We start from the raw sequence: 62,774 nt of genomic DNA, 5'->3' as shown, positions 1-62,774 counted from the left end.
TTTGCATTTCATATGAGCCACTTCAGATACCAAATGATCAACTAGAAGTCAAGTTATTATTTGTTGTTCCTAAAACTTGGATAGGCGACAAGACTTTTGTCAGGTAGTGCATAAGAAATAAATCAAAATTGAGTCTAAGCCGAAGGAAAATGAATGAATTAATTAATTAATTAATGAAGTTACAATTGTGAAAGTGTGTAAACTTAATATTTTCCTTTTAATTTTACTATTAAAACACAGTCCTGACTTCTTCACAGTTTTTTTTTTCTTACAATTCAGCGTCAGATTAGTTGGAAAACCACAATTCTGACTTGAACTCAGAAGTTAGTGTCAGAAATGAAAGATTTACCTCAAAATACTGGAGAAAATAGTTGAAAATGCCTCCAATTTCGCAAAACAATTTTAAAACTATGAGATATAAATCTAAATAATGAACAAAATTCTGAATAGTCAGCTTTGAAATGACATGACGGTGACTAAAGCCTGTTTCACACCGCAAGCGTGAGCAGAACAGGAGCAGCACGTGTTTTTTTCGGCGTCCATGTTAACAGATTAGAGCTTTCATAACGTTAGCATGAGGCGTGAGCATTGCTGAAGCAGCAGTGCCGCTGGGACTATTTTTCCAGCACTGCTCACGCTCAATTAAAGTGACCGTGCATTGATAATGACCAAATACACATTGAATGACAGTAAAAAGTAGAAGTATTTACCCAATAAATACATTGATAATATCCACAGATTTTTATATCAATCAAATTAACTTAAACGATTAAAACAGCAACAAATAATTATTTGAGCCCGAACTACAAAACCAAATTTTAAACACTTTTAGTATTAGTTTTGCTTAGTAAGTAGCACACTAGTTTGACCATGTATAAATATCATAACCATATTGTAGAAATATTATAACTATAGGCCCACATCATCCTGATAATTAAAAAACAAAATGACATGATACCACAGGCGATGGTGTGCTGAGTGCACCAGACATGAATGAAAGCTTGAGAAGCATGCAGTCTTGTAGGATCTATATACCTTGTAAAATAAAGACTTGCAGGTTAAGGAAACAGCATAGGAGGAAGTTGCCGCGGGCCTTGGTGCAGATGAAAAGCAAAAAAAAGTGTTTTTATAGATCAATAGGTAACTAGATAGAATATACAGAGGTAGAGTGAACGTGCAGCAGCTGCCGATGAGCTTCTGCTCTCCATACGAGCTGCTCACGCACTGCTTGCGCTTGCGGTGTGAAACAGACGTGAATAACATTCGAATCAATTCATTTTCAGACCTATAATACTATTCACCCAAAAACTCTATATTTCTTTCCTCACATACTCCCGTTTAGCTCAAACATTTGAGATTTACACTCCTATTCAACCCATGTGGGCACAGTCATTGCACACTAGAGGATATTATATACAGTTGAATCCAGAAGTTTACATACACTCTAAAAAAAGGAACATTTAAAATGTCTGATGGTAAATCGTACTAAACGTTTACTATTTTAGGTTTGTTAGGTTTACCTAAATTATTGACATTTGCTAAATGGCAAAATAATGAGAGATTTATTTTTTAGAGAATTTTTTTTATTAACTTCTCAAGTCAAAAGTTTACACACATTTCCTTGGTATTTTTTTGCTTTGCTTTTAAACTGTATAACTTTGGTCAAATGTTTTGGGTATCCTTCCACAAGCTTCTCACAAGGAATTTTGGCCCATTCATTTTGACAGAACTGGTGTAACTGAGTCAGATTTGTAGGGGGTCTTGCCAGGGCCGGAGTGGGACTCCTTTTCAACCCTGGAGTTTCAAGCCTCAGACCGGCCCACCTCAGTTCACGACTGACTATATTAAAATAAGGTCATTTCCAAATCAGTTTCTAATGACACTATCACGTATTTTTTTGAGAAAACAGCTGCTTTAGAACTTCAAATGTTCAACAACCCTAACAGTATCATATGTCTTAACAATAAAAATGAAAAAAAAAAAAACCTACTCAGACGAGGATCAAACCCAGGTCCGCAGTGTCATAGCCTAACGCGTTAATCCCTGGACCACTACAATTGTGCGTTAAATGTGGCTCGTCTTGGTTATATCATTAACCAGGCTGCGAGAAAATAGATAAAAAGAGCAGAGCTTTGGTAAAATAATTAATAGGAAGACTGTGGTCAAGTAAAAAAAAAATTAATGTAAAAAGTGTGACTGCTGAGAGCAACAGATTCTGGAGCTAGGGACAACAGCCCTCGCGGCCAAAAAACGCACCGGCCCACCGGGAATTCTCCCGGTCCTCCCGATTAGCCAATCCGGGCCTGGGTCTTGCTCACACAAGCTTTTTCAACTCTGCCCGCAAATTTTCTATAGGGTTCAGATCAGGGCTTTGTGATGGTCACTCTAAAACATTCCCTCTGTTGTCCTTAAAGCACATTTTAACTAATTTGGCAGTATGCTTAGGGTCATGGTCTGTTTGGAAGACCCATTTGTGGCAAGTTTTAATTTCCGGGCTGATGTCTTGAGATGTTGCTTCAGTATTTCAACATAATGTTCTTGATCATGATGCCATCAATGCTGTGAAGTGGACCAGTCTCTCCTGCAACAAAACAGCCCCACAACATGATGCTGCCGCCCCCATACTTCACAGTTGGGATGGTGTTCCTAGGCTTGTAAGCTTCCTCTTTGTCCTCCAAATGTAACACTGGTCATTATGGCCAAACGGTTCAATCTTGGCTCCATCAGACCACAGGACATGTCTCCACAAATTAGTCTTTTCCCAGTGTAATTTAGCTTATTGTAATCTGGCTTTTGTGTTGATTCTGGCTTGTTGTTTTCCCATGTTCTCCCACAAGGAAGCAGTGTGTTTGAGGTTTTCCTTAAATACTATTCTACAGTTGTGCCTCCAGTTAACTCAAATGTTGTCAATTAGCCAATCAGAAACTTCCACAATCTTGACATCATCATCTGAGCTTTTTCAGAGGCAGAATAATCTTATTGTATGCAAACTTGACTTTTAAGAAAAGTTATAAAAAAATTCTCAAATAAATATCTCTCAATATTCTGCTGTTAAGCATAACAGAAACAAATGTGATAATCCTAACTTGCCTAAAAGAGAAATAGTTTAGTCACATTAACATCTGACTGTTTTTAAATGGTTATGTGCCTTTTTATCCAGTGTATGTAAACTTCTGGTTACTGTATTTGCTGGAACTGAATGCACATTTATTGTCTAAATTCTGCCTGTATTATGTGTGTGTACTTTCAGGTATGTCTCTGTACGTTGTTAACTTTTTTGCAGTTTCATTTGAGGAAGATGATTATGGTTTGGACGGCCAGAATGACGAAAAAAAGGCTTCGCACATCAACTTGGCTGGATTGGTAAACCTCTATAATTACTCAACTGATATGGTGTATTTAGTGTGGTGTAAATGTGAGTCATTTACACTTTGTAATAATTCCGTCTGTTAATATTGTACTAATAATAGCACCGCTCCTGTAAAGTGCAGTTAGAGTCGCGTTTTTATTTGGTTTGCGGGTTGAAAGCTACTGAATTCATATTGAATCTTGTAGTGAAGCGTCTGTAAACACTCCCCATGATTCCAGGATCCTGCTTCTGCACAAAAGTGTGACCGGTTGTGTTTTTTTATATTATACTCACGCTTCACGTCCTTACTTATTACTCGCAAATATACATATATATAAATAAATATAAATATACATAAATTATATTTTCTTTTATATCCGATTTTATCTTGTTTCTTACGTCAATGAGGGGGAAAAACTAACCTGTAATGCTCACGCTTGTGATTATTAAGACGTTCGCAGCAGTTCTGTTAGTGATAAAGTGCTTATCTCTGCCTTATTCTACATGTGCATTTAGACTGAGCGAAATGTTTATGTGAAAAGACTGTCTTGGTGTCCCGTCGCGCTCTGTCCAAACTGCAATGTCATTTGAGCAAAACCAAATCTAAATGATGTGTTTTAAAGTTTATTAAATGGATGAACTCTATCCTGACTGGGTGCTGTTGTTCTTTTGTGGGTTTTTATTACTAAATTAAAGGTTTTGAGGCATGTTTGTTTAAAAAACACATTATTTAATGCTTTTTTTTTTTTACCAAAAACGGCAAATGTTTTTATCATGAGGTACAGAAGATATGCAATAAAATGTCATTTAGTGTCTTATTACGGTGGCTTGAGAGAGAGAGAAGATATGGTTATACTACAGAAACTTATTAGCCTTCCGTCTTCTTCTGAGACTAATTTCTATATGCATCTCTTCCTAGACCGTTCATACTACAACCACCAAACCCCCAAACTGGTCTGACTCTGGTTGCTATAAATTTTCTATCTGATCCGGCTTTAGGTTTTCCCAAAACTGAACTGAAAAGTTCGGAAAACCAAACTTTGTGAACTCATAACTTTGTGCTGGACTGTCATGCAGACTTAAAATTGGGCTCATTTAACTCAGACTACCAATCTGCCAATCACTGATGACCTTTCAACTTACTAGCCACACCTAGCAACCACCTACAACACCCTAGCAACAGTCCCATAGACTTCCACTGTAAAAAACTGCCATTGACTTTACATTGGACATACTGACAACGTACCAATACATCCTAACAATATACTAATTCATACTAGCAACATGCTAGTTCATATGTTTTTCATGCTAACAACATGCAAGTTTATACTAGAAACATGCTAGCAACATGCTAATTTATGCTAGACACATGCTAGCAACATGCTAATTCATACTAGAACCATAGTAATTTATGTTAGCAACTGCCTAGCAACCACTCAGAACACCCTAGCAACCGCCTAGCAACACCTTAGCAACCACTCAGAACACCTCAGCAACCGCCTAGCAACACCTTAGTAATCACGCAACAACACCTTAGCAGCCACTCAACACTTTAGCAACTGCCTAGCAACACCTTAGCAACGCCTTAGCAACTACCTAGCAACGCCTTAGCAACCACTCAACAGCTTAGCAACTGCCTAGCAACACCTTAACAACCACACATAACATCATAGCAACCACCTAGCAACACCTTAGCAACCACTCAGAAGAACCTAACAACACCTTTATCCCCTAGCAACCACTCAAACACCCTAGCAACAACATAGAACACCTTAGCAACCAATCAGAACACCTCAGCAACCACCTAGCAATGCCTTAGTAACCAATCAAAACACCAGCAACCGCCTAGCAACACCTTAGAAAACACTTAGAACCTCCTAGCATTGCTTTAGCAACCACGCAGAACACCATAGCAACTCCCTAGCAACACCTTAGCAACCACTCAAAACACCTTAGCAACCTCCTACCAACCACCTAGCAATGCCTTAGCAACCACCTAGCACCGCCTTAGCAACCACTCAGAACACTATAGCAGCTGCCTGGCAACCACTCAGAACACCCTAGCAACCACCTAACAACACCTTTGCAACGACCTAGCAACTTCTTAGCAGACACCTAGCAATGCCTTAGCAACCACTTAGCAAAGCCTTAGCAACTGCTCAGAACACCCTAGCAACCACCTAACAACACCTTTTTAATGACCTGGCAACCACACAGAACACCCTAGTGACCACCTAGTGCACCCTAGCAACACCTTAGCAACCACTCAAAACGCCCTAGCAACCACCTAGCAAGAAACATGCCAATCCATACTACAAACCTGCTAACCCAGTGGTTCTCAAACTGTGGTACGCGTACCACTAGTGGTACGCGGGCTTCCTCCTAGTGGTACGCGGAGGAACCGCTGAATAATGAAAGAAACAATTAACACTTTTAATCCTTTAATGCCTAATATAACATCGATGTGATCAGCATTGGCTGTTTTGTGAAGCGTACGATCACAGCGCTGTGCTTAGAGTGTTTATTTTAGTGCACTGTGTCATAAGCTGCTATAAATCAGTTTCCGAAGTTTAAGAATTGATTCTGAAGCGTGATTTGACTGACATGAAAAGTAGCCAATCACAGTCGACCTTGTCTAGTTGCGTGAAACGTAAGGGCGGGACGAATGCTTTCTGTGTTGCAGAGACAGAAAAAACAACTTAAAAACAAATGTTTTGTTGGAATAATGCTTCTCGGATGTTTTCACTATCGAGATGTCTAGCAGAGTAATTAAACCGCGGACATATTTCCTGCCTTTTTGACGATCTACAAACACGTTTCGCTCTCCGACAGCGAGTCGACTCGCCTCTGACCTGTCACTCCTCTAAATACATTCTGAATGGCGGCGCGGGAATGGAGGTATTGCGCAATTACTCATCTCTGCAAATGTGGCGAGTGCTTTATTTTAACACGAGAGCGCATTCATGTACGCAAATCGCTAAAACAGATATGTGAGCTCTTAAATAGGCTTTTTTTTTCAAATGAACTGCAAGTCCTCTCAGGATCGCCTGTGTGCTCAGATTGAATACAATCGCGATCTTATTTATCTTTGTTCCTTGACTAAATTTAGTCAAAAGTATTCAAAGTAATCAAGTATTAAGAAAAAGATTGATACATGATCGATGACAATGCTAATGGTCTTCTTATTTGGCTGTGTTGTGAAGTGAAACTTATAAGTTTCACTTTTACTTTTAGCAAAGGTGTATTTTTTTATTTTTTTTCTTTACGACAAATTAATTATGCTGGAAATGTTTCTGGATGAGGTATTTGTGTGATTTACACATTTAGCTGTATTCTGATCTGTCCTAAAGCATTACAGGTCAAAGCAATCCATTGTTACTTATTGTTTATTTATCAAAATTAACAATAAGGCTCTTAAATCACTGCTTTGATAAATGCAGTGTTGTCATATTTTAAATACCTCATGTAAAATGAAGTCATTTGTTTTATTTTTTTTACTGACAGTGTACTTGTATTTTTTTAAAGTTTCTATTTTAGATTAGCTTAAATGTAAAATAAAATCTACATGTGATGTACAGCTTTTTAAGAAACAAATTTGCCATATTGTAAAGAAAAATAGTGTAAAATATGTAAATAAAATGCTACATTTAAATCTTTTTACCATATACTTCAATTAAACCTTTCAAAGCTTGTAAATATCGTTTAAAAAAATTGGCAAAAAGTGTCTCTATGGCCTTAAAGATTATTTGGTAGTTTTACCAGTGCTATTGAAAAAGATTAATTGTCATGAAAGGAAAAATCGACCATACTTTCTTTGTTAGTGCAATTTCCTATACATGTAGCTTTGGGATTTAAGCAATTAAACCATTCAATCAGGTTTCCACGTAAAAAAGTGATTTCATAATAAAAATCAAATTTTTTTTTTTCAAAAGTAACCAACTAGTACTTTTTAAAAGAGTACTTTGTACTTTTACCTAATATTAATATTATTTACTAAAATTTGTGTTATTTTAGCTGTGTAATAGTATTTTTACTTGAGTACAAAAAAGATTTCTCAAGCATTTAGTGCAGGTTTATTATATTATTAATAATATGATCAATAAATATTATTTTTTATGTTTTTTATTTGTATCTATTCCTATGCAATGTTGTATGGGTTGCTGAGAATACTTTTCAGGTCTTCAATACATAGCATGTCAGTCTTGGAAAAAAAAAAAATAGGTGCTGTAATTGATTTTTCATTAGGCTGTGCCTGTATGAACCCTGTCATATGTACATTTAACATATTTCAAGATTTGTCTGAAAGTGTAGGAATGTGACATATAGCCTATATTTATAAGGTCCGAGCAACATCTCCAGCTTTTGATGAATAGGCTACAATGAATACTTTAGATTTAAGTACAGCAGTTTTCTTTTTACTTTTTAAGAACAGCGCCATTTTTTAATGAACTTTTAAAAGCACATTTTAACAAAAACTTTTTTTTTTTTTATCTGCAAGCACAGTTAATGTTCAGACTATTTCAAATGTTTAAAATGAATAATAATACATATTCTTAATAATAGGAATTAATCTGTATCGTTTTTAAACTGTGCACACCTGTAGCTGCTTAATTTGGCCTACGACGCTATTTTTTAATTCTGGTTAAAAAATAGCGTCGTAAGGTGGTACTTGGAGAGACAATTTTTTTCTAAGGTGGTACTTGGTGAAAAAAGTTTGAGAACCACTGTGCTAACCTATATGTAGTTATCTCTCTATGCCGATTGCTTCAATCTTCTTAAACTACTTCAATGATTTAAACTTTAAAGCTACTTCAAGCTTGCGGACGAGGCTTTTTCAAGCCATCATAAAGTTTGTCTAAAAACTTTACTCTTCTAGTTTAGTCAATTAGTGTCTTAAATGTCATTTAGTTTGTCCTTAAAACCACATTTAGAACAAAAATCACTTCATAACATGTTAAAAAAACTGCTATGAATGTATTTCGATCATTTCCTCTCATATTTTTTAATCATCACAAGTCTGAATAGGTTTGTTATTTAATGTTTACATGAGCTTATCTTACTGTGATTGAGGGAGGAATATGATTTCACACAAGTTTTGACAATGTATGTCACTTAAAGTTATTAGAAACTTATACACTTAAGTTGCATTTAAATATACTTCACGTACTTGACATCACTTTAATTTACGCAAATTATGCAGACACTGAACTGGAATATCTCTCATCTTTGAGCCATATGCAACAACAACAAAAAGAGATATGGATTAGTAGTGTTTATATAATTTAATGCATATGTTGTAGAAAACATTGTTTGGCGTCCAAGAGGCCATTAAGAGTGTTTCCTGCATTTATTTAGACCAGGGGTCACCAATCCTGGTCCTGGAGGGCCGGTTTCCCTGCAGGGTTTAGCTCCATCTTGCCTCAACACACCTGCCTGGATGTTTCAAGTATACCTTGTAAGACCTTGATTAGCTTGTTCAGGTGTGTTTGATTAGGGTTGAAGATAAAATCTGCAGGACACCGGACCTCCAGGAACAAGTTTGGTGACCACTGATTTAGACAATTGAAAATGCTCCGTACTTTTAAAGAGAAAAGTTTTTGACGAGAAGTGTTCAAAAAGTCTTATTATCGGCACAGAGGTGGCCATTAAGTGAACTGTGGCCATTTTAATTTGTGGTTTGGCTCATTTGGTCCCATTTGTTTACATGGAGAGGGTGGGGTTCATGACGTGTACTGCATTCAGCCACCAGGGGGCGATCGAAAAAATCAGTCTCACTTTTTTCAGAACTTTGATTAAAATTTTTATTGTAGGATTTAATGAGTTGACTTTGCGACACTATTGGTTAAGAGAATACTTTAATAGACATCACAGTTGCTCTTTCTCATGGAGCCAGATCAGTCTCAAAAATAATACATTTATGTAATAAATTTCATACACGCACAGCACAATTCACATTTACAAAATCCAATTTGTAAATTCAAAACAAATCAGAATTACAGCACACAGTTTCTGAATTTACAAGTAAAAATCCAATATTTTCACCAAGTGAATTGGATTTTTGTGTTTTTGAATCATGTTTTGAATTTATGAATTGGATTTGTGTATTTACGAATTATCTTTTTTTACATGAATTAGATTTGTGTGTTTTTAAATCTTTTTTAAATTTACAAAGTGGATTTGTGTACTTTTTAATCGTGTTTTAAATGTATGAATTGGATTTGTGTATTTTTTAATAGTTTTTTTTGAATTCACAAATTGGATTTGTGGGTTTTTAAATCGTTTTTGGAATTTATGAATTAGATTAGTGCATTTGCGAATTTTTATTTTTTATTTTTTTTAATTTACGAATTGGATTAGAGTATTTACAAATAGTTTTTTTTTAACTTACGCATTGGATTTGTGCGTTTTTGAATCATTTTTTGAATTCACGAATTGGATTAGTGTATTTACGAATAGTTTTTTTTTTTAATTTACGAATTGGATTAGAGTATTTACAAATAGTTTTTTTTAATTTACGAATTGGATTTTTGTGTTTTTGAATCGTTTTTTGAATTCACAAATTGGATTAGTGTATTTATGTATTGTTTTATTGAATTTGCAAATTGGATTAGAGTATTTACAAATAGTTTTTTATTTAGAAATTGGATTTGTGTGTTTTCATGAATCATTTTTTCGAATTTATGAATTGGATTTGTGTATTTTTTTAATAGTTTTTTTACATTTATTTATTAAAATTGTGTATTTATGAACTGTTTTTTTTTATTCACGAACTGGATTTGAGTTTTTGAATCGTTTTTTTTTTTTTTTTACGAATTGAATTTGTGTACTTTTTAATCGTGTTTCAATTTTATGAATTGGATTTGTGTATTTTTTCGTTGTTTGAATTTCAGAATTGGATTAGTGAATTTACAAATTGTTTTTTTGAATTTGCGATTTGTATTTGTGTTTTTGAATAATTTTTTGGATTCACAAATTGGATAAGTAAATTTACGAATTGTTTTTTTTTATTTACAAATTGGATTTGTATGTTTTTAAATCGTTTTTGAAATTTTCGAATTGGATTTTGTACATGTTAATTGTGTTTTGAATATCTGAATTGAATTTGTGTGTTTTTGAATTTACGAATAGGATTTTTTAAACTTGAGTTGAGTTGAGTTTTTAAATGTAATATTTTTGAGACTGATCTGGCTCTATACTTTCTGCTCTTTGAAATTGTATCGAACTTATTTTTCGACACAAAAGCTTGCTGTTTTCCGTGAATGTGTGAGACTTCAGCAGCAGCTACAGAAAAATATGCCACAATAAAAGGCAAAACAGTTTGCAAACGACAAACCAGCAGCATGTTAATAGTGTGGTCAATACATTAAAATAGTGGGGAAAAACACAAATAAAATTAAACAACATTTTTTATTTACAAATAGCAACGTAACTGAAGAAAGGAAGCAAGGCTCTCTAAAGTTTCATTTTAAATTTTGTTATAAGCTCTACACAAACTTGCTATAAAAAATAAAAAACAATACAACAAATAATCTCTTTAAATTTAAAAAATGTCAGCCTTACTTTCCAGAATTTAGCTGTAGACTATAAAGATTTGACTGTAGTTTAAATGCATACGTTCGTAGACATTACTGTAGCTATAGATATTTTTATTAAACTGGTGGAAAAAAAAAACAAATAAAGTTTAATAACCAAATAGCCACGCCCATTTTACTTGAAAAACGGAAGCAAGGCTATCGGAAGTGCGGAAACGTCACAGCTATTTATTATCCCGGCAAAACAGGTTTTAAATTTAAATTTTACCCCCAAACTTGTTATTTTTTATTTTGTTTTAAACAATTTATCTGTGGAATTTCTTATTAATCTTTTGATTTTTCGCTCCAATATATTAATAGCAAAAAATGTCAAGATACAATTATAGTTGCAAAGGAGCAGAAGTTAATTGAATAGTAACCTTGCTGTCAATTGTGTAGGTTAAATCATAATATAATTGTAAAGGTTTCTATGTGGAAGCTGTGTTTTTATTTATTTTATGTCATTTATATTTAAGTTTATTTTATGTTATTAGTTACATTTGTATTTTTTCGGATGTCTTGTTTAAATTGTATATTTGCTGTTGTATAAATAAAATTAAAAAACGGCCCGAAACCATGAAAATACGTATACAGGCGTTCATAAACAACGAAGGAAGTTGGGGAATGTTTCTTTTTAAGTTTTGTTATAAGCTCTTCACACATTTGTTATAAAAAAGGAATATAATACAAGTAGTCCCTTTAAATTTGCTAACAGCAACTCAGCAGTGTGTAGTCAAATATATCAGTATAATTCTCCTTTGTTAGACTTTAGAGTGTCTAAAATCCGATAACAAACAACAGTGAGTGGCTTCAACGTAAATAATCATTAAAAAAGCAAAGAAAGCCTGCGGTCTGATACTACAGGTGTCTTGAAGCAGCGCCTACGTCGCTATTCCAATGGATTTGGCGGGTCGTATTCAAATCCGGATGACGCATACCGTCACGTCCACCAATGGGAGGAGAGGGGGGCGTTCCCAACTATTTGTTCCAAACACGAATCCGGAGTGCGAGGCTCTTTTTCGCAGGTATGTAGCAGCTGGGCAAAAGAAAACAAATTTATTGTTGTCCTCTTTTGATCGAATGTAGGTTTCCATCGGTGTTTGAGTGCTTTCTGCAGAGGCTCGCTCGGTCAGGGGCTTTGAGTGTGTTAATCGGGCTGTTTGTTCGATCATGGCACATTAAGGGGAGGAAAAAGGGGCAAAGCTTTGGCCAACTGAAGCCCCGGAGAAACGTGTATGTTTGTGTTATGACACACAAACCCGTCTGCGTGTTTCACGAGGGCTTTCCGAACTTGTTTTTGATCTGAAAGCAGATCTGTGGCTCTGTCTGCTGTTCAGAGGGGGAGGGATGAGGTGCTCAAACACGGTTAGACATTTTCCCCTTCAGTCTCCCAGTAAACAAAGAATATTGGATCAGCTGGCGTGTTTGTGCTGTAATATGTGATCGGATCTCTCGTTTCAGACCTTCGCACGATCGCACAGAGAGTCCGTGTTTGTGCGATCAGATTTTTAGTTCCCATTTTGACTTTGGGTCTGATTACTAAAGGACAACATGTCATGATAGAGGCGTGTGTGTTGCTGGTGTCATGTTCGAGTGTTCTTGTTTAACCCAATAATCGTGCGATCTTGACAAATGTCCCCGGTAAACGTTTGACGGTGTTTATATGCGGATCTTTTGTTCGCTGTCGTGTTGTCGCGCTCGCGAACATGCTGAATATTTGCGCGCTTTGCGTCGAAATCAGTCCCAACTTGTTTATTGTGTCAGTTTGCGCTGTTTTGCTTCGGGTTGTGTTTTGTTTTGTCGGTATTTTAAGCGAAACGCTGTGCACGCATTCACTCGCACGCCTCAGCACTGACTGCGGACGGACGGGGCGAGCCGAGGAATCCCGGGCACTAGCTTAGGCTCCGCCTCTCGTGGGTGGAGTCTGGCAATATGAGCCTCACGTCATACATAACGCCCACTTACTGCGTCTGACCAATCAGAATCAAGGATTACCCCTGGTAAACACCCATTTGGCGTTGCGTCACGCCTTACGCGTTCTCTGAGCGCCTATCCAATCAGAGCTTGGTATTCCATAAGAGGCGGTTATTTAAGGGAGTTCGTCGTTGCGATTGGCCAACTTTCCTGAGGGGGCGTAAAGACTGACGTAACCTCAGACAGGAAGTTCTGAAAACGATTAGATATTTGATGCATCGATTTAATGAGCGAAATCCCAGATGATAATCGCGCGCTATAGTAAAGTTAATCCCGATCAGATCGCGACTTATTTGTTTGGTATGAAAAGAAAATGAGGTGCTCAAAGACACCAGCCGTTCGCTCTTGTGTGTGTCTGTGTGTGTAAAACACTGGCGGGTTTTGGCTCAACCCCCCGAATAATGCTAATATGTTGTTTGAATGACAGATTTGAACGTTCAATAAAAAGACATCCTAATGGCGTCTGCCAAGCAAAGAGCCAATCAGCGAACATATGGGCGGAGCCTGTGCGCAAAGCCCAAGTTAGCCCCGCCCCTCTCCAGCGCTTGTTTTCAACAGGATTTTCTCCGTTAGTTGATTTTAAAACTACATTTTAATGTGTTTTATCCGTGTTTCACGCAGAATTTTAGCATTTCAGCGATATTTTAACTGCTTTGGTGAACTGCAAGCGCAGCTAACATAAGCGGGTGAGTCTAAGAGCTATAAAATAACCGTTTTATCCAATTCTAATCCAACTTTTTCTCTCTCAATACATGTTTTCTGTCAGTCAGAACCTTCCGACTCGTAGTTTTCATCTTTGCTTTGATAAAAATGAAATTCCTGACCAAACTTCGTCACTTTTAGTCTCGTGTTAGCAAGTTAGCATTATCTGTCAGCATGTGCAACACACACGTACGTAACTGTTAATCTACCGCATGTATGTATACAGACGACACACCTCGTGCACATTTATATGCACATACTGTACTTCCACACACCAATATAGAAATATATTTACACATACGCTCACGTTCACACACTCACCACCATGCACGTGCATATACACCCCCACACACACTCTCTTCAGGATTTATTAGTTGAGTTTGAATAAATTGTTAATATTTGTTATCTCTTATAAAGCAGGGGTGCCCAAACTTTTTTGTATGAAGGGGCCAAAACTAGGTATAATTGAGAGCTTTGGGCCGAAAGTAAATTTACTAAACGGTGTTACATTAATGTTGCCATGGGTAATTTTCAAATTTATACCATAATATATTTTAAAGTAAATAGAAAACATTACTTTAAATTGTATTAACTAATGTCATATAACTTTTTAAGTGGTAACTTATTACGATAAAAACATAAACAACCACATTTATAACAATGTGCAGTTTAATGCTGAATACGAGGGTTTCTGCAGGGTCTTAAAATGTCTTAAATCTCAAAATCTAAATTTTAGGCCTTAAAAAGTCTTACATTTACTGAAATATTGTGTTGTAGGTCTTATATCTTTTTTTAAACAGGTCTTAACTTTCCTTTGTTTATGTATTGCTGCTGAATCTGGTCCAAACCCATACAACGACCAACAATAATCTTAATAAAACTTTAAACTTTATATTTAAAAAGGTCTTTTTAAACTCTATTTATCATAATGGTTTAATTATTTTCCTTACAGTAACATTTGTTTAAAGGTTCTCCATGTATTTACTGCTGAGGACACCAACCTGGACAGATTGTTGTGCATAGATTTAGTTTATTATAGTTTTTAAAACTTTTGAAACATTTAATCATTTTTTATTTTTTTTTAAAGTAAGTTTATGTTGGAAATAAAGTATATGGATACTAGTTGAGCTTGCTGATTTTTACACAATATTTTGCTAAGAAATATAATTTAAAAGATTTACATTTTTCATTATTAATTTATTAAATTGATGTATTAAAGTATGTGTGTGTGTGTGTATATATATATATATATATATATATATATATATATATATATATATATATATATATATATATATATATATATATATATATTTAATTTTATTATTGTTATTATTATTTTTGATAGGGCACATAAAAATCTTTCCCATCTGGGCCATTTGAAAAATTCCTTAGCCTTTAGCCCTGTATAAGTCTAAAATTTCATTCATAATGGTCTTAAAAATGTCTTAAAAAGTCTTAAATTTAACTCTGTGAAACCTGCAGAAACCCTGAATACACTAGTCAAGCAGAATCTGTCTTTGCCCTAATTTGCTCAAAGTCTCAGCATTGTTGGCTGTCAAAATCTGATTCATTTAAATCATTTAATTGAAACCTTTGGAACATGGAAATTGGTCAAAATAACAAATGTTTTCATTTGTTGCGGTTGAAAATCTAGGATATTCCACCAAATATAGATTTTTTTTTAGCTCTTCTAAAGATAAAGGTGCAGTAGGTGATCTTTCACAATGCTAACGGCTTAGCATAAATCTCTGTATCACAGTCCCTCCCCTGCAGTCTAGAGCCACGCCTCCTTAAACAAGAGCACAGCAACAGAACCCTCTCTCATGTGTTAAAAGCAACTAGTGCTTGTCCGGCGGCGTGCAGGAATTACACTCATTACTAAGCCAAACTGACATGCTATTTCAGAGCGAATATTTCGAGTTGCATGGTAAACAATATAGGGAGAGACTAGGCGGAATAGCGCTATTTACTTGTGTTTTGTTGTTAAACTAATTAAAATCTACATTATCGATGCTGTAAAAGGTCCCTTACGAAACTGAAAATAGTTTTATCAATTTTTCACCAGAAGATTTTAGTGGCTGAACAACACTTCTGTGAAGATATAACCCATTTGTGACAACAACATCTAACCTTACATCAGCTTTGAGTGAAGCTAAAACAGTTTTAAAACAGAACATTACCTGTCTAAGAGAAATCCTTCAGCCATGGTTTCATCCTTTCTCCAGCGTGCAAAGGTAACTCCAATATTGATTCAGGTTTTTAAAAAATTTTGATTCAGCAGGTTTTTACCAATCGTGCACGCGTGCTCTCTCTCGTGAATGCGCAGCACAAACAGCGGTCGGCAGAGATGCGTACAAATAGCTGCGCAGTTGTTCAAATCTGCATTTGCTGACAGACAGTTTGAGCTACTTATCGGAATTATGAGAGATGTCGGCCTGAAGCCTGGTTTATACTTCTGCGTCAAGTGACCGGCGCAACTCACGGCGCAGGCAACACGCGCAGCTGTGCATTTATACTTCTGCGCGCTGTCTCTGTTGGTCTGCATTAACACTTCCGAAACGCTAGTTGGCAGTGAGGTGTAAATGTTCCTCTGTGTCGAGTTTCTTCGCTTCTGTTTTGCGTTTCCTGAACACTTCCTGGTTGTACAAGTGACTCAAACTCGCTCATTTTGAGGCAGAAACCAGCGGACGTGCAAGAATTTTAACTATGAGGTAAACACAAAACAAAACTTTCCATCCGGAGCTCCTTCACGGGACTTCACACTTGTAAACAATCGCTACATCGGGCTTGTGCCATTCGCGCGGCTCTCGGTCCCGCCCCAACTCGTCAGCGCTACCAAGCCGACCAATCACAGAGCTTGCGCTACGCGTTGTTGCGACGTGTAGTTAAATTTTTTGAGAGGTGCACGTCAGTGACGGCGACGGCCACGGCGAAGGGCTATGCGTCAGCGCTGTAGCATCCGCCGGTGTTTGACACAGAAGTATAAATCAGCCTTAACTCTATTTAATTGGATGAAATTTTTTAGTTTTATGTCTTACCCAAAATATACAAATACATATAAATACATTTAAATCATTTACTTTAATCATTACTATTAGACTGTGAAGAGACTTTTAACCAGCACAACAAAAAATGCTTCTGAAGACAGTCACCTTCTGCATCTTTAAATGTTGGTTTTGTGTCATCTAAACACGAATGAGATCATGTATGAAGTGTTATTTTGAACAATTCGATTTTTTTTCCATAGATTTACAGGCTCATACACTTGATCTGCATTAGGCATGGGCCGGTATAAGATTCAGACGGTATGAAAACCTTGGATAAAAATATCACAGTTTCTCGGTATTGTGGTTACTGCTCTAAAATATATTCTTTTATAAAGCCTGGGTAAAAAAAAAAAACCTTTGAACTAGGGCTGTGCAATTAATCGAAAATCCGATTTCGATTTTGGCTTCTAACGATTATGAAAAACCATTAATCGAGATAAACGATTATTCCATTATTTACCGCCCCCTTTCCAGTTGTATACGTGTTGCTCTCAAAAGCGCGAAAGACCACATACTTATATGTGTATGTGTGAGCGCGGCGCACATACACAGTCAGAAGCATGCGGTCAGCATTTGGTCTCATTCGCACACTGTAGCGTGCAGAGCGCACACATCTAAAGTCATCTTAACGTGAGCGCTTTAATGGTCATATAGGTGTCAAAACGCGGTGTTTATTGATTATTCATATTAACCCTCATTTGTGTAATAAATATATGAGTTGTGAAAGAGAAACCATTAAAGTGACAGCGCAGTATTTCCGCTGCCGCCTGTTTTTATCATTATTAATCAAACAACAAGGAGAAAATCCCTCACTGCTCTTGACTGAAGGACTTTTGTAGCTAAAGTGTTTTTCTTACAGTGAGGATGCTTAAAGCACAGTTTGTTTTATATTTTTATTCTATTGTATTTATTTCCCTTTCCTTCTTTACAGGGAGTAAAATAACTGTGTATATACTGTTGAAGTCAGAATTATTAGCCCTCCTAAATCTTAAATGTAAATCAAAGGCGGCAACCCCAACACACAGCCTTTTTAATTTAATAAATTTGTATTTTTGGAGCCTTGGTGTTGCCGCCTTTGATTTACATTTAGTTGCACTTTTTGCGGTTTTGGCTGAGCACCCAATTAAGAGAGATGTACGTGCTTTTGTACAGTTCTTTCCCTCCTAAATATTAGCAACCCTTTACCCCCAGTATCTGTTTAATGGAAAGATTTTTTTTCAATACATTTCTAAACAAAATAGTTTTAATCACTTATTTATAATAACCGATTTTTTTATCTGTTATGATGGTAGCACATAATATTTTACTAGATATTTTTTAAAATACAAGCATTCAAATTCAAAGTGTGATTCAAAGGCTTAATTAGGGAATTAGGCAAGTCATTAGCCCCTTTCACACAGTGATACCGGTAAATATCTGGAAAATTTCCGGAACGACTTTACCGGTATATTCAAAAAAGCACTGTTCACACAGGCGAGGACGTTACGGAAATTTTCCATAAAAGAGCATTCACACATCCATTCCAAAATACCGGTAAATTCTGACATCATTCACCTCAAATGAGCTTTTAACGGCTGCGCTTGTATTTGTAAACATTTGACTAAATTACAAACTCTGTGGATGATCAATATTGTGAACAACTTTCGCAGGATCACTTTCGCATGTCGAGATGTTCATAATATGTGCGTGTGCTGGCGCTCACAGGCTGTTTCAAAGGCACACGCAAAGCTTGAAGGTAAACAAACAACGGCTTATCATAAGCATGTCATCGATGATTATTTACACAGTTGGCATAAAGAAGAACATATGAACGTGATCTGACTAACTTCTAGCAGCTAAATGTGTCTGGAAAAATATTCAAAGGTTTTTATTCTCACAAACCGCGCGGACGTAAATGCGTCTGACTGTTGTGATTGGCTAAAGCAGACGTCTCGCGTCAGCACGTTCTAGACGTGCACGCGCTTATTACGGAAATCTTACTTCTGCATTACTTCTGCATTCACACAGCATTCCGGCAAATTGCCGGTAATCTTACAACTTCTCTTTCCGGAAAATAGCCAGAACTAAATTACCGGTATTTTCAAAAAGGACCTGTTCACACATACAAGCTTTCCGGAAAATTGCCGGCAATTTTCCGGAAAGGTCTGTATGTGTGAAAGGGGCTATTGTATAACAGTAGTTTCTTCTGCAGACAATCAAAAATATATATTGCCTAAAGGGGCTAATAATATTGACCTTAAAAGAAGTTTTAAAATTGAAACCTGCTTTTATTCTAACAAATAAGACTTTCTCCAGGAGAAAAAATATTAGAGGAAATACTGTTAAAAATCCTTGCTCTGTTAAACATGATTTGGGAAATATATATATATTTTTTAAATAAATATTTCCCAAATCATGTTTAACAGAGCAAGGATTTTTAACAGTATTTCCTCTAATATTTTTTCTATTTTGAAAAAATTCTCAGGAGCGCTAATAATTTTTACTTCAACTGATAATCGTTTTGAATAATCATGATTACAATTATGACCAAAATAATCGTGATTATGATTTTTCCCCAAAATCGAGCAGCCCTACTTTGAACACAATATATTTTAGTATTTTAGTTGGGCAATAAACATGTCAGGCTGAATAATTTAAACGAACCATCGACTTCTGCTGTCCTCATTAGTTTCAAAAACACAGATTTCTTTACAATTTAAAACAGCATCTTTGGAGATCTTTTCTGCTGGAGATACTCGTAAATAACACACCTTAGGCACGGTATAGCCGAACATTTTGCCGGTTTTAAAACCCTGACTTTTCCAAACCGCGGTATACCTTGAAAGCAGTTATCGTCCCATGTCTAATCTACATTTATATACACACTTCTTATGCATTTATGAGCGCATTATTCACCACACAGCCCAGATAGCTGTCTAGACCAGTAGATCTCCTGTTAGTAATGGTTTGGACTACAGCCAGATCTTGATGTTTCATAGTGCAAGTTGCTTGTTTGTCTTGTCTGTGTCAGGTCTTGGTGCCCTCTGAGTATGAGTACAGCATGAGGAGGCGTTTAGAGGATCAGGAGCCAGTGTTCACCCCACAACAACGCCGGCTTCCCGGCAGCACTGAGGGCTTCCAGCACAGGGTTCTGGCCCCAGCGCCTGCTGTATTCGAGGCGGTGGCTGACAGCATGCAGCCCACTCCAGGAATACAGTACCCGCTTCCTCAAGCATACCAGGTACAGACACATATACCTATTTGGCCCCAATATACTCACAGTGAAGTCCATTTTGTTCTTTGTTTTAGAATAAAACTAATTTGTATGCTGTTAACTATATATTGCTGAACAGTTTATGGTTTGAACATCAATATCACAATATGTGTATCTGCAGGATTAGATTATTTGTTAAAGATTAAACGATAAAGAAATTAAAGTATTATTATTTTAAAATTATTTGTACAATGATGACCATGCTGTTTTACATTTGATTTGTACAATATTTCTAACTGAATACTGTTAGACTCCACAGAAAAACCATAAAGCACTGTTTATTTATTTATTTTTGCTGGTAATTTGTTATAATTTATGCAGATGCACTGCATAAAAAAACACTCGATCATCTCAGTCAATCTAAATAAATGACATTTTTACCAATAAAGCTATTCAGATCATCTGGTGGAATTATATTCATATCGCAATGTACATCACGGCAAAACTAAATATCGCTGTGTCAGATTTTTTCTAACACTGAGTGCTGCATTTTCTGTAGATGAAAATTGAATGTGTGTTGCATGGTCTTCTTTCAATCACAAAGTAAACATGCAACTTAAATGGCAACGGTGAGAAAGCAGCAGTGAAGAAAGCATCAGAAATTAGCAATGCAAATCTGTTGGCAAAAACTGCAATTCCCCACTCCAGATGAAGTCATGTGACGCTATTTCATGTGACGCTATTATTTACAGCACATTAGACAATAGGTACAGCTTTTACAGCTCTAATTAATGTGTTCCCACTGCATTTAGTTAATTTAGAGTGATTCCAGAGTCTAGAATCTGGCTAAATAAGCAATGCTATAAACTAAAGTCAGAGTGTCCACGGGGTCTTAATGTCTTGAATTTCAGACACAAAATATTAGGCCTTAAAAAGTCTTAAATTGACTGAAATATGGTCTTGTAGGTCTAAAATAATTTTAAGCAGGTCTTAATTTTCTTTTGTTTATGTAAAGCTTACCCAATCGATCAAACACACATCCAATCACCAACAAAAATATCTAAATAAAAATCCAAAATCAAACAAAATGTGCTCAGGGGAACTTAAATAATGTGTCGGTGCTCTTTGGGTATGGGATTCATCAGAATAAACAGCAATTATCAGTCCAAAGCACTCGAAAAATGTGGACATTTAAAAAAAAAAAAGCCTTTATTCACATGGCTAATCCTTAAAAAAAACCTAAGCACTTCGGCAAAGAATTGCCTTAATTGCCTTAATTATATTTAGTTTTTAAAGATTTTTAAAAATGTTGTTAATGAAAAATATATGTATATTAGGGTTGGGCATCTAAGCTATAATGCCGATCCGATACGCATCTCGATACAAAGAATCCGATCCGATATATTAGCGATACATTTGTGACATATTGCGATGCAACACGATACGATTCACACCCATATCACGATACGATGCGATAATTCATACTAACTAATTAGATCAAGTTTATGAGAAGGTGTGAAAGAGGATGCTGTGCCATTGAATGAGTTTGATTATTTATTAACCAAGCAAAACCAAGACTTTTTTTACAAACTGGCTCTTCTCTCAGAGCCAGAGTGTCAGTTTACAGTAGAGGGCCAATTTTAGAACATATAGCACATATTATTTAAGTATTTTCAAGATAAACAGAATGTATAAGTGCAATATATATTAAAAAATATGTATATATTTGCACTCTTTCAACATAAATAAATTTAGCATTGCACAACAAGAATTGTGATTTAACTTTTCAACTTTGAAAACAAGTTTTACAAAGATATTTTGCCACTGATTATTCAAAACTTAAGGTGGTGAACTAGCAGTGTTATGCTGCTTTGAAACATCACTGTCACTGTAAACAACAGGCTAATAAAAATATAACAAACCAGCAATCTTCTTGCTGTGAGGTGGTCAAACTACCCACTGTGCCACCGTGACACCCATTATTTTTATCATTATTATTATTAATATTATTATTATTATAATTTAATAAAAATTAACAGGAGGAGGTGTTTAAAACCTTCGTTCTCCGTGACACTAGGCTGAATATCTTTGCAGATGAACAATGCAATAGCATTCGTTATTGGCGTAGAGCGAGCAGAACTGTTGCGCATGGGGAAAAAAAAAACTTGCAATGCTTTTCTCACCACTTTTGGAGCTGGTTGAAGCAGTGCGAAAGCCGGGGATGCAGAAACACTGGAAGATGCTTCCACAACAACACCGTGGCGCCGCTTCAAGTGAGATTTCAGATTAGTCGTACTGCCCGCGTATTTTACAGATGCGCGGCACATTTTGCAAATTGCATCTGTCCTGTCATGTCGTCCATCCTTAAATCCATAATGTTGCTTGCCATACTTTAGATTTAAAACTCAGTGGGGAATAAAATGTTTGTTTTGCTTCTCGCGCTTTCTGAGGGCGCTCCACTAGCTTCATCCCCACACCTGATACACTGAGTTGTAGTGTGTGCACATCCGCAAATCCGTTGCTAAGGCTTACTTTATGTAGGTCGATTAAATTATGCGCCAAAAACAGGTTGACAACACTTGTTAGTAAATAAAAAATACATTCTATATTAAAAATATAAGCTGTATCTCGGAAAAATCGATGCATCTCGCAAAAACCGATGCATCTCGATTTGCTTCCAAAATTTCATTCATCCTCTGCTGCTCAACCGATGCACTCGCATCGTGCACGCGCATGACCGCGTATCGATACATATCGGTTAATCTTCCCATCCCTAATGTATATAACTAGGGTCTACTTGTTTATTAATTCATTTATTTTCTTGTCGGCTTAGTCCCTTTATCCAGCAAGTTTTTACGCCGCGGATGCCCTTCCATCTCTGGGAAACATCCACACACATTCACACACACGCATTCATACACTACGGACAATTTAGCCTACCCAATTCACCTGTACCGCATGTCTGTTTGGACTGTGGGGGAAACAGGAGCACCTGGAGGAAACCCACGCGACCCAGCGACCTTCTTGCTGTGAGGCGACAGCACTACCTACTGCGCCACTGCCTCGCCAGTGGGTCTACTTGTTTCGACACATTATTTTAAATATATGGATAAGAAATAACTCATTAGAGTTTTAGACAAAAATTAACACATTTATCCAGCAATTATTATATACTTTGAGTCAAATGGACAACAATCTCATTTGAGCTTTTTATAAATATGCTCACGTCAATCATAAAACTATGAGATAAAACGGAAGAAGAATCTTTGTCCTTGTTATTCAAAGTCAGGTTATTATGAGTGTGTTAATGTGAACAATGAGCCTGGTCCTCTCTCTTCGCAAGGGGGTCAAAGTCTGGAGTCTGCTACGGCAAAAACGCGAGGCGCGCATAAGCAGCGCGCAAAACCCGTTAGTAAACCATTCAACAACATTACAACTGTTGTAAAAGCCGTTAGTAAACCATTCAACAACATTACAACTGTTGTAAAAGCCGTTAGTAAACCATTCAAAAGAGGCGCCTCTCAACGCATAAAGCGCATTCGGTGTGATCAGCCCGTTAAACTTTAAAAACAGCAACACTTTCTGTCTAAAATTGGTTAAGAAGTATTTTGTTGTCCTTTCTTAAACACACAGTCAGTTTTCCTTTTTTTTTTCAGTCATTAACGGTCAAGTGCATTTTAATATCCGAGAGTGTGTTCTAATTTTATTGGTTGCGCTAACTGTACCGCGTGCAATACTGCCATCACATGGTGTTCACTTGTAATTGCATCATTAATTTACTAATTCTGAACCAAACCGTTATGCTGCGTTCACACCAGATGCAGAACGCGCATCAAGCGTGAGTGATTTACATGTGAAGTCAATGCAAACGCGCAAATTGACATCCTGCGGCGCGATGCAAATGACACGTATTGCGCGAATGGCGCGGTGAAAATTGAGCGTTTTACGCGTTTGACGCGAATTGCTCGAGTTCAAAAATCTGAACTGAAGCGGACATTCGCGCCACGTTAACCGATCAGGAGCTTGATGAAAGTGTTCAGCGGGCCGCATATGGCCGTAGTTTGCCCACCTCTGGTGTAGAGGATATCATTAGGTCTTGAAGCAATATTTAGCGAGTGTTCTAAGTTGTAAATCGGTCAGATTTGACCCGAACACAAGAGGATTAATAATAACCATCAAACAAAAATAGAAGTAACTTTAACTTAAATTACTTGAACAAATAAAAAATCTTCAAAAATCTATAAAAACCTTTTATTTCAGCATGTTGCCAAGAAAAGGTTTATAATTTTTTATTTAGTTTTACTTTAGACTACAAACCATAAAGACATATTGTTTCAAAAACTAATAAAAAAAAGACCAAAAAAAACATACGAAATTACTAAAACATTCAAATTAGAACCGAAAGTTTGTAATAGAAACAAAGTCTGTGCGATTAATCAGAATCAAATCACAATCGCAATTTGAAACATTGTAATTAGTTAATTGCAAGGGGCTGCAATATGAAATATATTTGTATTTAATTTTCCCCACGCAGAGCAAATGTGTGGCTGCCGGCTGTGCATGGCAGTCTTACTAGCCAATTGAGTGAGCAAACTTAAACACTATAGAATACCAAACTGTGTCACTCGTATAGTTTTGAATGGGGAAAAGTGTATTCGTCAATATGGAAAATGAAGCCAATCAGTGATCCCCATAGTCTGAGGATTATCCGGCGGAGGGACTCAGGCCAGACGTGAGTTTTTGCAGAGTTTGTGTGATCTAAATATTTAGAATTGAAACTAGAGGCGGTTGTTGTTTTATTTTATTAGTGTTTCCTAATATGAAAGTTAATCATAAACTTGGCAAGTAGTTTTGGAGAATATGTTTTCCCATTCAAACAGAATGCCCGAGTATACTGTCCGAGAGGCGTTTCAAAGATGGCCGTCGAGTGAAATGACTTGCCTAAGAGGGACTTTTGCACACTTTCGTTCTGCCCAATCAAAATTGCGCAACCGAACTACGCACACAATCAATAAAAGAAAACAAACTGGAAACACTGACAAGTGGCATTATGATGTCTGCTGCTTCAGAAGCATTAAAAGACAAATTAATATCAGAGAAAAACAGCATTTGAGCTGAAGCTTTATTACGAAATTAAATCATAAATCCAATCGCAATATCTGTCAAAAAAATCACAATTAGATATTTTCCTCAAATCGCACAGCCCTAATAGAAATCCTATAACACTAAAGCCATGCAGAAAAATTATTACATTAAGTAAATTGAAGCTTAACTCATCCGTAATCCAAAATACAAAACTAATATTGAAGCGTCAGTATATTTATTTACAGTAGTGCGATAATAAGGTAGCACACATCAGACACATTTATATCTGTGTTGTTATTTCGAAATGGGCTTTATGCTGTACAATGAGTTTTGCTTTCACTGTAAGATCTCTTCATTTAAATGCCTTGCTTCACATTTCGCCTTCAATAAGAATCTAATGCTTATTCTAGCCTAGTAAGGAGGGTTTGTTATGATTATGAAACGTATTCCTACATTATTAATGAGGTCTTTCCTCCGATGCTGTTTTTAGGTGTCCACAGTGGCCCAGAGCTCCAGTGGTCACAGTCACACTCCTAGTCCGGCAGTGCACAGCGGGCCGCATCACCATGGCCCGGCGGCGGCTCAAGCCCACGCTCCTCCACCCGTACAGGGTCACGCTCATCCGCCCACCCCGTCTGCATCCACACAGGGCCAGCAGCAGTTCCAGAGACTCAAGGTGGGCCGGCTTTTGTGTCCTGGTTCTTGTGTAGGCAACAGATCTTTTGTCTTTTATTTGTTGCTTGAAAATGATTAATAAAAATACGTTTTTAACAATATTATTGTTTCAGCATTAGCATTGCAATGGTTTTATCAGGGTTGTAAGGGTCCATCTATTAGTCTAATGACGGAACTAACAGCATGGGTGAAGGTTAAATGCGTGTAAGCACTTCTGAAAAGAAGTATTTTTATATGTTAGAATTCACTTTCATTTTTATTTCAGCTCCGAATTTAATCTGATTTCAAGAAACTAGCCGCATTCATAAATGAGGAATGAATTTAGATATTCGATTATATTTTAAACATCTCGTCTTTTCATTTAATGTTTCATCGTTTACCCAAAACCGCTTAGAGTCAGTGTGCTGCCCAGTTACATCTGCTCACGGACACATCCTCGCCAGTTCTGGTTCTTAGATAGAGGATATAACTAAACTAATTTCCTTTACGTAATATTAGGCCACCCTATGCTTGCTCATACATACCGATAGTTTGATTTAGCCTCTATATTATGTCATACTAAGTCAGTGATTGTCAGAAATCAACAGGTCTCTAATGCTGCACCTATGCTTCATTCATTGAGCCTGAATGGATTAGCAGTCCTGCTCAAAGGCTGCGGAAACATCAGCCTAAACAATCTACTAGATTTAAATGATTTTAGTAGAACATAAAACATATCAAATAAAACATTTTAATTGTCTGGTAAAGATTTTCCAAGCCAATTCACATACTTAAACAATAATAAGCCAATTCAGACATGTGCAACATCATATACAAAGATCCATTAAAGAGTTGGAGACTAATACCTGATCGTATGGAGGGACGTTGCAGGATTTAAGTCTTGATGCAGAGCTCAGATACTCACACACTGCAACGGCGGCTGAGCAGCACCATGTTATTCAAAGTTTAGTCATACACTGTAAAACAATGTAGGGTTCCACATAATTCATTCATGCTGTCCCAACACAAATCAGTTAACTAATTTTAAATGGATTGAACATAAAAAAAAAAATTTAGTGATGCTACGATTTGGATCGGATATCGGTTCAATACCGCATACAGAAAAATATAGAAATAATCGACTTTAAACTTTTTTTTTTTGGGGTGAGAATACTAGTGGCCTAAGACTTTTGCACAGTGCTATATATATGAAATTTAAAAGTCTTTGCTGCGCAAATTGCCACAGTGTATATCGCAATAAGTTCGTTGACATTCTGTATTAGTATTTATAATACTTGGTTAACACCTAAAACTCTCACCTGAAGTTACCTGATTAAAGATGTCATTTTTTCACACAGCGAGAATTAAACCAGCCTTTTCAGTGATGCTCTGCATGTATGCAGTTCTTGCTTTAAATATTTTTTGATGGAATATTACACATGCTTTATACCCGGTTGTTTTGGTTTTATGGAGGGTTTTTTGCCTCAATTTTTGTTTTGGGATGTCTGTCTTTGACCAGAATTCCCTGGTAGAAGAGCTCTTGTATCTAATTGGGAGTTTCCTGGATATATACATTTAGGGTGCTTTCACACCTGTGAATCGATTCAGTTGTTCCGAAACAGAGATTACAATTGTTACATTGTTGCTCTTTGCTCTTGGAGCAGTTCGCTTTCACACTGCAAAGTTTCTAAACGGACCAAAAGAGCTAAAACAAGTCACGTGCGAGTAAACTCTCCTCACATTGGTCAGAGTGTCAGGGTTTATTTTGCAGCGTCCTGCTAAGCTGTCAGGAGAGGTGGTGGTTTGTTGGTGATTGACAGGGTGCGTGCGCGCGACGTGTCAGAGGAAAGACGCGGTGGGGAGGGGTGAGAAGGGTGCGCAACGATGTCTATTTGAGGACCGGGAGGGAGACGCAAGATTACAGGGAGATCATCACTCGATTGCGGGCATCCGGAGACTCGCGAAACTTCCCGCCCTACTCATAATTCTCTCTTCATATAGCCGTATGCCTATTACATATCCATAAAACACTGTGATATAACCGCGCTCGGATCGGATCGCTTTCTCACTGCAATCGAACCGAGACCACCTCATTCAAGCGATCTCGGAGCGATTAATTTGGCGCGGAACAGAGCGCGATTGCCCTGTTCACATATGCCAAACGAACCGCGCTAACTGGGCAAACGAGACACGTTCCGAAACAAAAGTGTAGGTGTGAAAGCACCCTTAATAATTAAAAATGTATTCCTGCGGTAACAGCCGTGTGTTAGATAAACTGTTGTTTTTGTAGGTGGAGGATGCTCTGTCTTACCTGGATCAGGTAAAGCTCCAGTTTGGCAATCAGCCACAGGTCTACAATGACTTCCTGGATATTATGAAGGAGTTTAAATCTCAGAGGTGAGGTTTTCAGATGTAGGAGAACAAACGTTTATTAAACTTGTTTTTAATTGTGTGTTTCAAAAGTTTTAACTTTTCCATGAACTAAAGTAAAATATATATATATTTTTATATTTATTTTTCAGCATTTAGCATCATAAGGATCAACATTTTGAGTTTGTCTTGTGGAAACCACCTTTTTGTTTTAGATGGTTCAAGTTTTAACTATTTGGCTTGTGATGCCTGATAATATATTGTGAGATTTTTTTTTCCTGTGATGAAAACCTGAATTCTCAGCATCATTACTTCCTTCTTTAGTGTCAAATAATCACTTTAAAATGGTGATTAGATTAATAATTCATTACACTTCATGCTCTCTCTCTCGTCTGCATTCTGCAGTATTGACACCCCAGGCGTAATCAGCAGGGTGTCGCAGCTCTTTAAGGGTCACCCTGATCTCATTATGGGGTTCAACACGTTTCTTCCACCGGGATACAAGATTGAAGTTCAGACCAATGACCTGGTCAACGTGACTACACCTGGTCAGATCCACCACATCACACCTCACGGCATCTCCGTGCAGAACATCCCCATCGTACCGCCTCCACCGCCCTCACAGCAGCAGAACCAGATCACCACAAACCCTCCCAATCTGGCAACCACACCTCCTGCTCAACCTGCACCCAAAACCAAGGTAATCAGTTGGAATGGGCTGAAAAAACTCTTCAATTTGAATAGATTTTAATTCACTTAATGTTGATTTTCTTTAAGTTGCAAGAGTCAGATTTTAGTCTGATGCTTGATTAAACGCTATTTGTAGCTTGTATACTGATGGTACTCAATATTAAGGCTGTAAAAGGAACCTCATGAAATTGAAAGTAGTCCCACAAACCTTTCACTGGAAGTTTACCATTAGCTGAAAAGCACTAGCTGTGCATACAGCCCACTGACCCTTTAATGTTCAGCCTGGATCAGGTTTACTAATGTTTCTCATCTCTCTCCAGCCTCTGCAGTCTCCAGTTTTGACTCCGAGCAGTCAGCCCAATCCGTCTATCCCTCCATACGCATCTCCGCGTTCGCCACCGCTGCAGCCCAACACCCCGGTCAGCAGCATGCCTATCGCCCCGCCACTGCAGAACAACCAGCCCGTGGAGTTCAACCACGCCATCAACTACGTCAACAAGATCAAGAACCGCTTCCAGGGCCAGCCCAACATCTACAAGTCCTTCCTGGAGATCCTGCACAAATACCAGGTCAATGAAGAGTCTTAGAGGGACAGTTCACCCCCAAAAATCTGATCTATTCAGGAGTCTTTATTCTGTTAAAAGAAAGATAAAGAAGATATTTTGAAGAATGTTGGAAACTGGGAGCCGTTGATATCCATTACATTACATTTTGTTCTTTTACTGCTTGTCAACCAGCAATCAAATATATGAAAACATACGTGTGTGTGTGTGTGTGTGTGTGTGTGTGTGTGTGTGTGTGTGTGTGTGTGTGTGTGTGTGTGTGTGTGTGTGTGTGTGTGTGTGTGTGTGTGTGTGTGTAAATATATATATACACACACACATATATATAAGCAGCATAAGTTTTGTTTTGCTTTAAATGAAGGGAAGTGAATGGGACCAAATATATAGACACATTAATGTTACAACAATCATGCTATACTTACATTAAAAATTCCGGAAATTAAGCTTTGTAGTCGGGGGAAATTATGGATTTGTCAGTGAATTTGATATTTGGAAACCTTGCATTTACAGATTTCTTGTTTCGTTATTCAGAAGGAGCAGCGTAACGCTAAAGAAGCTGGCGGCAGCTACACCCCAGTTCTGACTGAACAGGAGGTTTACGCTGAAGTAGCTCAACTCTTCAAAAACCAGGAAGATCTGCTCTCCGAGTTCGGACAGTTCCTTCCGGACGCCAACAGCACTATGGTGAGTTTGGCTCTGGTCTGGTAAAAGCACTTTTAGCTTAGCTTAGCATAGATCATTGAATCAGATCAGACCATTAGCATCTGGTTGTAAAATGACCAAAGAGTTTCAGTCATTTTTGACCATTTTAAAACTCTCTTGCAATACTTTCCTCACTGCACATCTTTGATTGATCAAATTATCTGTACAGCATCATAGTTGTTTAAAAAAAAGGCATGTTTTCTCGATTAATAATCTCAGAGCTCTCAACACGTCTGTTTTTAAAGCTTTTTCAGTCATTATTTAAAAATCCTTTATAAGGATTATGGCTATATTGGAATTATGATATGTTTCCGTATGGAGAAAATAAATGATGTATTTACCTTGTAAACTGCTCCTTTACTCCAGTTTTAATGAAATCAAATATAAAACTTCAAGAACACTCTGTAACTGCTAACATGCTAATGTTAAGGGTCATTTTAATTGATGCATAGTCACAATTTATTTTGTTCAGTCACACTTTTGCATTTATTTTCTATTGCTTAAGTCAAACCTCTGACCAAGTGTTACTGTGGTAAAATTGCATTGTAGAGAAGAAAATATACAGAGAAATTGCACTGGAATATGAAATTACTTAAAATTAAAAAGCTCGAAGTTTAGTTTAGATTTTACTTGTTAGAACAGTATGTTTATAACCTTGCTTATGATGTAAACTTTATTCACAGATGCACAGTTTAGTTTGTCCACTAGGTGTTAGCACTAAACCAGGCATAAACACACACAAAAAAACGGATCGATAAAGGCCCTTTTCTTGAAGGATGTTGCATCAAAACCAAATGCAATATTGTCATATTGGAATCAATTTATGAGTGATGTTGATTGAAAAAAAAGTTTGAGTTCCATCTAATCGCTATCTTTAACAAACAAGGGTAAAGAGATTTTGTTACAGAATATATCCTGCCAAACAATATTAATATATAATACATATATATATATATATATATATATATATATATATATATATATATATATATATATATATATTATAAATGTTAGGTGTAGCTTTTGCAATTAGAGGCAAGAGAGCACTGTTCATTTATTTTGGTATTGCTCTTTTGTGTGATTTTGCCCTTATTGTGTTTTTTTTTTTTTTTTTTGTGAAATGTTATTGACTTTATTGCTGTCAATATTGATGAAAATATTAGTTTACACTAAAAAGATGTTCTTTTAGGAATTTATGAAAAGTCTAGAGGCAAAAAGACCCATGCATTGTTTAGCAATTTCTTTATTTTAATATCCAAATTTCATATTCATAAATGTACATTTTCAAGTTCGAATTGCACAAGCCTGTATATCATTTAATGTATGCCTGTGATATTGTTCATATCTTTCCCTAGCCTTTGAAATTTTCTTTGCATTTGTTGTACTTGTATTGCACTTCTTGACGTTACTCAATTGAAAAATAAATTAAAAAAGGCATAAACATAGACACCCATATTTATTTTTAGTTATCCATAAATGCATTGTATTTATTATTTTTATTATTATTATTATTATTGTTGTTGTTGTTGTTGTTGTTGTTATTATTTTGTACATTTTATAAACAATTCAGACAGTAAATGAGGATAAACCTTTCAGAGAAATACTTTGGTTTTGAGTTGCAGCATGTTAAAATATTTTAAATCATTAAATAAAAATGTTTAAAAATAAAATAAAACAAAAAATCTAATTAAATTCTGTAAAATACGGCCGATGAAAATCTGAAATGTTTCCTTAGCCGCTAACAGGGATATTGTGTTGTACTTTATTTTAGAAATGCTTCTAGTTTATCCGCTTGTTAAGTGTGACGCCACGCGAAGCGGCTTCCAGGTCCAAGCGCTCTATTCAACTGAATGGGGAGACTCATGAAATGGTAATAATAAACGTTAGCAAAGCGATTTAATACGATCACGATCGCAATATATATGTCCATGCCTAAAATCCGATGGGCAGAAAGTGATTCATTTATTTATAAATTGTTAAAATTTGGTTGTTTGTTATGCAGCAAGCCCAGAGATTGTTGTGTACACTATGATTTTATATAAAATTACTTTAATGTTTGATAGGAATAAAAAGTGATCATAAACAAATAATTCCTCAACTGAAATGAGCAGCGGCTTGGACCCGGAAACAGCATTACATAAGTCACCAGCACGTCACCACTTAACAAGCGGATATCAATAATAATTGCATTTCTTTCTGTAATAACCCATCTCTTGAATTGTCTTTAGCTGCTGGGCAAGACGACAGCGGAGAAAGCCGAATCTGTGCGTAATGATCATGGAGGAACGGTAAAGAAACCGCAGCTCAATAACAAACAGAGGCCCAATCAGAATGGCTGTCAGATACGCAAGCACTCGACTACAGCCATCACACCACCTGTCAAGGTAGCACTAAAAGATTAATTGCAAAATATCAATACTTTTCAATATGTTTAACTGATTTCGTAGTATTTCTTAACCCTTCTTTAGTTTTTAAATTGACTACCCTTTCATTATGTTTGTGCCTGTTTTTATTTTATTTCCATTATATTGAAGCTTTTGTATGGAGTTTTATGGAGTAAATCTGCTGATTACAGTGTGTGTGCATAAATATACTAGTGCAAGATTTGCTCAGATGAAATGTCAGACAGACACGGGTGCTCCTGCCAAGTTTACACTAGGTTTTCCTCCATTTCTTAAGTCCAGAAAGACTAAAAAGAAGCCCTTTTAACTTCCTAACATCCCGCTGGCCTGCAGATCCCCATACTAGTGAATGCCGCTCTCTCATTAGCTGTAGGTGATCGGCGATGTTATTTTCAGTCATTTCACATGGCTTGATTTTGAATCGCCGACAGCTCCAGATATTTAGCATGTCAAATATCAAAGGTGTCGCTGACTCCCTCAGGTCGCATCTTTGATAGTCCACACCAGGGGCTAGACATAATGCTCTACTGGGGCACAGCACCCCCTCCAAAAAAAAAAAAAAAAAAAAAATATATATATATATATATAATTTATTTCTTATTTTTTTCATTTTCTTTTTTTTATTGTGTGATACTCAAATAGTTTTCTTTTTACAGAAAAAGCTCAAGTTAATGAACATAAAAGATTCATCCGGAGCAGAAGCTGGAAAACACGGCGGAGGAACCGAGTCTCTTTTCTTTGAAAAAGTGAGTTGCTTTGGTTCGCTTGTGGGTGTTCTGTTTGAAAAGTTTATATGTGCATTTTTAATTGTTATTGTTGTGCTTGTAGGTGCGGAAGGTTTTACGCAGCGCTGAGGCCTATGACAACTTCCTTCGGTGCCTGGTCATCTTTAACGAGGAGATCATTTCCCGTGCTGAGCTGGTGCAACTTGTGGTTCCTTTCCTTGGGTAAGGCTAGTCTAAAGTTTGTTTGTTTATTTAACTGATTTATAGTTTGAAAAAATAAGTTTGTCTTGCTGTAATGTTTGTTTTTTATTTGTAATTAAATAATACATGTATTTATTAAAAACTGGCACAAATTGTAATATTTGCATTTGTTATTAAATTATTATTATTTACATTTATTTATATTTAATTATTTATTTATTTGATCTGGGATTTATTTACTTAACACGGGCACATTTGATATTATTATTATTTTTTTATTAATATTATTATTTACTTTTAGTTAACATTTATTTGTTTGTGATTTTATTTTATTTTTTTATTTCGAATTTTAAATTTTTTTTTAATAATACTCCAGAAAAAACAAAACTGTTAAATAATATATTTATTTGTTAAAAAATTGGACAAATTGTTATATTAACATTTGATATTAAAGTATTATTATTTAAATTTATTTATATTTAATTTTTTTATTTATTTGATCTGTGATTTATTTACTCAAAACAGGCATAAATTTGTATGTTTACATGTGATATTATTAATATTATTAATATTATTATGTACATTTAATTAAAATAGTAATTTATTTTGTCTGTGATTTTATTTTTTTAGTTTATATCGATTTAAATATATATATGTATTTGATAATACTACACATAACACAAAACTGTTAAATACATTTATTTATTCAAAATTGGCACAAATTTGTATGTTTACATTTGATGTTATTATTATTATCATTATTTACATTTATTTGTATTTAATTAAAATTATTTATTTTATCTGTGCTTTTATTTTTTTATTGACTCTTTTTACTTTTGTTTTTATTTGATAATAAATAATACTCTGCACAACACAAAACTCTTAAATAATGCATTTATTTATTAAAAACTGCCACAAAGTTGTATATTTACATTTTATATTATTATTATTTACATTTATATATATATAAAGGATATAAATATAATAATATTTTAATTTATTTTATCAGTTTAATTAATTTTTTTACGTTTTAATGTTTTCATTTGATAAAGATTAATACACTACATATTACATAAAACTGTAAAATAATAAATTATTTGTTATTTAACTGACACAAATTTGGATATTTGCATTTGACATTATTATTATTATTTACATTTATTTATATTTAATAAATTTTTTTACTTTAAGTGATTTTTCATTGACTTTTTAAAAAAAAAATTAATAAATAATAATGAATCACAACACATAAAAGTGTGAAATAATACATATATTCAAAATTGACATAAATTTCTATATTTACATTTGATTAATTATTATTATTTACATTTATCTATATCAAATTTAATTTTCTATTTATTTTAGCTGTGATTTTTGTTCTTGTTTTGCACATATGGTAATGATAATGGATTTTTATTTATGTAATTTTTTTTGTGATTTAAATTAACTATTTATTAAGGATAAATAATACACTACATTATACATAAACTGCTATATAAATATTAAATTAGCAGTTGTAGATATATATTTATTAGGGATGTAACGGTATCAGAATTTCACGGTACGGTAATACCTCGGTATGAATGTCACGGTACGGTATTTATTGAATCATTTACAGGAAAAAAAAAACTTTTGAAAATACTCCAAAAAAGTGCCAAAAGTGTCAATGACATACAAATTAGCCATCTATCTGTTAGCTTTGAAACAGGAACTTCAATTTTAATAACAAAAAATTATTAAACCATGTAAAAAAATAAAGTTTCAATTTAGTATTGTTAAAAACTCATCACATTTAACATTTAATCACTCACTTAGATAGAGATGGGTTTAAAGGAAAATTATCATATAACTATAATCTGGTAAAAGCTGGTATCTCTGGGTATTTACAATGTCCCCTGCAACAGAAAAAAACCCTCTCATTTGGGACTGAGGATTCTGGGACAAGAGAGATATGACTTGGCCCATGTTGACAGCAGTGGGGTAACATTGTGCATTGTCTTTCCCCCACTTGAGAGGACAAACCATGAGTGAGATAGAGATCTCTTTGCGGTACAAGTCAATGTCTGCATCAATCTGAACAGTGTGCTGTGTTTCTGCAGTCCCCATGACTGTTATTAGTCGTATTCCCCAACTTGCAGGCACGTGCACACATAGGGCTCAACCTGTGCAGTGCACATGCCCTTTTTAGTCTTGGATAGAAAATGCCCTTCCAAAACGATCAAAAGTGCCCCCGCGACGCGACACAACCTCCGTCCAGTCCAGCCCTTCAGTAGGCGCGCGATAACACCTCTCTTTACAATACGCGCGCCACAACACAGCTGATCAGAACGCGCGCGACAGCACCGCTATTCAGCACGCGCGCGGCGACAACACCCGCTTTAGGTTCGATCATTTCCATCTTTTTTTCATCTCCGCTACTAGCAGCACACTCCATTTCCGCATTACTGGATCTGTAGCGACAACAGACCGCAAAGGATTATGGCCACGCCGGGGCTGATGGGAAATGAAGTTTCAGCTACCTCCCGTTCGCTTCATTCGCCTGAGCAAATTTTCTCAGAAGACCTATAGTTTTACCGAGTCATGCGACTTCGGTAATATCGAAAAAATTTAATATTGCGGTATGACGGTATTTACAATACCGTTACATCCCTAATATTTATATATGTAGATATATATAAAGCTTGTGTAGTTTAATTTAATTAAATTGATTTAAATTGAATAAAATCAATAGAATATAATACCCGTTTTTCAATAGTGAGATTTTGACTTAATAATATAAATGACTTGATTAAAGTTTTTTTTTGTTTTTTTTTTGTTTTTTGGGCATATAGTTTATTTATTTATTTATTTTCTGTATTTATTTATTTTATTGATTGATTGATTGATTAATGTCAAGAACTGCTCTAATATCTTTATTTGCAGTAGTGTGTTTATGTTCTTCCTATTAATGTTTCCCCAGCAAATTTCCTGAGCTGTTCACTTGGTTTAAGAACTTCCTTGGATATAAGGAGATGTCACACCTGGAGACGTACCCGAAGGAAAGAGCCACTGAAGGAATTGCCATGGAAATCGACTACGCTTCCTGCAAGCGTCTGGGCTCCAGTTACCGAGCGTTACCCAAGAGCTACCAGCTGCCCAAGTGCACAGGCAGAACAGCGATCTGTAAAGAAGTATGAGAAGATTTAACATTCACTGCTTTACACACAACCATCATACTTGCATCAAATATATTTATTTATTAGAGGTCAACCGGCCAGAAATCAAAGCAGTTGAGTTGTAGTTTTGTATTGTGTTTTGCATTTATTTTTTCAGTTGTTTAGCTTTTTGTTTTGTGTTTGTTTGTTTTATTTTTTTGTTTTGTTTTATTTTTAGTTTTGTTGTGTTTTTTTTTTTTTTTTTGTCCTGTTTTGTGTGTTTGTTTTTGATTTATTTTTGTTTTGTGTGTTTGTTCTATTTTGTTTTGCTCTGTTTTTTGTTTTGTTGTGTTATTTTTTTATTTTAATTTTGTTTACTTTTTTGTTTAGGGTTTTACTTTGTGGGGCTTTTTTTGTTCTTTGTTTTGTGTTGTGTTGTTTTTTCAGTTTTGTTTATTTTAGTTTTTTTTTGCTTTGTTTTGTGTGTTTTTTATTGTTTTGCATCCGTTTAATTTTCCAGTTTTTGTTCAGTTTTTTGTTTAATTGTTTTTTCATGTTTGCTTAGTTTTTTGTTTAGGTTTTGTTTTTTGTTTTGTTGTTTTTGTTTTGTTTTTTATTGTTTTGTTTGTGTGTTTTTTCTGTTGCTGTGTTGTTTAATTTTGGTTTAGTTTACTTTTCCTCGTTTTTTTGTGTATTTGTTTTGCGTTGCGTTTTACACGTGTTTGCATGTGCATTCATTGTTTTTTGTTTAATTTAGTCTTGTGTTTTTTTCAGTTTTGTTTTGTGTGTTTGTTTTTTTATTATTTAGTTTAGTTTTTTGTTTTGCTGTTGTTTTGTGTTAGTTTGTTTGTTTTGTGTTGTGTTTTGCATTAATTTCATTTAGTTGTTTTTCACTTTTGTTTAGTTTTTTGTTGTTTTTTATTGTTTAGTTGTGTTTTGTTTAGTTTTTTGTTATGTTTTTATGTTGTATGTGTTTGTTGTTTTTTGCGTTGTTTTACATTTTATTTATTTTTGTTTGCTTTTTGTTAAGTTTTGTGTTTCAGTTTTTTTTTTTTTTTAGTTTGTTTTCTTTTGTGTTATTTTGCTTTTAATTTTCAATTATATATTATTTATTTGTTTTGTGTTTAGTAATAATAATAATAATAAAATTTTAAACCATAAATTTAAGACTTATTTTCTTATTTTTAGGTGCTGAATGATACCTGGGTTTCGTTTCCCTCCTGGTCTGAGGACTCCACCTTTGTGAGCTCCAAGAAGACTCAGTATGAAGAGCACATGTACAGATGTGAGGACGAGCGCTTCGAGGTCAGTCTCCACACTCTTGCACTGTTTACGCTCTCCACCTGCTGCTGTTGTGATTTTGCTTTTGTGATGAATGTCTTGCTAATGCTCTTCTAGCTGGATGTGGTACTGGAAACCAACCTGGCCACCATTCGCGTGCTGGAGACCACGCAAAAGAAGCTGTCTCGAATGTCAGCCGAGGAACAGGCCAAATTCAGACTAGACAACACTCTGGGCGGCTTCTCTGAGATCATTCATAGAAAAGCCATACAGAGGATATACGGAGACAAAGCTCCAGACATCATAGACGGACTGAAGAAGAATCCGGCGGCTTCTGTTCCCATCGTTCTTAAGAGGTTAGAGAGGACAAATATACCCTTGTTATTTTTTTGAATAAATTATGAAAGATTCTCATTTCTTGATTTATTAGTATTTTTTTTTTTTTCGTTTTTTAAAATGATTGTTTAAATAAATTAAAAGTTTTTGTTTGTTAGTTTATAATTTTACTTATAATTTAGTATAATAATAATAAAATATATATTATAACCCGTCCTTTGCTGACCAGTGTGTATTTGCAGTGTTGTTTTTGTGTACTTTGGTTATTTATTTTTTAATTGAGTTTTATTTTTAATTTTTTAAATTATTTTAGCCATTTTTTTTACAAATATATAACAAACCACTAAATATAATATTATATTAAAACTGCATATGATACTGAAACAAACTATATTCTGTATTCCATTTTGCAAATAAATACTCCTTAATTTATTATTTAAAAAAGTTATAAATCAAATTAAATAATAAATAAAATAGGCCCAGTTTTTCTTTTTTTAAGTTCATTTAAAAAAAAAAGTACATATATATATATATATATATATATATATATATATATATATATATATATATATATATATATAAATATATATATATATATATATATATATATATATATATATATTTATTTATTTATTTATTTATTTATTTATAATTATTTATAATATTTATATATATATATATATATATATATATATATATATATATACTTTTTTTATATTTGTTGTTTCCATTTTATAGATTAACAACTTTTTTTAAATTATATATGTCTTGAACACAAACTATTATTAGTATTATTATTATTAGTAGTAGTATAACTTCAGCAATAACGATTTTAACATTATGTGTCCGTCATCTCACTATTCAGGCTAAAGCTGAAGGAAGAAGAGTGGCGTGAAGCTCAGAGGGGCTTTAACAAGATCTGGAGGGAGCAGAACGAGAAGTACTATCTGAAATCTCTGGACCATCAAGGCATTAACTTCAAACAGAACGACACTAAAGTGCTGCGCTCCAAAACACTCCTCAATGAGATCGAGAGCATCTTTGATGAGGTGAGACGCTCTCTATTATCTAAAGCAAGTTGAGAAGCTTTGTGTTCCCACAGAAGCTATGTGATATAGTGATTCCATCAGATTTTTTATGGACCATTCAGATTGCAGATCATCCTTAGTTGCAGATTTTCCAATTTTGATATTGATTGTGTTTCGCTTTCTTATTTTTATAAACATTTTATTTATACATTTTCTGAATAAATAAATTATAAAAACCTTATGGTTTAATTTTACCTATATGAAATTATGCTATGTAAAAACATGGGTGTAAAAATAAGAACAATAGACAAGTCTGTAGACGATGCTTGTATAACAGCAGAAATAGCAGCCTGTTTTTTAGTGCGCTATAATTTTATATGCATCATACAGAGAATATGTCATCTGACATCTGAAAACTGTGGGTTCTTCTTATGTATGCTTTAATGAAGTATTTAGGTATTTCTTTCAATATTTCTAGCCAAAAAAAAATTATTAAATACAACATTGATGCATGTATAATATAAACTAAATATATAGCCAAATATTGTTTTGTTAACTTTTGTTAATGACAAATGTATTTTTTAATAACATAGTAATATTAATAATAATACAAATAACTTTTCCTGATAACTAATACTAATAACAATAGTATTAAACCAAATGCATCTATGCAAATTTTTAACAACACCACAAGAACAACATAAACTAATAAATAAATACAAATGCAAAACTTAAATAAAAAATGGATTAAAGCAAGCAATGTTGTGATGAAAAAATGAATAAGAAGAAGCATAATTTTCACAAAGATATAAAAGAAGACGACACGTTAAAACTAAATTCTATGAATTTAAATAGATGCTCAATTATTTAATTAAAATATATTTGTATGGAGATTGTCCGAGATTAAATTAACATATCGTGCTTATTTGTTTTTCTTAATTTGTTTTGAAGCATGTAAAACCTCAGGTGATCCACAAACACAAGAAATATCCCTATAATGTTTTTAATTGATGCTGAAGACATCACGAATGTTAATACAATGCAGAATTGCGTCTTTCTGTGGGTGTTTAGTTATTTTTCTCTCTATCTCTCTCTCTCTATATATATATATACATATATATATATATATATAATTTATTTTTTTTTTCCCAGTGATGAGTTGCGGCTGGAAGGGCATTCGCTGCGTAAAAAACATGCTGGATAAGTTGGCGGTTCATTCCGCTGTGGCGACCCCAGATAAATAGATGGACTAAGCCAACAAGAAAATGATTGAATGAATGAATATATATATATTAGGGATGTAACGGTATCAGAATTTCGCGGTACGGTAATACCTCGGTATGAATGTCACGGTACGGTATTTATTGAATCATTTACAGGAAAAACAAAACTTTTGAAAATACTCCAAAAAAGTGCCAAAAGTGTCAATGACATACAAATTAGTCATCTATCTGTAAGCTTTGAAACACTAATTTCAATTTTAATAACAAAAAATTATTAAACCATGTAAAAAAAACAAAGTTTCAATTTAGTATTGTTAAAAACTCATCACATTCAACATTTAATCACTCACTCACTTACTTACATAGAGATGGGTTTAAAGGAAAATTATCATATAAATATAATCTGGTAAAAGCTGGTATCTCTGGGTATTTACAATGTCCCCTGCAACAGAAAAAAAACCTTCTCATTTGGGACTGAGGTTTCTGGGACAGAGATATGACTTGGCCCATGTTGACAGCAGTGGGGTAACGTTGTGCATTGTCTTTCCCCACTTGAGAAGACAAACCATGAGCGAGATAGAGGTCTCTTTGCGGTACAAGTCAATGTCTGCATCAATCTGAACAGTGTGCTGTGTTTCTGCAGTCCCCATGACTGCTATTAGTCGTATTCCCCAACTTGCAGGCACGTGCACACATAGGGCTCAACCTGTGCAGTGCACATGCCCTTTTTAGTCTTGGATAAAAAATGCCCTTCCAAAACGATCAAAAGTGCCCCCGCGACGCGACACAACCTCCGTCCAGCCCTTCAGTAGGTGCGCGACAACACCTCTCTTGATTATGCGCGCTCAACCCCCCCTCGGCGCTTTACAATACGCGCGCGACAACACAGCTGATCAGAACTCGCGCGACAACACCGCTATTCAGTACGGTAATATCGAAAAAAATTAATATTGCGGTATGACGGTATTTACAATACCGTTACATCCCTAATATATATATATATATATATATATATATATATATATATATATATATATATATATTTATTTATTTATATATATATATATATATATATATATATATATATATATATATATATATATATATACATATTTATATATATATATATTTATTGTAATGTAGTTTGAATAATTGACTTTCATATAGCCCATGCTTTTGTCTAAAAAAAAATAGCGTTTTTGTATTATTTTTATAATTGAGTCCTTTCAGAGTGTTTGTAGGAATGTGTCTGGTGCGTTTGAAAAAGAGAGTGATTTCTACAGGTAGAGCTGCACAATTAATCGAAAAAAGATCGCGTGACCTGTTACCATAGAGAGGGCGGTCGCGTGCATGTGAATGAAGTCTACTTTAGTTAACAACCTGCATATGCTGTGAATAACAGGTAATAAAGTTAAAGTAAATAGCATTCAGTTTGTTGAAGAGAGTAATCATTTGGGAGCCGTACGGTACGTATGAACCGCACTTGGAAGTGAAAATGAAACCAAAAGCGTGCACATCATTTAAATAATCATATCGCATTTTAGAGTAAGGATTGCAACAAGCATTTAATGTTTTTCTTTCATAGCAAACACAGTGTTGTGCATGAGAATAAATGTTTAACAGTGTCAGTATAACTACTGTAGCCTATGTAATATTGAATACAATGCAAGAGGGAATCTGATAATGACAAATGTCAGATTTTACCAGTATAAAAAATGGTCTTATAATGTTGTCAATGACAGATGTCAATGGCATATGTCTCAAACATAATACAACGTCAGAATTATGAATAGTTGTGTCTTGATGTCATCACTGTATGGTGCATTAATGACCAGGACCAATTTAATGTCTGTTCAAGTCCACCGTTCCAGGTCTATACAAAATTCAGCATTTTAACAGTAGAGCTACACATAATATTATTACTGTTGTTTTAACATATGTTTGAGAAATAACAATAATAATTGCCTGCTTATATTAACCTTGATTTTACTTTTGCAGAATCGTGAGAAAATCGTGATCTTTATTTTGAAAAAATTGCGATTCTCAATTTAGCCAGAATCGTGCAGCCCTACCTATAGGTGGTTTGTCAACTCCACTCACCAACATGAAGCACACTCAGAATCGCGCAGTGTTTTTCCAGTAATTTTGAGTGTTTTAAACTTAAAAACAATCACTGATTGTGCAATTTGTGCAAAAATGATCAGATTCAGATTTCTGCTCAGTCAAATGTTGCATCCTTAAAATATTCAATTGTTTGTGTGTTTGTTTAGCGGCAAGAACAGGCTTCAGAAGACGAGCAACACAACTGCTAGCAGCCCTCTAATATGAATAATTAAACTTAAAAACAAAGCTGACTGCACGATTGGTAGAAAAACGGTCAAATTCGGACTTATTTCGATTCGAGCATGGCATCGGTAATGTTTAATCGTTAGTGTGTTTGTTTACTGGTGAGAACAGGCTTCAGAGGACAACAGCTGCTAGCGCCTCTCTAATGACACACTCAGAAACTTTTTTTCAGCAATGTGGAGAGCTTTAAACCCCAAAAATTATCGCTTATTGTACATTTGGTGTGCTTTTTTTCCAGTCAAACGTTGCTTTGCTATTATGTTAAATTTTTTGTGTAACACAATTGCTGACTGCACGGTTGGTGCAACAATGGTCTGTAAAACAGTCTAATGTGTTTAATTGTTTGTTTGTTTAGCGGCAAGAGCAGGTTTCGGAGGACAACAGCAGCACAACGGCTAGCAGCCCTCACCTGACGCTAACCTACGAAGACCATCAGATTTTAGAAGATGCGGCGGCGCTAATAATTCACCACGTGAAACGCCAAAGCAGCATCAACAAAGAGGACAAATACAAAATCAAGCAGATCGTCTACCACTTCATCCCCGACATGCTGTTCGCCCAGAGAGGAGTTTTGTCAGACGTGGAGGAAGAGGACGAAGAGGAAGACATGGAGCTCGATGAAGGGGCATCCAAAAAGCACAACGGGCTCGCTGGAGGAGCTAGCGCAAGCCCTACTAAATCCAAACTGCTGTTTAGCGCGTCCACGGCTCAGCGGCTTCGCTCTTGTGAGGACGCGTATAATCTGTTTTACGTCAATAACAACTGGTACATCTTTCTTCGGCTGCATCAGATCTTGTGTTCGCGATTGCTGAGACTTTACGCGCAGGCCGAGCGGCAGATCGAAGAGGACATGAGGGAGCGCGAGTGGGAGCGGGAGGTGCTTGGACTCAAACGAGACAAAAATGAAAACACCGCCGTTCAGCTGCGTCTGAAGGAGCCCAGTGAGTAGCGAAAATATATAACCTAACGGGATATTTTTGACCAATCAGAGAACAATAGAGTGTTTGACAGGGCGGGGTTTAGATGGGTTGTATTCTTAAAAAATTAAGTGTAATTTGATATTAAACTTCATGTGCCTTTTATTAAATTAATTAAATATTAAATATAAATTAAATTACATATAAATATTAAATTTAAAAATAATAATAATAATAGTTTAATTTGTTAAATTGATTGTACCTTTTATTAAATTAATTAAACATTAAATATGTATTTAATTTAATTAAACAAATTAAAAATAAAGAAAAGTAAAAAAAAAGTTACATTTCGTGTTAATTCATGCCTTTTTGTTAAATTAATTAAATATTAAATATGACTTTAAATTAAATATTAATATTAAATTAATTGTTCAAAGTAGAATTAATTAAATATTAATTTTAATGTATGAATTAATTATACGTATTAAATTTATTTAGAAGTCAAAATTAGTGTAATTTCATGTGCCTTATTAAAATATTTAAATATTAAATATGAATTTAATTAAATATTAAATTAATTTTTTTAAAAGTTTAATTTCATGTTAAATTTGATGTGCCTTTTTATTAAATTAATTAAATATTAAATACAAATTTAATTTTAAAATATTCAATTAGTTTTAAAAAGTAAAAATTATGTAGTTTAATTGTTCCTCGTTGAATTAATTTAATGGGAATTGAATTAAATATAAATATTAAATTTATAATGTAAATGCAGGCGACGCAGTGGCGCATTAGGTAGTGCTGTCGCCTTACAGCAAGAACATCGCTGGTTTGAGCCTCGGCAGGGGTAGTTGGCGTTTCTGTGTGGAGTCTGCATGTTCTCCCTGCGTTCGCGTGGGTTTCCCCCCACAGTCCAAAGACATGCAGTACAGGTCAATTGAGTTGGCTAAATTGTCCTTAGTGAATGAATGAGTGTGTGTGTGTGTGTGGATGTTTCCCAAAGATGGGTTGCAGCTGTGTTGGATAGGTTGACTTGGTGACCCCGGATTAATAAAGGGACTAAGCCAAAAAGAAAATGAATGAATAAAAAAGTAAATACAAAAAAATGTTTTCATGTGCCTTTATTAAATTATTTAAATATTAAAAATAAATTCATTTCAATTAAATACAAATACAAATCAAGTTTTTTTTAAGGGTTAATTAATTTAAAAAAATAATTTTAAAAATTAGATAAGAGAAATTAATTTAATTAAATATAAAAAAAATTAAAAAGAAAAAAAAATGTAAGTTTTTGTTAAATTTAATGTGCCTTTTTATTAAATTAATTAAATATTAAATATGAACTCAAAAATAAATATTACGTCTTTTAAAAGCAAGTTTAAAAACAGATTTATTAAAAAGTAAAAAAAAAAGGCTAATTTCATGTTCCTTTTTATTAAATTAATTAAATCAGCCTCCTTATAAAAGTTCCTGAAAGCAAGCAAGGTCAAGGTGCTCCAGGATTGGCCAGCCCAATCACCATATATAAACATTGTTGAACGTGTCAGGGGTAAGATGGCATTGAAGATAAATTCAAAGAATCTTGATGAACTCTGGGAGTCCTGCAAGAACGCTTTCTTTGCCATTCCAGATGACTTTATTAATCAGTGATTTGAGTCATTGCAGAGATGTATGGATGCAGTCCTTTAAGCTCATGGGAGTCATACACAATATTCATTCTTGACTTTATATTCTATGCTGGACATTATTTCTGTTAAGGGACTTTTGTCTATCCAAAGTCAGACCTTATTGTCCTAATTAAATCATTAAAAATGATCATATTTTAGCATGATCATATTTTATTTTGGTAAAATAAGTGTAATCTAGTGGCTTTTACTTTTATATAAGCCACTTCTGATACCAAATAATCAACTAGAATGGATGGCCGACAAGACTTATGTCAGGTAGTGTATTGTGCAGCCCTAAAGTGTAGGATTATTACTCTGCATTTCTAAAACTATACATTTAATACATATCAAACAATACTAATACTTACAGCATATAAAAAATGCTGTACATATAGAACATTTTTACTCCAGCTCTTCAATAATAGATACAAAGTGTCCCCTTGTTTTTCTTCTATAGCCGTATGTGATTTTTAGCTCATACTTTCACGTTCTGTTTCAGTGGATGTGGAAGTGGAGGATTATTACTCTGCGTTTCTGGAGATGGTGCGAAACCTGCTGGATGGGAATATGGAGGCATCTCAATATGAGGATTCTCTGAGAGAGATGTTCACCATTCACGCTTACATCGCCTTCACCATGGACAAACTCATCCAGAATATAGCTAGACAGGTCTGTCTGCACTGATCCAGACATTAATGTGCTCGCTTCATCGATTCTTTTATAACTTTCTATCTGTCTACCTTTAGCTCCAGCACATTGTGAGCGAGGAGATCTGCGTTCAGGTGACGGAGCTGTACCTGGTTGAGAGTGGTCACTCGTCCACCGGAGGGTCTTTGCTCACTCAGAGCAGCAGAGCTCAGGCTGAAGCCTCATATCAGCGCAAAGCAGAGCAGCTCATGTCTGATGAAAACTGCTTTAAGGTCAGAGTCTGCACATGAGCGGAGATAAAGCTGCTGTCTGTTTTTACAGTCTCTAATCTGTCTTTCTGGCCCTCCAGCTGATGTTCCTGAAGAGCAGAGGAAACGTTCAGCTCACGGTGGAGCTGCTGGACACAGAGGAAGAAAACTCAGATGGGCCGATGGAGATCGAGGTGAGCGAATAGTTACTTAAAGGGCACCTATGGTGAAAAATGCACTTTTCAAGCTGTTTGGAAAGACGTGTGTAAGTATAGTGCATAGACCTTCATATTGGGGTGATATAAACACACACAGTCCTTTTTTTCCCAATTTAACAACATAAAAACAGTGGAATAATTGGAGCGGTTTTTAGATCGAAGTGCGGTTTTTACTTAGAAGTGCGGTCCCCCCACCCACCAATATTGATTGACAGGCGCGTCACCATATTCTCAGTTTGTCGTTTCACGTCTGCCATTTTCAGCGTGTGAGTCAAAGCGAGATCACTAAAGGAACACCCTTGCTCTATTTTCAAATGTAAGGCTCATTGGGCTCAACACAAGATCAATATTCTCCACATTATCGCTTTAATCTGAATTATTGTTTGTACCTTTTGGTAGGTTTGCAAACATATGTACTTTTCATATGTGTTTTCACACCTCTACTTTGGAAAAAGTCAGAAAAGTGGGCGTGTCCAGCTCTGTTTAGGGGGGAGTGTCGGAGGAACTAAAGTGGGAGGGTGTGGGAGTGTCTATTATTGCACGCGCGAGTTTCAGAGTCAAAACACACACACGGGAGAAAGTGATGGTGTTTAACCTACATGGGCATCTGTAGTCGAATTAGTTGCCAAATTATTAAATGGTGGACTTTAACTGCAGTTTGGCTCTTTCATACAGGCAATTCATTCATGCCCCTCGCGACAAACGAGATATTTAATTCAAGGAACTGCTCTAAGTGTGTATTTTTCATGCAATGTTTGATACCGCACGGTGAATGAGAGAAAAAAAACCTCCGCATTTCCCGGAACCTTAGATGCACACGGCAGGTAGACAAAGAGCACTGGTCGCTCACTTACCAAATCTGTAGAGACAGGACAACCAGCAGCAACTAGAGCCGCGTCTTTATGAAGAGAAGACTACAAGCGAATCCAGATCTCAGCGTTTGCAGATGAGAACAGCTCTCAGGTAAACAATGTTCCTCCTTAGACACGTAAGTTAAGTTATTGTTGTCAAGCGTTGCGTACACTGTTAATCCACACGTGAGACTGAGCTCTCACAGAGAGAAAATGAAAGCAAAACTTAACTGCAGCAAACTATAAAAGCAACACTTCATGCTTGTTTTGCCAACACAACGTGGCGTCTCTGTTGTCTAAACACTGTGACAGTAATGAATATTAATGAAGTTGCACAATAGAGCGCACTGATTGGTTTTAACCAAGCTTTACTCATGCATTAATGCATCACACTGTAAGATGTAATAAGACTCACTCTGGCACAGACGCCTAGTCTGCACGCTGGAATACACGCTATTATGTCATGACCGTGACGCAGCTTCAAAAATTCGTTTCAAACAGCAAGTACGGATTTGCTTAAAATAACGCAAAAACAACCAATTTAAACTTTTTAGTGAAATATAGGTGTGCTAATAGTGTCTTTAGCAGTGTGGGACACATATACGACTGTCAACAGCTCAAAAAATGTGTTTTGGTGTTTCGTGACCCTTTAAACTTCAGCCAGTCACATCACAGAAGCTCCCTGTGATCTTAACTAGGTGCAGCTGGAAAAGTACAAGCGCGTTGCCTCGTGTGCGCGTCTCTCCATTGGAAATAAAATAACAAAGTTGCCTGCAGGTCGCACACCAGAAGTGCCTCTTTGCGTGGCGCTGTGCATTTCGGAGTTCTGTCGGGGGTTCTGTCAGGGTGGGCGCCGCGGGCGGCCGCTGACTTGGGGCGCTGCTGTGTTTGCCCTGGTGGAGGCCTGTGTTTGGAGTTCTGGAATGCGTAGCGAGACTACTCGGGACACTTCATGTCACTGAGAGTGTCTGGTGTGCCGTGTCGCGGCTTCGAGCGGCGCATCCGATGCCTCAGTCAAAAGAGAATTCAGTGTGGGTGGTTATTAGTCTCGGTGTACAAGCTCGGCACTTGAAACTAGCACACAGTTGGCTGTAAAAATATACAAAGACAAATGATTTTGTACTCTCTGCTTGGTCTGTGTCCGAGTCATACATGTACGGCTCCTCTCATGTAGCTTAGCTTCTCTCTGTCTGCCTGTCTGCAAACACAGAGCGTGGGAGCTCTTGGCTTCGCCCCCTTGTAACGTTGGGCGGGAAGCCGAAACTAATTTTCATGTAAAGCAACACGCCTCTAAAGTAGCGAGCGGTGTACACGCCCCCAACATGACACTTTTAAACATTATAATAAAAGCGTCTGAACTGTGTGTTGAACTGAACCTAAACTAGCACACTCAAGAACCTTAATATTAAATCATAAAAATGGGGTAAACTATGTGCCCTTTAATGATACTTAACACCGAAAAACACTGTCGTTATATGAAAGCAAATGTTTCCATAAACCACCATGAAAATCAACCCTCCTGTTCTCTCTTGATCCTGTCTAGCGCTGGTCCGATTATGTCATGCGATATCTGTCGGCTGATTTCACGTCTCCAGACCTGAAGGATCATCTCTCCCAGAAGCCTGTGTTTCTGCCCAGGTGAGTCCAGCCAGGCGAGTCTCGCCGTTTCTACGTGCAACACACACTTTGAGTTCGTGAAAGTCATGTGTTGGTTGGTGTTCATATGTGCAGAAACCTGCGACGCATCCGCAAGTGTCAGCGAGGCTGCGAGGCTCAGGAGAAGGAGCTGAAGGACGGAGAGAGAAAGGAGAACGCAGACAGCATGAAGATGGAGTGCATGTTCAAACTCAACTCCTACAAGATGGTGTACGTCTTCAAATCCGAGGATTACATGTACAGACGCACTGCGCTGCTCAGAGCCCATCAGGTAAACACAGACACACTGAGAACTATGACATCACAGTAGTTATGCAGTCACTACTTATGAAATCAAACTGCACGCTAGGGAAGCAACACTTTATTTATTTTTATTTTTTTATTTCATTAGAATATGCAAAAAGGTACATACATTGGGATCATACAAATACAAAGAAACGTCAACAAAAACAACAAAAAACAAAACAAAAACAATATAGTCACGAACTGATAGATAGGTGTGTGTGTGCGCGTCATACCCCTTGGCTGTTTCTCAATATGCGTTCTTCAGCGGTCTTGCATCCTCGTGTTCTCGTGCAACGTCATTATCAGCAGCCTAAGTTCAGTTCCAATACTCAAGACCGCAAATACGGAGGACGCGTGAAACTTCCCGGATGTGTTCTTGATATCGAGGACGCACTGATGCAGACTTGAGCATTGAACTCGCTCTGGAAGTCCCAGAAGTCTTTGCGACTGGAGGTGGGAAGCGCTGCATTTTATTTAGATTTATTATTAAAGTTTAGATATGACTTATTTATATCAGGAGTTTCCCTAAATGAAACGGTGAAAGTAAACATTACCATTAACATCTTAATAAAGGAATAAACACATTAAGGGTGTTTGTTTGCTGAAATTTGTATTAAAATCTGTTTTATTTATATTGTGCAGAGTATATTTATAATGTTTTTATGCAAAGTATATATTTTGAAAAGGGGAAAAACAATAAATCGCTGTATGAATGCTGTAATGTTTAAATAATTTACTATTTAAAACACGTGAAGATCACGTGACCATCAGGAAGAATGCAGCATCTCATTTCTCAAAGGACGCGTTCTCTGCCCTCGCGGTCTCCTGAGTTCGTTCTTCCGAGGACACCTGGCAAGACGGCTCTCCACAAGAACACAAGTCCGTTCTCTGCATTCTTGGAATTGAGAAACAGCCCTTGTGAGACCATATGCCGGTACGGTTGACCTTGGGTTCCTCCAAATGCAAGACAGTGCTAGACCTTATGTGACTAGAGTGTGTCAGCAGTTCCTGCAAGACGAAGACATTGATGCTATGGACTGACCCGCCCATTCTCTAAATCCAATTGAGCACGTCTGGGACATCGTGTCTCGCCCCATCCACCTATGCCACGTTGCACCACAGACTGTCCAGTAGCCGGCAGATGCTTTAGTCTAGGTCTGGCATGAGATTTCTCAGACCATCCGTCAGGAGCATGCCCAGGCACTGTAGGGAGGTCAACGTGAGAGCCACACACACTACAGAGCCTCATTTTGACTTGTTTTGCATCAAAGTTGGATCAGCCTTTAGTGTGTTTTTCCACTTCAATTTTGAGTGTGACTCCAAATCCAGACCTTCAGGGGTTAATAAATTAGATTTTTGTTGATCATTTTGGCGTGATTTTGTTGCTAGCGCATTCAGCTATGTAAAGATTAAAGCAGTGTTTCTCAATTGGTGGGAACATTTTCAGTGGGTCGCGGAGTGTGTGATCAAAAAAACAACAAAAGTTTCATTTTTAAATGCGCGTGCGACAACCGTACCGTCTGACATGTGATATTTCAGTGCAAGTACGACCCCGAATATGTTAAGTGTGGATTTACATATGTTGACGACAAAAAAGGCTAATTGCTCAGTGTGCAGTGAGGTGCTCTCACAAGAAAGCATAAAACCTTGTAAATTAAAACGACATTTAGAAAACCAAACATCCCAGTTGCAAGGACAAACCTGTGGACTATTTTCAAAGACAACTCCAATAGCTGAGGGCATCACAAAAGTGCCGAACATCTTCATGTTCAAAACAAGTACAGGCACTCCGCTCATCTCAATGTGCTCACCGTGTAGCCAAGGCCAAGAAAGCCCACACAAAAGCAGAAGAGCAAATAACTGGTGATTATTATAAAAATGGTGATTATGATGATTATTTTAATAATTTTACTTTAATTTGCTGGTTTGTTCTGTTCAACTGCGTCAGCGTTAACGTTTAATTAACAGTTCAGTTTAGTTCATGGTAACTTAACTTTTCCTCTTCCTAACCACTGTTTACAGTATTTGACGTTTTCACTGTGTAATATTTCTATAATTTGATACATTTTGTTAAATGACAGCTGTAAAATATTGTTTATTTTTTAAGTCTTGGTGATTTTCTTATGATTTATCTGTCACTACTTGTTCATGTTAACAAATAAACACAAATAAAATATAATTCTTAGACTCAGACTCGTTCCTAAAAATTTGGGTCTCGGCTTGATGACCATGTAAAAATGTGGGTCCCATGGCCAAACCAGTTGAGAACCCCTGGAATAAAATATTTAACAAGAATGTTTAATTAATTCAGATCTAAGATGTGTTATTTTAGTGTTCCCTTTATTTTTTAAACGGTATATATATTATATAAATGCATTCTATAAATCTCTTTTTCCTTTGATTAATGCCTGTATGCCTAGGAACATTTATTTTAGTAGCATTAATTAATGCAATATTAATAGTGTTTAATATTTAAATGTAATACGTTTATATATTACTTTTTAAATGGTATAATAAAATACGTTCTCAGTTTGCAATTGTGCAATATTGTTTTTAACATTTATTATGTGAATTCATTAATAAAATGTGAATTATTAAAAATATGGTTTAATATTGATAATAAAACCATTAGAAAATGTCACAAATTTTAATATGATTTAAAAACTTACCTTTAGTCTTTTTCTATCTGCATCCCAGTATTAAGAGAACACGCATATTTACAAATAAATACATTTTGCAACAGCAAACGTGAGTAGCTCTTATCTCTCTCTGTTTCTGTCTGTCTGTCTGTCAGTCTCATGAACGAGTGAGCACCCGTCTGCACCAGCGCTTTCACGCCTGGAGTCAGCGCTGGGCCAAGGAGCACGTGACCCGGGACATGGCTGCCGAAACCAGCCGCTGGCTCATGGGAGAGGGTCGAGAGGGACTGCTGCCCTGCTCCACCAGCTGTGACCCCGAAATCCTTCACTTCCAGCGCATCAACAAATACAGAGTCAAATACGGCCCCACCAACAAGCCCCAGTGACATCAGTGGATAAGGCGGAGCTCGGCTGATGAGGGCGGAGCTCAGCGGTGAGATTTCATGTGACCCACGTTGAGGTTTTTAACAGTGTTTCTTTTTTTCCTCTTTTTTTTTATAAGCTCCTGCATAAAGCGCAGATCACCCAGTGCCAAAAAAACACAGGGGTGAAGACCTGTCAGTCAAACCCAGCCGGACCAATCAGCACAGCTCTCACAGTTTAGACCAGCCCACAAATCTAATACATTGGATTCTTCTTACTAATATTATTTTGAGCTTCACAGGCAGAACATGTGTATGAAAATAAAGCAAAAATGTTTCGGGGGATAAGTGCACTTAACTGTAACGTGAACTAAAATCTGAGGTGCGAATTCAGCATTAGAATTAACCGGATTTCACTTTTAGAAATGAAACAAGTTTCAAAAAATATAGAGAGATTTAAATGGACAGCAATAAAAGATAGAAGACATGTTATGAATCAGAAAAACACTTATTTCTGCACCAGCTTTCAGCGAATATGACCTGTGAACCACACACACACACACACACTTTCAATAGTTTGTAAATACAGTGTAAATATCGCCAGACCTTTTTTATGCCAGATGTGTGTTGTGTTTAGTGTGTTAGTGTGGCGTTTAGGGAGAAAGGAAAGAAAAAGAAGCGAGAACCACATGTGAAAAGGATGGTTTATTACAGTTTTTACCAAAGGGAGTCGGTTACTATTGTTATTCTAAACGTTGGGGTTTGTTTTCTTTCTCTATTTGTGCGTTTCTTTTTTTCCTTATCTGTCTCTTTCTTTCTTTTTTTTTTTTCTTAGTAAAAATGTTAATTTTGCAAAGTAGAAATGTATCCAGGTTCTTGTTTTTGGAAATGGAAGTTTTTATAAGAAAAAAAGAAATGGAAAAAAGCAATTTTAATTTTCGAGGTTTGAATATGGATCTGGTTTCCGTACACTTTTATCACCGAGCGTTTTTCGGATAAACCTTCAAAGCTGTGTCCTCTGGCAGACGCTCCTGAATGTAAAGGTCTTCTCTTTCTCGTCGTCAGAGGCTTCGGTCTTCACTCTGGATAGATTTCTGCTGGACAAATCTAAATATAAATATATATACACATTTTAAAAATGAGTCACAAAGCATGTCTTTTCTGTGGATCATTATAGACCCTTTATTTGCATATTATTTAAATTAATAAAAATTACATTTGTAGCATAAACAAACTGGCTGTTTCTTTGACTGTGGATGAAGTGTTTGTCTGTAGTTTTCCTCTGTGGCCGTCAGGGGGCGATGCGTTTCCTATATTTGATGCTTTTTCACTGCCTAGATCCTGTAAACTCGCCGGCCACTTTATTAGGTACACCTGTCCAGCTGCTCGTTAACGCTAATTTCTAACCAGCCAATCACATGGTAGAAGACATGGTCAAGACTATCTGCTGCAGTTTAAACCGAGCATCAGAATGGGGAAGAAAGATGATTTAAGCGACTTTGAACATGGCATGAGCTGATAGAAAGGCAACAGTAACTCAAATGACCACTTGTTACAACCAAGTCTCGATTTCTGCTGCAACATTTGGATGGTAGGGACAGTATTTGGCATCAATAACATGAAAGCATGGATCCATCCTGCCTTGTATCAACAGTTCAGGCTGTGGTGGTGGTGTAATGGTGTGGGGGAAATTTTCATGTCACACTATGGGCCTGTTAGTACCAATTGAGCATCGTGTAATGCCACATCCTACCCGAGTGTTGTTGCTGACCATGTCCATCTCTTTATGACCACAGTGTACCCAATTTCTGATGGCTACTTCCAGCAGGATAATGCACCATGTCATAAAGTCTGAATCGTCTCAGACCGGTTTCTTGAACAAGACAATGAGTTCACTGTACTCAAATGGCCATCGCAGTCCCCATATTTCAATGCAATAGAGCTTCTTTGGGGTGTGGTGGAATGGGAGATTCGCATCATAGATGTGCAGCCAACAAATCTACAGCAAATGCGTGATGCTATCATGTCAATATGGACCAAAGTCTCTGAGGAATATTTCCAGTATCTTGTTGAATCTATGCCATAAAGGATTAAGGCAGTTCTGAAGGCAAAACGGGGTCCTTTCTGGTACTAGTAAGATGTACCTAATAAAGTGGCCGGTGAGTGTATATCATTACACAGTAATTTTTAAGATTTTGAAGTTTATTGGATAATTTAAGCTGTATATGAGTATATTTTAATCATATTTTGGTGACAAATATATACCCAGAAATTAGCTAAATCTGACAAATCAACCTTTTATAATAATGTGTGCATGTAATGGATATACATGTTATATTCATTCATTTTCCTTTGGCTTAGTCCACAGGTGTCAAACTCAGTTGCAAAAGGGCCGCAGCTCTGCACAGTTTAGTTCCAACCCTAATTAAACACACCTAATCAAACTAATTGAGTTCTTCAGGCTTGTTTGAAACCTACAGGTAAGTGTGTTGGAGCAGGGTTGGAACTAAACTGTGCAGGGCTTCGGCCCTCCAGAAATTGAGTTTGACACCCCTGGCTTTTAGTCCCTTTATTAATCTGGGGTCGCCACAGCGGATTGAACCCCCAACTCATCCAGCATATGTTTTACACAGCGAATGCCAGCTGCAACCCGGTACTGGGAAACACCCAAACACTCTCACATTCACACACGTACACTACGGACAATTTTAGTTTAGCCAATTCACCTATAGCACATGTCTTTGGACTTGTGGGGGAAACCAGAGCACCTGGAGGAAACCCACACCAACACGAGGAGAACATGCAAACTCCACACAGAAATGGCAACTGCCCGGAGCTCAAAGCAGCAACCTTCTTGCTGTGAGGCGACAGTGCTAACCACTGAGCTATTCTAATTATTTATAAATGTATAATATGTAGAATTGTATGTTAATAATGCTACTCACGAATATGTAATATATTATTTAATATTCTGTACTTCTATTCTTTGTTAAAACAATCCAGTGTATATTATATCATTTAAATGTTTTTATTTTATTTTTTTTTTTAATGTTGGCTTGTGTTTGCAGAATGCACACGATATAAACCCTGAAGACAAATATTTGGTTCAAGAAATGCCTTTAAAAAATATATATATATATAAATATATATATATATATATATATATATATATATATATATATATATATATATATATACACACACACACACACATACATACATATATATATATATATATATATATATATATATATATATATATATATATATATATTAAAAGGAATTTATAGTCTATTTTGAGCCTTAACTCTTGAAATGCATGCATGCATGTATGTATATAGAGATACTTTTTCTATATACAGGGTTGGACACTTTACAAATCTTGTTTGTGTTCCCATCCCTTTTTATGATTTTTATATAAGCGGCCTATCAATTAATGTAGCTGATCTGCAGTTAATATTATAAAATAGTCATTTAGCACACAAAGTTCATAACTATTATTATTATTATTTTTATTGTTATTATAATTTTTTGTTAAATTTTACATTTAGGTTTGAAATAGTTTAATCAGCCTAATTTTCCCCGGATTTGTATCATCGTAGTCCCTAAATACACTCAAAGTACGTATTTAAAATAAGTTGAAACACACAATTCTTGAGTTTTTTTATTTTATTATTATTATTTTTTTGAAGCACAACATGGTTCGATCCACTTAAATTTGTAAACGATCGAGTTAATTGATTTGTGTTGGGACATGAAGGAATTGTGTCGAACCCAGCACTTTTTAGTCTCCCTCCAACCATCCTCACCACATTCTGCATTGAGAGCATGCGGACGAGCTGCATCATACTGCGCAAGACCCTCCAGCACACCGTGAACACAGCTGAAAAGATCTATCCCTCCATTCAGGACATTTTCCCCTCACGGTGCTCCAGCAAAGCTAGCAGTATTGTGAAAGACTTGACACATCCCTTCCACGGTTTCTTCCAGCTGCTGCCATCAGGAAGGTTTCGGAGTATTAAGAGCCTGCTCGGCTAGACTACTCAACAGCTTCATCCCCACTGGCTGTTGGAGCCCTCAGTCAATTTACCCCCTCTGAAATCTCACTACATTAATAAACATGTTTTTTTAACATTGCAACTGTAATATTTGTGTAGTAAATATTACTTTAAGGCTGCATTAATACATGTATCTAAACCTTTTCTAGATTTTGAAGCGAAAGGAGGCGTATAGTATAGTCTGATTCAGTCTTGACAAAATCAGGACTCTGTATTTGTGTGTGAGTGACTGGACAGAATAGTTTTGGACAGGTGAAGGATGGCTTTTTTTTTCTCGGCCCAGTCGGAGTGACCCAGATTTATTTGTGTGTGTGCGCGCGTGTGACGGGCGCGCGGACTGACAGGTGCGCGCGTGTCCTGCAGAGAGTTAACGAGAGACCGAGAGACAGACAGCCGGAGACTGAGGAAACCTTCATTAGTTTGATCTGGCGACTCTGTGAGCTGATAAAACTGTCAAAATAATCGGAATCATGCAGAGACCAAACGATTTTTTGGTCTCAAACTCTGTTTGCTTCGCTGATTATTTTGGCGGGAAAGGATTCAGGAAGTCGCTGTGTGACTGACGTGTAAAGGTATAGTTCTGTCCAACATGAACATTCTGTCATCGTTTGCTCACCTTCCTGTTGTTCCAAACCTGTATGACATAGTTATTCTTCATAAAAACATCAATTGTTGGATGTGTTTGTCTCTAAAATTACCGTTCGTGGAGACCAAAACAAAACTGAACTTGACCTTCATTGTAAGAAGAAATATTGTGTTGCTCCATGTCGCACTTATTCATATATAGTTTTCGCCTGTACACAACAAGTGTTATTGTTAAAACTTAATTCAAGTAAAATAAAAAAGAAATGTTAACTGAAATTAAAAGCTGACTTGGTAATTTTGAGCGTAAACCGGCGTAAACCCTTACAACAATTTATCGCAGGTAAATATCCTTCATGAAATGGCACATTAAAATAAACACAGAAATGTCTTCATAATACATAGTGACAATTTATGATTGTTTTAGTTTACAGGTATAAAATTTTAACAATAGTTGAAATGAAGACTGAAAACTGGACTTTAAAAAGGCTCATTTAAATTGATCATTTTCATCATGGATGTCCCACCTGTTGTGGCGACCAGAGAAGTAACGTTACATTTAGGCTGCGTCTGAAATCGTCTACTACTCAATTATGTACTAAATTTGAATTAGTACAAGACTTAGAAAAGTACGTTCTATATACAATGAACGTAATTTGGACGAACTACATCCGCCATTTGTCATCATCACGTGACATCCATTTATGAATTCTCTTTCGTGGCATCCTGGGATAGCATAGCATTCAGACTCGCACTTCAGAAATCTCGCTGGAAGTAGTAGGTCATGCGGGTACTTTTCGGAACTCGCATACTGTTTTTCGAATTATATGATTTCCAGCGTACTACTTGTCTCGCATACTGTTTTTAGTGACTATATAGTATGGTAGTATCATCAGACTTGCACTTCAGAATTCTCGCTGGAAGTTGTAGGTCATCCGGGTACTTCTCGCAACTCACATACTGTTTTTCAAATACTATAAATTCAGACATACTACTTTACTCGCATACAATTTTGAATTTACTATATAGTATGAAGCTATGCAATTTTGTTCGTAGCCTACAAATTCAGACAAACTTCTCGACTCGCATACTATTTTTAACGTACTATGAAGTAGGAAAGTATGTAACTGGACCACTCCAAACTCATTCGTCATCTTGGGACGACCAACTTGTCGCAGTACAAGTCAATTTTCGAAGTCGCCAAAACATTGTGCAACCTAAAAAGTTGTATGAACACTCACTAATTTGGGATCTATGCTAATATCTATTGTCATGACCATATATTCCAGGAAGGCCGTGGCAAACTCGAACCCCAATGCACTAATCCTAATCTTGCATGCTATTTAGAAAGGAAACTATGCAAATTTCGATGCATGAAAAAAAATCCGTTCTGCATAGCTGGAGCATCAAACTCTGAATGAATGCGTAAAATCTTCTCATTAACTGCCTTTGATTCATTTCAAACAACAGCTGAGCTCTAATTGTTTCAGTTCACAGCGGCGCTGGCCTCATTTTGGCCCCGGCGGGCCCCTCAGCAGATCTGGAGAGCTGCAGGGAACCCCTATCCGAACTTATAGAGCGTTCAGTGTTTCTCAAAGTTTTCCCAACAATGAGCTCTTTCAGCACGCGGAGAAGCATCGGAACCAAACCCCTTGTCAAATTAACATAACGCCGCGCACTTTTCATTGTGGGCCGAATGCATTTTTCAGCAGTTTAGCAGGTCAGAAATCAGGGTGATGTGGGGAGGACCTGGCAACCGGCGGTTTGGTTGGTTTTGTGAAAAGAGACGCTTTTTGCTCCTGGCAGCCCGGTGGCAGGAAGACTAATCGCTGCAGGCCGTTTGATGTTTTGTTGGTGGTGTCTCGGGGTTTGTTTGTTGGTGACAGTGATTCAGGATGTCAGGCTGAGCCAAAGCGGAGCAAAAGACACGCAGATTGGCTTCAACAATGGAGGCACGACTTCCTGAGATGTTTATATTAAAAGCGGGAACTGAGCCGAATGCTGGGGGGTTTTGTTTTACTCACTGAGCAGGTGTGTCGTCAGAATTAAAGTTTCACGAAAGAAGTTATGTAGGTTTTAACAGATTGAAGTCTGAAGGGGAATTGAAGTACAATTGAAGTACAATAAAAACTGATATTTGTTTGCGTTTTTTTACTATATGCAGGTTTGTCAGAATAAAAGTCTCACAAAACGTGTTTTGTAATTGTTAGTCACTACAGATAAAAACAAAAATTAAATTAATAAGTAACATCTGTCTGCATTTTTTTGTCAGAGCAGGTGTGTTGTCAAAATAAAAGTCTTACTAATGCCGAGTTCAGACTGCATGATTTTCACAGTAGTCGTGTCATGGATGTTTTCACACTGCATGACCATCTGGGCTAGCGTTTTGTCGCTGCTTTGTTTACACTGCAAGATGGATCGGCGAAAGGGGCATTTACATTGCATGACTTTACAATAGGAAGAATCGCCGACAACTTCTTCCAAACTACGTCTCACAACCAAAAACACGTCGTATATCTTTTGGTATTAACTACATGATGAGAAAGAAGCCTTTAATGGGGTAGAAGATGTACATATTTGCTCACCTGGGTTTGAAGGGAATTAGCCATTTCACCGCAACTTTCTTTTTTGACCCGGTTGTGATATTGCAAACAGACAAATTTACACTAGTTTTTCCTCCATTTCTTGGGTCCAAATAAACTGAAAAGGAGCGCTTTTAACTTCTCCTCCAGTCTCCCGCTGGCCTGCAGGTACACACACACACACACACTAGTATAGTAAATGCCGCTCTCTCATTGGCTGTAGGCGATAGCTGATGTAATTTTCAATCAAAACTCATTTCACACGGCTTGATTTGAATTACCGACAGCTCCAGATATTTAGCACGCTAAATATCTCACAGGCATCGGTGGCTCATCTGCGATTCTCTCAGATCGCGACTTTGATAGTTCACATTGTGTGATTGTCACTCACATGCACGAGCACCGATTTGCCTGTGATTTTAGGCGTTTGTCTGCGATTTCCCAAAACCTGTCAGCGAGTCAAAATCGGGGCTAAAATCGTGCAATCTGAACTCGGCATCAGGGCGTTTCGTAAATCTTTAATAAAATTTTTTACATTTTTTGAATTATTTCATTTTCTGTTCGTCTTAGTCCCTTTATTAATCTGGGGTCGCCACAGCGAAGTGAACCGCCAACTTATCCAGCATGTGTTTTACACAGTGGATGCCCTTACAGCTGCAACCCATCACTGGGAAAAACCCATACACACTCATTCACACTCATACACTACAGACAATTTAGCTTAGCCAATTCACCTATAGATCATGTCTTTGGACTGTGGGGGAAAACGGACCACACAAGGAGAACAAGCAAACTGACCCAGCCGAGGCTCGAACCAGCGACATTCTTACTGAGACGATCGTGCGACCCACTGCGCCACTGTGGCTCGTAACTCGTAACATTGAACGAATGAACGAAATGACTTAAAAAAAGATTCGTTCATCTCACTGAACGAGACTTAAAGGTCCAAGTCAGTAAAATGATCCGAACTTCTCATCATTAGTGTGTTGTCAGAATAAAAGTTTCACAAAAGGTTAGTCTCTAGCACTACATTTAAAAACAAAAGTAAAATTAAAAAGTGGGATCTGTCTGGATTTTTTTATTGTCTGAGAAGGTGTGTTGTCATAATAAAAGTCTCACAGGAGGCATTTTGTTATTTTTTAATGTCCCAAAAAAAGTTCAATTAAAAAGTGGACAAATAGACAAACTGAAGGACTAGATCAGGGGTATAGGCAAACTCGGTCCTGGAGGGCTGGTGTCCTGCACAGTCTAGCTAATTAGAGTTGGAGCTAAACTGTGCAGGGCATCGGCCCTCCAGGACCGAGTTTGCCCACCCCTGGACTAGATAGATAGATAGATAGACAGACAGACAGACAAAAGTGACAGCTAGAGAGAAAGAGAGACAGACAGACTGACAAAATAGACAGCGAGATAGAGATAGACAAAATAGACTGCAAGATACAGAGATAGAGAGACAGACTGACAAAATAGACAGCAAGATAGAGAGAGATAGACAAAATAGACAGCAAGATAAAGAGAGATAGACAAAATAGATATCAAGATAGAGAGATAGACAAAGAGACAAAATAGACAGCGAGATAGAGATAAACAGACTGACAAGATAGACAGACAGAAAGATAGACGGACAGACAGAAAAGTTGGATGTTGAAGTGGTGGTTAATGTGTGAATGTTGCAGCGTTCAGCATCATTAGGATGGGGTCTGCAGCTGAGGACGAGTGTGTGGGAGAGACAGAGATGGAGATGGAGCTGTTTTGGCCTGTGGCTGCAGTGAGATCAAAGCTGATGGATGAGGCAATATATCACTGCAATGAGAAACACAGGACGGAGACTCTCCTCGTCTTCCTCTCGGTCTCGCTCATCTCAAACTGGGACAACTCAAAACCAGAGTGGAAAAGTGTCTTGGTTTTGCAGAGAAATGCTCAGCGTTTCAGACAGATCTGCTGATGTGTGTGTGTGTGTGTGTGTGTGTGGTCTTCACTTGAAGAGAAACCCACAGAACAACTAGGAGGCCGGCAGCAGGAGTTTCACATAACTAGATGTTGACTCGTGGCAAAACAATCTGGCCTTCACTGCAAGCTTTTTCTGGCTCAGAGATGTTCACTCAGACAGAAAGAAACCACCTGACACAAGTCACCTGGCCAGCGGACATAGCTGTTTTACATTCCTTTATAGAGGTAAAGGTTTGTATTAATGAAGAGTGAATATACACACAAACAGACCGTCAGCTGAAGAAAGTTCCTCGTGCAAAAGAGTTTTTGAGACTCTCCGTGTTTGATTTTCTTTTTTATACAAACGATTATGCTGTCAAACTGTTGTATAAACGCAATATCACATTCTTAGCAGTGCGATATGGCTGTATATCCTCACTGGTGGGAGACTAAGGCACTCAGCCTGCAGCCTGCAGCTAAAACACTCCTCCCACCGGTGCCAATATACAGCCACATCGCACAGCTACCCGTGCAAAAAATTCACAGATAAGTATCACTTGTTTACTTTACTTTAAAAAAAGGTCTATTTTAACATTAGCACTTATAAAACACCTTTTATGAGACTTTTATACTGACAACACACCTGCTCACAGAGTAAAAAAGTCCAGACAGAGATTGTTTTTTTCCTTTTTGTTTTATCTGTAGTAACATAAAAAAGATTTACAAAACATCTTATGTAAAACTTTTATTCTGACAACACACCTGCTCAGACAAAAACAATCCAGACAGTTAGTCAGTCTGTCTATTTTGTCTGTCTGTCTGTCTCTCTGTCTATTTTGTCAGTGTATCTCTACCTTTCTATTTTGTCTGTCTTTCTATCTGTTTATTTCTATCTTTCTATTCTGTCTGTCTTTTGTCTGTCTGTCTTTGTTTTGTTTATATGTGTGTCGGAGTGTCTTTTTTTTAGTCTGTCTGTCTATCTCTTTGTCTTTTTTGTCAGTTTATCTGTCTGTCTGTCTATTTTGTTTATCCATCCATCCATCCATTTTGTCCCTCAGTTTGTCTATTTGTCTGTCTGTCTGTCTGTCTGTCTGTCTGTCTGTCTGTCTGTCTGTCTGTCTTTGTCCACCTGTCTGTCTGTCTGTCTGTCTATGTATCTGTTTGTGTATCTGTCTATTTTGTACATACATCTATCTGTGTATCTGACTCTGTCTGTCTGTCAGTCCAATGTGTCTGTCTGTCTGTCTAATTGTCTGTCTTTCTGTCTATTATGTCTGTGTCTGTCTCCTATCTATCTATCTATCTATCTATCTGTCTGTCTGTCTGTCCGTCCGTCCGTCCGTCCGTCCGTCCGTCCTACCATCCATCCATCTTTCTATCTGTCTATCTATCCATCAATCCATCAATCTATCTATCTGTCCGTCCGTCCGTCCGTCTATCCATCCATCCATCCATCCATCCATCTATCTATCTATCTATCTATCTATCTATCTATCTATCTATCTATCTATCTATCTATCTATCTATCTATCTATCTATCTGTCTGTCTGTCT

The 62,774-nt window shown here is 36.4% G+C and overlaps 1 protein-coding gene across 5 annotated transcripts; it reads left to right on the top strand.

The window, feature by feature from the left end:
- Window positions 1-11,904: 11,904 nt before the first annotated feature.
- On the top strand, window positions 11,905-53,304 carry sin3aa (SIN3 transcription regulator family member Aa). 5 transcript variants are annotated; one of them, XM_073942138.1, is made up of 22 exons: window positions 11,905-12,002; window positions 13,516-13,580; window positions 19,657-19,866; window positions 25,415-25,600; window positions 27,869-27,975; window positions 28,354-28,648; window positions 28,959-29,207; window positions 29,733-29,885; window positions 32,132-32,287; window positions 32,962-33,051; window positions 33,134-33,252; window positions 36,191-36,401; window positions 37,554-37,670; window positions 37,764-38,002; window positions 38,848-39,031; window positions 42,935-43,520; window positions 45,663-45,832; window positions 45,910-46,083; window positions 46,161-46,253; window positions 48,672-48,766; window positions 48,860-49,055; window positions 51,864-53,304. In XM_073942138.1, exons 3-22 carry the CDS (start codon window positions 19,687-19,689, stop codon window positions 52,092-52,094), a joined length of 3,831 nt encoding a protein of 1,276 aa, XP_073798239.1. In that variant the 5' UTR covers window positions 11,905-12,002; window positions 13,516-13,580; window positions 19,657-19,686; the 3' UTR covers window positions 52,095-53,304.
- Window positions 53,305-62,774: the final 9,470 nt, after the last annotated feature.

The sequence above is a fragment of the Danio rerio genome, chromosome 25 (assembly GCF_049306965.1).
Source record: "Danio rerio strain Tuebingen ecotype United States chromosome 25, GRCz12tu, whole genome shotgun sequence".
Classification (NCBI taxonomy): domain Eukaryota; kingdom Metazoa; phylum Chordata; class Actinopteri; order Cypriniformes; family Danionidae; genus Danio; species Danio rerio.
The sequence above is the reverse complement of the archived record's forward strand: the minus strand, read 5'-3'. Positions and strand labels throughout refer to the sequence as shown.

Excerpts from the sequence above, each read along its gene's own strand:
- sin3aa (XM_073942136.1), top strand. Across the intron at positions 29,208-29,732 it reads AGATCCTGCACAAATACCAG|AAGGAGCAGCGTAACGCTAA; the intron begins GTCAATGAAGAG and ends TTCGTTATTCAG. Across the intron at positions 37,671-37,763 it reads GTGAGGACGAGCGCTTCGAG|CTGGATGTGGTACTGGAAAC; the intron begins GTCAGTCTCCAC and ends ATGCTCTTCTAG.